Source organism: Melanotaenia boesemani, chromosome 9 (genome assembly GCF_017639745.1).
Source record: "Melanotaenia boesemani isolate fMelBoe1 chromosome 9, fMelBoe1.pri, whole genome shotgun sequence".
Lineage (NCBI taxonomy): Eukaryota > Metazoa > Chordata > Actinopteri > Atheriniformes > Melanotaeniidae > Melanotaenia > Melanotaenia boesemani.
Window position 1 is genome coordinate 36,602,794 of NC_055690.1, and position 54,969 is coordinate 36,657,762.

The 54,969-nt window shown below is 46.0% G+C and overlaps 4 protein-coding genes across 4 annotated transcripts; 1 reads left to right on the forward strand and 3 right to left on the reverse strand.

The window, feature by feature from the left end:
• Positions 1-11,258: 11,258 nt before the first annotated feature.
• Positions 11,259-12,496, reverse strand: LOC121645443 (olfactory receptor 52K1-like). The gene is made up of 2 exons (XM_041993899.1): positions 12,422-12,496; positions 11,259-12,272 (listed from the first exon to the last, which is right to left on the reverse strand). Exon 2 carries the CDS (start codon positions 12,235-12,237, stop codon positions 11,290-11,292), a length of 948 nt encoding a protein of 315 aa, XP_041849833.1. The 5' UTR covers positions 12,238-12,272; positions 12,422-12,496; the 3' UTR covers positions 11,259-11,289.
• Positions 12,497-15,379: 2,883 nt separating this feature from the next.
• LOC121645550 (olfactory receptor 52E4-like) lies at positions 15,380-16,309 on the reverse strand. The gene has a single exon (XM_041994040.1). The coding sequence runs from the start codon at positions 16,307-16,309 to the stop codon at positions 15,380-15,382; it is 930 nt and encodes a 309-aa protein (XP_041849974.1).
• A 7,838-nt stretch (positions 16,310-24,147) lies between these two features.
• On the reverse strand, positions 24,148-44,650 carry LOC121645551 (olfactory receptor 52E4-like). Its single transcript, XM_041994041.1, has 2 exons — positions 44,626-44,650; positions 24,148-25,126 (listed from the first exon to the last, which is right to left on the reverse strand). The coding sequence occupies exon 2, from the start codon at positions 25,075-25,077 to the stop codon at positions 24,148-24,150; it is 930 nt and encodes a 309-aa protein (XP_041849975.1). The 5' UTR covers positions 25,078-25,126; positions 44,626-44,650.
• Positions 44,108-52,371, forward strand: spcs2 (signal peptidase complex subunit 2). Its single transcript, XM_041995276.1, has 5 exons — positions 44,108-44,218; positions 48,791-48,874; positions 49,534-49,694; positions 50,071-50,205; positions 51,594-52,371. The coding sequence occupies exons 1-5, from the start codon at positions 44,177-44,179 to the stop codon at positions 51,778-51,780; spliced, it is 609 nt and encodes a 202-aa protein (XP_041851210.1). The 5' UTR covers positions 44,108-44,176; the 3' UTR covers positions 51,781-52,371.
• The last annotated feature ends 2,598 nt before the right edge of the window (positions 52,372-54,969 follow it).

The following is a 54,969-nucleotide window of genomic DNA, read 5'->3' on the forward strand; positions in this document are numbered from 1 at the left end:
CAGTTTCCCTTAAATCCTTTAAAAACTCTGCCGCCTTAAGGGTTAATAACGCTTCTACCTTCTGTTGTTTCCTGTCCAGATGCTTGTATCTGTTGTGGTGCTTCATTTCAAACTGTCTTCTTAAGTTTTATTCTTACATTACAGCCTCACTGTCTCCACACAGAAGACACAGCTTCATCCTTCACATCCGCAAACATATTCTCTGTTTTCAGAGTTCACTTTTCCTTTAGTCATTTCTTGGGGAGAGAGTTCGTTCCCACCGCGGTACTCGCTCGCAGGTCCATGACTAACACACCAACAAACGGCCTTATTTTATTACTTTGTTACATTGCTGATGTTATTATTTTACATTCTTTACAAACACAAAAAGGATTAAATTAAATTTATTTGGTTCTGCCATTCATTAAATTTTATTTGTCAATAATCTGTATACTGTGTTTGATTATGAAAATAATAACGACAGATAATTAAAGGTAAAGTCGTTAAATGATTGTGAAATTTTAAGCAAAAAGTATCAGTATCAGTATCGGTGATACGTGCCCTGGATTTAATTGGTATCAGACCGATACCAAAAGTTGCGGTATTGCCCAGCCCTAACTGGCAATGCATTGTGGGACTTGTAGTATTATGGTGATGTGTGCGCTCTATCAGCAGGCCAGCTGTAATAGTGATTAGATATGATCATGTGGGCCGAAGATTACTCCTTCAAGGGCCGGAGTTTGACACATGCTGTAAGAGGTCTAAACGGTTAGCCTGGCTGCTATAACTGAGCCAAGAATAAGCAACAATAAGCAAGAATAAGCGACAATAAGCAACAATAAGCAAGAATGAGCAACAATAAGCAACAATAAGCAACAATAAGCAAGAATAAGCAACAATAAGCAAGAATAAGCGACAATAAGCAACAATAAGCAAGAATGAGCAACAATAAGCAACAATAAGCAACAATAAGCAAGAATAAGTAAGAATAATAAACAATAAGCAAGAATAAGCAAGAATAAGCAAAAATAAGCAAGAATAAGCGAGAATAAGCAAGAATAAGCAACAATAAGCAAGAATAAGCAACAATAAGCAACCATAAGCAACAATAAGCAACAATAAGCAAGAATAAGCGACAATAAGCAACAATAAGCAACAATAAGCAACAATAAGCGACAATAAGCGACAATAAGCAACAATAAGCAAGAATAAGCAACAATAAGCAACAATAAGCAACAATAAGCAAGAATAAGCGACAATAAGCAAGAATAAGCGACAATAAGCAAGAACAAGCAAGAATAAGCAACAATAAGCAAGAATAAGCGACAATAAGCAAGAATAAGCAACAATAAGCAACCATAAGCAACAATAAGCAACAATAAGCGACAATAAGCAACAATAAGCAACAATAAGCAACAATAAGCGACAATAAGCAACAATAAGCGACAATAAGCAACAATAAGCAACAATAAGCAACAATAAGCAACAATAAGCGACAATAAGCAAGAATAAGCAAGAATAAGCAAGAACAAGCAAGAACAAGCAACAATAAGCAACAATAAGCAAGAGTAAGCAAGAATAAGCAAGAATAAGCAACAATAAGCAATAACAAGCCACAAAAAGCAACAATAAGCGACAATAAGCAACAATAAGCAAGAAAAAACAACAATAAGCAAGAATAAGCAACAATAAGCAAGAATAAGCGACAATAAGCAAGAACAAGCAAGAATAAGCAACAATAAGCAAGAATAAGCGACAATAAGCAAGAATAAGCAACAATAAGCAACCATAAGCAACAATAAGCAACAATAAGCGACAATAAGCAACAATAAGCAACAATAAGCAACAATAAGCGACAATAAGCAACAATAAGCGACAATAAGCAACAATAAGCAACAATAAGCAACAATAAGCAACAATAAGCGACAATAAGCAAGAATAAGCAAGAATAAGCAAGAACAAGCAAGAACAAGCAACAATAAGCAACAATAAGCAAGAGTAAGCAAGAATAAGCAAGAATAAGCAACAATAAGCAATAACAAGCCACAAAAAGCAACAATAAGCGACAATAAGCAACAATAAGCAAGAAAAAACAACAATAAGCAAGAATAAGCAACAATAAGCAAGAATAAGCGACAATAAGCAAGAAAAAACAACAATAAGCAACAATAAGCAACAATAAGCAACAATAAGCGACAATAAGCAAGAATAAGCGACAATAAGCAAGAACGAGCAAGAATAAGCAACAATAAGCAAGAATAAGCAACAATAAGTGACAATAAGCAACAATAAGCAAGAAAAAACAACAATAAGCAAGAATAAGCAACAATAAGTGACAATAAGCAACAATAAGCAAGAAAAAACAACAATAAGCAAGAATAAGCGACAATAAGCAAGAACAAGCAACAATAAGCAACAATAAGCAACAATAAGCGACAATAAGCAACAATAAGCAAGAAAAAACAACAATAAGCAAGAATAAGCAACAATAAGTGACAATAAGCAACAATAAGCAAGAAAAAACAACAATAAGCAAGAATAGGCAACAATAAGTGACAATAAGCAACAATAAGCAACAATAAGCAAGAAAAAACAACAATAAGCAAGAATAAGCAACAATAAGTGACAATAAGCAACAATAAGCGACAATAAGCAACAATAAGCGACAATAAGCAACAATAAGCAACAATAAGCAAGAAAAAACAACAATAAGCAAGAATAAGCAACAATAAGCAACAATAAGCAACAATAAGCAACAATAAGCAAGAAAAAACAACAATAAGCAAGAATAAGCAACAATAAGTGACAATAAGCAACAATAAGTGACAATAAGCAACAATAAGCGACAATAGGCAACAATAAGCAAGAATAAGCGACAATAAGCAAGAACAAGCAAGAATAAGCAACAATAAGCAAGAATAAGCAACAATAAGCAACAATAAGCAACAATAAGCAACAATAAGCAAGAATAAGCAACAATAAGCAAGAATAAGCAAGAATAAGCAACCATAAGCAACAATAAGCAACAATAAGCAAGAATAAGCGACAATAAGCAAGAATAAGCAAGAATAAGCAAGAACAAGCAAGAATAAGTGACAATAAGCAAGAATAAGCAAGAATAAGCAACAATAAGCAAGAATAAGCGACAATAAGCAAGAATAAGCAAGAATAAGCAAGAATAAGCAACAATAAGCAAGAATAAGCAACAATAAGCAACAATAAGCCACAAAAAGCAACAATAAGCGACAATAAGCAACAATAAGCAACAATAAGCAACAATAAGCAAGAATAAGCAACAATAAGCCACAAAAAGCAACAATAAGTGACGATAAGCAACAATAAGCAAGAATAAACAACAATAAGCAAGATCAGGCGACAATAAGCGAGAATAAGCGAGAATAAGCAAGAACAAGCAAGAATAAGCAACAATAAGCAACAATAAGCAACAATAAGCAACAATAAGCAAGAATAAGCAACAATAAGCAAGAATAAGCAACAATAAGCAACAATAAGCAACAATAAGCAAGAATAAGCAACAATAAGCAACAATAAGCAACAATAAGCAACAATAAGCAAGAATAAGCAACAATAAGCAACAATAAGCAACAATAAGCAACAATAAGCAACAATAAGCAAGAATAAGCGACAATAAGCAAGAATAAGCAAGAATAAGCAAGAACAAGCAAGAACAAGCAACAATAAGCAAGAATAAGCAACAATAAGCAACAATAAGCCACAAAAAGCAACAATAAGCGACAATAAGCAACAATAAGCAACAATAAGCAAGAATAAGCAAGAATAAGCAACAATAAGCCACAAAAAGCAACAATAAGTGACGATAAGCAACAATAAGAAAGAATAAACAACAATAAGCAAGATCAGGCGACAATAAGCGAGAATAAGCGAGAATAAGCGAGAATAAGCAAGAACAAGCAAGAATAAGCAGCAATAAGCAAGAACAAGCAAGAATAAGCAACAATAAGGAAGAATAAGCAACAATAAGCAACAATAAGCAAGAATAAGCAACAATAAGCAAGAATAAGCAAGAATAAGCAAGAATAAGCAAGAATAGAATAGAATAGAATAGAATAGAATGCCTTTTATTGTCATTATACACATATACAATGAGACTAAGCCATCTCCAATGTCAGTGCAAAGAGAGCAGTATAGAAGATAAATAAATAAATAAAAGATCTAAGGTATAAAATATTTACAGAAATAAACAGATGTGCACACCCGAGTTATTTGCAGATATAAGTATGAATTGTATATACCTGTATACTATACATGTGTATAGTGTTTGAATATGTCACATGACAGAATGTATTGCACATGTCGTTAGTGTCCAGAGTATTTCAGATTTGAATTCCTACAGGAGTTTAGGGCAGTTATTGCTTTTGGAAAGAAACTGTTTTTGAGTCTGTTTGTTTTAGTCCTGATGCACCTGTAGCGCCTCCCAGAAGGCAGCAGGGCAAACAGATCAGAGCCAGGGTGGGAGCTGTCATTTATGATGTTTCTGGCTCTGCTGAGGCAGCGGGAGGTGTAAATGTCCATCAGGGAGGGGAGAGGACAGTCAATGATCTTCTGTGCTGTCTTTACAACTCTCTGTAGCCTCTCCCTGTCTGCTACAGTGCAGCTGCCGTACCATACTGTGATGCAGTATGTCAGCAGGCTCTCGATGGATGAGCGGTAGAAGGTCAGCAGCAGGTTGGAGTTTAGTTTGTGCTTCCTGAGGACTCTCAGGAAGTGTAGCCGCTGCTGAGCCTTCTTAGTCATTGACGTGATATTCTCTGACCAGGAGATGTCGGCCGAGATGATGACGCCAAGAAACCTGATGGTGTGGACCCTCTCCACACACTCGCCGTTTATGTAGAGGGGGGCTGGGTCTGTGCTGAACCTCCTGAAGTCGATGATAATCTCCCTGGTTTTCTTGGTGTTGAGAGCGAGGTTGTTCTCAGAACACCAAGCAGCCAGCTTCAGGATCTCCTCCCTGTAGGCAGCCTCATCACCCCTGGAGATGAGTCCGACCACTGTAGTGTCGTCAGCAAACTTGACGATGAGGTTGTCATTGTGGGCCGGCCTGCAGTCGTGGGTGTAGAGGCAGTACAGGAGGGGGCTCAGCACACAGCCCTGTGGGGAGCCGATGCTCAGCATGGGGGTGGAGGAGAGGTGGGGACCTAGTCTCACAGTCTGGGGTCGGTCTGTTAGAAAGTCCTTTATCCAGGCACATGTGAGAGGGGGGAGGCCAACAGTGTCCAGTTTTGTGCATAATCTGTCCGGGATTATTGTGTTGAACGCAGAACTGTAATTCACAAAGAGCATCCGGACGTAGCTCTGCTGCTGCTCCAGGTGGTTCAGCGCAGAGTGAAGAGCTACAGCTATGGCGTCCTCAGTGGATCTGTTCGCGCGGTATGCAAACTGGTGGGAGTCGAAGTCTGGGGGGAGATGGTCCTTGATGTGCTGAAGAACAAGTCTCTCAAAGGACTTCATGATTACCGGAGTGAGGGCCACCGGTCGGTAATCGTTCAGGCTGGTGATGGGAGACTTCTTCGGCACCGGGACTATTATGGAAGATTTGAGGCAGTGTGGGATGACTGCCTGATCCAGGGAGAGGTTGAAGATCCTGGTAAAGGTGGGGGCGAGCTGGTGGGCGCACGCTCTGAGCACTTTGCCCGGTACTCTGTCTGGGCCAGTAGCCTTCTTGGTGTTCACTGCCAGGAGCACCCGTCTGACATCGTGCTCCTGGATGGTGAGTGGGGTGGTGCGGGAGCCAGATGGGGATGTGGGTGGGGGTGTGGGTGGGGGCATGGTTGGGGCAGGTGCATGCTGCTGTGATTCGAACCGGGCAAAGAAGCAGTTTAGCTCCTCTGCCAGTGTTGCACTCTGATCTGCTGTTGACACATCACATCACAATAAGCAACAATAAGCAAGAATAAGCAAGAATAAGCTAAAATAAGCAAGAATAAGCAAGAACAAGCAAGAATAAGCAACAATAAGCGACAATAAGCGACAATAAGCAAGAATAAGCAAGAATAAGCGACAATAAGCAAGAATAAGCAAGAATAAGTGACAATAAGCAAGAATAAGCAAGAATAAGCAAGAACAAGCAAGAATAGGCAAAAATAAGCAACAATAAGCAACAAAAAGCAAGAATAAGCAACAATAAGCAACAATAAGCAACAATGAGCAACAATAAGCAAGAATAAGCAACAAAAAGCAAGAATAAGCAAGAATAAGCAAGAATAAGCAACAATAAGCAACAATAAGCAAGAATAAGCAAGAATAAGCAACAATAAGGAAGAATAAGCAAGAATAAGCAAGAATAAGCAAGAATAAGCAACAATAAGGAAGAATAAGCAAGAATAAGCAAGAATAAGCAAGAATAAGCAACAAAAAGCAAGAATAAGCAAGAATAAGCAACAATAAGCAAGAATAAGCGACAATAAGCAAGAATAAGCGACAATAAGCAAGAATAAGCAAGAATAAGTGACAATAAGGGGCGGCGAAGGCTCAGCAAGGTAGAGCGGTCGTCTTGTAACCCAAGAGTTGCCGGTTCGATCCTCGGCCAAGTCGAGTTCATGTCGAGGTATAAGCAAGAATAAGCGAAAATAAGCAACAAATAGCAAGAATAAGCAACAATGAGCAACAATAAGCAAGAATAAGCAACAAAAAGCAAGAATAAGCAAGAATAAGCAACAATAAGCGACAGTAAGCAAGAATAAGTGACAATAAGCAACAATAAGCAAGAATAAACAACAATAAGCAAGAAAAAACAACAATAAGCAACAATAAGTGACAATAAGCAACAACAAGCAAGAATAAACAACAATAAGCAAGATCAGGCGACAATAAGCGAGAATAAGCGAGAATAAGCAAGAACAAGCAAGAATAAGCAGCAATAAGCAAGAACAAGCAAGAATAAGCAACAATAAGGAAGAATAAGCAACAATAAGCAACAATAAGCAAGAATACGCAACAATAAGCAAGAATAAGCAAGAATAAGCAAGAATAAGCAAGAATAGAATAGAATAGAATAGAATAGAATGCCTTTTATTGTCATTATACACATATACAATGAGACTAAGCCATCTCCAATGTCAGTGCAAAGAGAGCAGTATAGAAGATAAATAAATAAATAAAAGATCTAAGGTATAAAATATTTACAGAAATAAACAGATGTGCACACCCGAGTTATTTGCAGATATAAGTATGAATTGTATATACCTGTATACTATACATGTGTATAGTGTTTGAATATGTCACATGACAGAATGTATTGCACATGTCGTTAGTGTCCAGAGTATTTCAGATTTGAATTCCTACAGGAGTTTAGGGCAGTTATTGCTTTTGGAAAGAAACTGTTTTTGAGTCTGTTTGTTTTAGTCCTGATACACCTGTAGCGCCTCCCAGAAGGCAGCAGGGCAAACAGATCAGAGCCAGGGTGGGAGCTGTCATTTATGATGTTTCTGGCTCTGCTGAGGCAGCGGGAGGTGTAAATGTCCATCAGGGAGGGGAGAGGACAGTCAATGATCTTCTGTGCTGTCTTTACAACTCTCTGTAGCCTCTCCCTGTCTGCTACAGTGCAGCTGCCGTACCATACTGTGATGCAGTATGTCAGCAGGCTCTCGATGGATGAGCGGTAGAAGGTCAGCAGCAGGTTGGAGTTTAGTTTGTGCTTCCTGAGGACTCTCAGGAAGTGTAGCCGCTGCTGAGCCTTCTTAGTCATTGACGTGATATTCTCTGACCAGGAGATGTCGGCCGAGATGATGACGCCAAGAAACCTGATGGTGTGGACCCTCTCCACACACTCGCCGTTTATGTAGAGGGGGGCTGGGTCTGTGCTGAACCTCCTGAAGTCGATGATAATCTCCCTGGTTTTCTTGGTGTTGAGAGCGAGGTTGTTCTCAGAACACCAAGCAGCCAGCTTCAGGATCTCCTCCCTGTAGGCAGCCTCATCACCCCTGGAGATGAGTCCGACCACTGTAGTGTCGTCAGCAAACTTGACGATGAGGTTGTCATTGTGGGCCGGCCTGCAGTCGTGGGTGTAGAGGCAGTACAGGAGGGGGCTCAGCACACAGCCCTGTGGGGAGCCGATGCTCAGCATGGGGGTGGAGGAGAGGTGGGGACCTAGTCTCACAGTCTGGGGTCGGTCTGTTAGAAAGTCCTTTATCCAGGCACATGTGAGAGGGGGGAGGCCAACAGTGTCCAGTTTTGTGCATAATCTGTCCGGGATTATTGTGTTGAACGCAGAACTGTAATTCACAAAGAGCATCCGGACGTAGCTCTGCTGCTGCTCCAGGTGGTTCAGCGCAGAGTGAAGAGCTACAGCTATGGCGTCCTCAGTGGATCTGTTCGCGCGGTATGCAAACTGGTGGGAGTCGAAGTCTGGGGGGAGATGGTCCTTGATGTGCTGAAGAACAAGTCTCTCAAAGGACTTCATGATTACCGGAGTGAGGGCCACCGGTCGGTAATCGTTCAGGCTGGTGATGGGAGACTTCTTCGGCACCGGGACTATTATGGAAGATTTGAGGCAGTGTGGGATGACTGCCTGATCCAGGGAGAGGTTGAAGATCCTGGTAAAGGTGGGGGCGAGCTGGTGGGCGCACGCTCTGAGCACTTTGCCCGGTACTCTGTCTGGGCCAGTAGCCTTCTTGGTGTTCACTGCCAGGAGCACCCGTCTGACATCGTGCTCCTGGATGGTGAGTGGGGTGGTGCGGGAGCCAGATGGGGATGTGGGTGGGGGTGTGGGTGGGGGCATGGTTGGGGCAGGTGCATGCTGCTGTGATTCGAACCGGGCAAAGAAGCAGTTTAGCTCCTCTGCCAGTGTTGCACTCTGATCTGCTGTTGACACATCACATCACAATAAGCAACAATAAGCAAGAATAAGCAAGAATAAGCTAAAATAAGCAAGAATAAGCAAGAACAAGCAAGAATAAGCAACAATAAGCGACAATAAGCGACAATAAGCAAGAATAAGCAAGAATAAGCGACAATAAGCAAGAATAAGCAAGAATAAGTGACAATAAGCAAGAATAAGCAAGAATAAGCAAGAACAAGCAAGAATAGGCAAGAATAAGCAACAATAAGCAACAAAAAGCAAGAATAAGCAACAATAAGCAACAATAAGCAACAATGAGCAACAATAAGCAAGAATAAGCAACAAAAAGCAAGAATAAGCAAGAATAAGCAAGAATAAGCAACAATAAGCAACAATAAGCAAGAATAAGCAAGAATAAGCAACAATAAGGAAGAATAAGCAAGAATAAGCAAGAATAAGCAAGAATAAGCAACAATAAGGAAGAATAAGCAAGAATAAGCAAGAATAAGCAAGAATAAGCAACAAAAAGCAAGAATAAGCAAGAATAAGCAACAATAAGCAAGAATAAGCGACAATAAGCAAGAATAAGCGACAATAAGCAAGAATAAGCAAGAATAAGTGACAATAAAGGGCGGCGAAGGCTCAGCAAGGTAGAGCGGTCGTCTTGTAACCCAAGAGTTGCCGGTTCGATCCTCGGCCAAGTCGAGTTCATGTCGAGGTATAAGCAAGAATAAGCGAAAATAAGCAACAAATAGCAAGAATAAGCAACAATGAGCAACAATAAGCAAGAATAAGCAACAAAAAGCAAGAATAAGCAAGAATAAGCAACAATAAGCGACAGTAAGCAAGAATAAGTGACAATAAGCAACAATAAGCAAGAATAAACAACAATAAGCAAGAAAAAACAACAATAAGCAACAATAAGTGACAATAAGCAACAACAAGCAAGAATAAGCAACAATAAGCAAGAATAAGCGAGAATAAGCAAGAACAAGCAAGAATAAGCAAGAATAAGCGACAATAAGCAAGAATAAGCGAGAATAAGCGAGAACAAGCAAGAATAAGCGACAATAAGCAAGAATAAGCAAGAATAAGCAAGAATAAGCGACAATAAGCAAGAATAAGCGACAATAAGCAAGAATAAGCTAGAATAAGCGACAATAAGCAAGAATAAGCAAGAATAAGCGACAATAAGCAAGAATAAGCAAGAATAGGCAAGAATAAGCGACAATAAGCAAGAATACGCAAGAATAAGCAACCATAAGCAACAATAAGCAAGAATAAGCAAGAATAAGCGACAATAAGCAAGAATAAGCAAGAATAAGTGACAATAAGCAAGAATAAGCAAGAATAAGCAAGAACAAGCAAGAATAAGCAACAATAAGCAAGAATAAGCAAGAATAAGCAAGAATAAGTTACAATAAGCAAGAATAAGCAAGAATAAGCAAGAATAAGCAAGAATAAGCGACAATAAGCAGGAATAAGCAAGAACAAGCAAGAATAAGCAACAATAAGCAAGAATAAGCAAGAATAAGTTACAATAAGCAAGAATACGCAAGAATAAGCAAGAATAAGCGACAATAAGCAGGAATAAGCAAGAATAAGCGAGTTTATTTGTAGCACAATTAAACGACAGGATGACTCAACATGTTTTACAGAAACACTGAAACCTTAGCAGAAAATAAACAACACAATTTAAAATTTAAACTAAAGAAAAGGAACAGTAGATGAAAACAGTTAAGTTATTTAAAACATGATCCAGTTCAAAGATTCCAGGTTAACAGAACCAGATCCAGATCTGGACTGTAAATAAAACTAGTCCATGCAGCAGAGAACAGGTGGGTCTTTAACCTGGATTTAAATAAACTGAGTGTTTCAGCTGATTTGAGGCTTTCTGGGAGTTTGTTCCAGACATGTGGAGCATAGAAGCTGAATGCAGCTTCTCCATGTCTGGTTCTGACTCTGGAACTGATAAGAACCTGGATCCAGATGACCTGAGGGTTCTGGTAGGTTCATACTGGGTCAAGAGGTCTCTGATGTATGTTGGTCCTAAACCATTCAGAGCTTTATAGACCAGCAGCAGAACTTTAAAGTCTATTCTCTGACGGACCGGCAGCCAGTGTAAAGACCTCAGAGCTGGACTGATGTGGTCCACTTTCTTGGTCTTAGTGAGGACTGGAGCAGCAGAGTTCTGGATCAGCTGCAGGTGTTTTTAGACCCCTAAACCATGAAGTTTGGACATCTGGACACCTCTGGATTTTAGCTGGACCAAGGATCATCTCCAGCTCCTTTTCTGAAAGGACCAAAAGCTACATTAGCATCAGCGCTAGATGAGGATGAGTAGGGCCAGGAGATTACTCCGTTGTTGAAGCTCAGCCTGTTCATTCATCCTCAGCTTCAACAAAGATCTTTTTTTGTTTCACAGTTTGAATAAGATGACGTTTAATGCTGTAGGATCACATCCAGGACTGATTTCAGTTCGTATATTCAGGTCAGGTTTGGCCCCGGCGGCAGGAAGTCAGCGTCTTCAGGATGTGATGTCGTATTTCGGTGGTTCTGATGCCGTAGATGATCGGGTTCAAACAGCTTGGTAGGAACAGGTAGATGATGCTGACAACAGCCCGACTGGTTGCCGGGAGACTGTTTCTGATCCGGTACGATAAGAAAGCTGTGAGCACGAAGGTCAGACTGACGGACATCACGATGAGGTGGGTGACACAGGTGTGAAGAGCTTTGGCCCCTGATGTTCCTGAACGCAGCACGGAGCGGAATATGATGATGTACGAGATGGTGATGATGAGGAAGTCGAGCACGGTGATGAAGAAGATTGTGATCAGGCCAACCAGGCTGTTGATGGAGGTGCTTCCACAGGCCAGCTCCACCAGCGCCATGTGCTCACAGATGCAGTGACTGATCACGTTCCCCAAGCAGAAGGACCTCGATCCGGCCAGACTCACCACCGCGGAGATCATCACCACATTTCTGATCAGAAGAGGGATCACAAACTTACTGAATCTAAGAACAGACATGTGCTCGTGGTAGTGGAGCGGCGTGCAGATGGCGAAGTAGCGGTCCAGCGCCATCCAGAGCAGCAGAGTCGACTGACAAGTTCCCAGCAGGTGAAGGAGGTACATCTGGAGCAGGCAGGCGCTCAGAGAGATCCCCGTCCAGTCCAGCAGGAGGCGCAGCAGCATGTCGGGAGCAAAGACGAGCGGGAGGCTCAGGTCGATGCCCGCCATGCAGGCGATGAGGATGCACATCGGCGAGTGGAGGCTTTTATGTGAAATGATGAGGTAGAGCAGCAGAGAGTTAGAAAACAGCGACACCACAAACAGGATGAAGAACGGGATGAAGAGGACGGGCCTCAGCGCTCTGAGCTCATCGAAGGCTTTCAGGATGAAGTATCTGTGTGAGGAGATGTTGTCCGTGAGCGGCTCCATCTGCACCTCCGTCTGGTCCACAGCTGCAGGATCAGCTGACAAAACAAACAAAAACACGAGAACAGATTATTCCTCAGATCTTTGTCATGCTGGACCATCAGTTAGCTCCTGACACCTCTGAGCATGCTCCGTTTGGGACTGGATGATCAGCTGATGTAAATTTTTACAATAACTCTTAAATGACCAGTTCTGAGATCATTCTTTCCCCCACAGTCATGCTAACTGGTTTACTCCCAGGGGTTTGCCGTCCTCCTCATCAGGTCCACCTTCTAGAAGATGCTACAGAGTGGCCTTAAAGCTTTTGAGTGCATCCCATCTCCAACACACCGCTTTCTTACAGCACACAGCATTTGGCATTTAAACGGTTAAAATAAACAGAATAATTATATATTTGGTATTTTTACTAGGTGTGAAGCATGAAAAATGGAAAAAATATTAATCCGTAGTGTTTTAGAGGATTTTTTTACTCTAATGAGCTGAAGTTAATGTTCCCCGTTGACCATAAGAAAACTTTACTGGGAGTTTAAAAGTTTTTCAAGAGAGAGCTGGAGCTCCAACCGGGAAACAACCGGAGGCCAGAAACTGGAGGAAAAATTGACCTTAGAGGGGGGTTGGTGAGTGTGTGTGAATTGTAGCCTCAGTTTCCTGTTCTTAGCTGGCAGGAGGCACCCGGTGTGTCTTCTGCTGCATCCTGGTCCAGACAACTGCTGCTCTGGATGTTTTCTCTTCTTCAGACCATCTCTGGAAACCCTGGAGATGGTTGTGGGTGAAAATCCCAGTAAATACTTAGACCAACAACCACGTTCAAAGTCTCTTAAATCTCCGTTCTTCCTCATCCTGATGCTCAGGTTGAACTTCAGTAAGTCGTCTCCACCACGTCTACATGACTACATGCTGCCGTGTGATTGGCTGGTTGGATACAGGTAGCTGAACAGGTGGAGCTGATAAGTGGACAATGTGTAGATTCAATGATAAATCCAACACGTCTTTCCAAAGCAGAGCTGCTGCGTCTTGTCGTGTGCAGGCTTCATTTTATCTGCAAATGTTTTTATCTCACACAAAATAACTCTTCATCAACATCAACCTCTGACCAATCAGGACAGGGGATGAACACGCTGATGAGCAGACATTTTCATTTTAGTTAAAATAAGACTAACTTCCCTCAGAGCTGAGAGGCTCCTTTCAGAGCAGATGCAGCTTGCTCATGTCTAGCCGTCACACGCTCGGTTTGGAAAATAGAAGAACCTTTGCAGATGCACTGCACCTCCACCCCTTCAGGTCTTTGTCCGCCTTACCTCTGCACAAATAGAGTGAAAGAGCGGCCTCTGGGTGGCGCTGCAGGGTTCCTAAATGTAAAACAGCTTTTTCTACAATCAGCATTTCTTAGAAAGGAACGGAACAAGCTCCCTGCTGACCTGCACAAACTAGAGAATTTTCTCCAGAGAAACACATAAAAAAGGATTCTAAGAAATAAATCCTGTCAGCAGTGGAAACTTTCATGTGTTTTCATGGGTTGTAAATAACGCCGCATGGCCTCCTTTCTGTCGTTGCAAACTGAGTTTTTATGTATTTTGTCACCATTATTTTGCACCTTGGCTTCGTCTTCTGTCCGGTCTGGAACCAGCTTCTGGAGCCCGGATGCGTTTCCACCTTTTATAATGAGTTTTATTCATCTGTTTTAAACCCTTTTCATTGTGTTTTTATTTCTTTTCTAAGTGTCTCTTCTTCCTGCCTGCAGACGGAAACTAGCTGCTGAGTTTATCGTTTCATTCTGCATCCTTGCTGATAAATAAACCAGTAAAATACAGAAACTAACTGGAGATGTTTGATGATGATGATCTGGACTTCAGTAAAGAAGGAAGTCTGCAGAGGATGAAATATCTTCATCATCATGTTTAGATGGCACTCTAATAATAATAATAATAATAATTATTATTAACACAGCAGGTTTTAAAATAATACAAATACACACAAAATAAATCAAAAATTTAAATAAAACAAAGTCTTTAATCATTTCTTTTCTTCCAGGAAATAATCAGTAAACGTTTGTTGAGTTGAGTTTAAAAACTGTACGATTAGCATTTTATTTCAGCATTTCCTCTAACATGACGTTCTCTCTTTTCTCAGCTGGAATTCCTCCTTTTTCCTGCACATGAAGGTCGTTCCTGCGTCTGCTCGTCATGACTGATGGTCAAATATTGAATAACTGGGTTGGACGTGTGCCGACGTTTCTGAATGAGACAAGAGAAAACTGAAAAGAAAAGCTGTTTCCATCTGAAATCCTCCACCTTTGCTGCTTCCTACAACCTTCCTGTCGACTTCTGTGTCTGCAGGTTTTACACTTCGATAGAAAAGAAGGAAGCAGCAGCAGAGACGAAGAACCTGTAATTACTGCAGACAAACAACGAGCAGCCGAGCATCCACCTGATGAAGCAGAAACACCTCCAGCGTGTAGTGGGAGTCGAGTCTGAGCAGTTTTACCTGCTGTTGGCTGGTTGTTGCTCCGTCTGTTGGCAGGTGGAGTCGCCTTCTCCACCCACAGACTCCGCTCTTTATACCCTCTGGCTGAAGCTGCCATTGGCTGAACGTCTAGCGTCTTCTCACCCTGCTGATCTCTCCGGGGTTATCTTGTCTGCAGCCGTACGGCAGGTTTGGACCAGGTCTAGCCACCAGAACCACTTCCTGTCAGGTCCCAGCAGGATGGAGGGAGGGTGGCTGGTGCTTTCATCAGAGTAGCAGTTAGCTTGGACACCATCAGGAGGTCCATCCTGGACATGGTTTAGAGGAGACCTTAGAGAGGACTAAACAACAACTGCTGCCTCCTTCACCAGAAAAGCATCCTGCTTTAGAAAATCCTCCATCCTCCTTCCTGGCTTCAGGATCCATGTTGGTCCACAGAAGCTGTTCGATCATTCAGGATCCATCATTTTAGATCCTGTTTTACTGGCTCACTTTGTTGCACAGATGCAGATCTAAACCAAGCTCCTGCGTAATGATGTCAACTTTCTACTTCCTGTTAGTTCCTGGAACCATCTGCCGCCTCAGACCGGCTGCTGGACGGGTTCATTTCACATGGAGGCGGAAGTCGGTGTAAAAAGGCTCTACAGCAGTTTCAGTTAATAATTTCAGGATAGGGTGGGGTTTAGGTGAAGCAGGTCCAGCGGGTCAGCGTTTTTAGCATTTGCTGTCGGATCTCAGCGGTTCTGATGCCATAGATGATTGGGTTGAAACAGCTCGGGAACAGCAGGTACATGGTGCTGAAGAAAACCCGGCTGGCTGCAGGGAGACCGTTTCTGATCCGATACGACAGGAAAGCGATCAGAGCCAATGACAGACTGAAGGTGAGGACGATGATGTGTGTGATGCAGGTGCGAAGAGCTTTGGTGCCGGACCTGCTGGACCTCAGCACCGAGCTAAATATGACCACATAAGAAGCAGCGATGATGAAGAAATCTAACACAGGAATGAAGAACACAGCGATCAACCCGGCCAGGCTGTTGATGGCGGTGCTTCCACAGGCCAGCTCCACCAAGGCCATGTGCTCACAGAAACAGTGTTTTATCACGTTAGTGCAGAATGACCGTCTTCCTGCCAGAATCACAAACTGTGTGATGATCAGCACGTTTCTGACAACAAGTGGGACGATGAAGCGCAGGAATCGCTGCAGCGCCATGTGTTGATGGTAGTAGAGGGGCGTGCAGATAGCAAAGTAGCGGTCCAGAGCCATCCATACCAAGAACGTGGTCTGAAAAGCTCCAAAAAAGTGAATGAAGTGCATCTGAATCAGGCAGCCAATCAGAGAGATCCCCCTCCAATCAAACAGGAAGTTGAGCAGCATGTTGGGAACAAAAAACACTGGGAGGCAAAGTTCTACGCAGGCCATGCCAGCGATGAGGATGCTCATGGGCTGATGAAGGCTCCTCTGTGAAATGACCACATACACCAGCAGGGAGTTTGCTAACAGAGCCACAACAAACATGAGGAAGAACGGGAGGAAGAGGACGGGCCTCAGAGCTCCGAGTTCTTCAAAGCCGTCCAGGATAAAGTCTTTATGTGAAGAGATGTTCTCCATCCTCCCGTCTTCCTAAAACCTCCTCGTCCCCAGTTTGAGTTCAGCCAGCCTGAAACCAGAGACACAACAACACAAACACGTCACTTCCACTCATCTTATAGCAGGAGACGAGTTTCCGTTATCAGACCTGCAGACAATCAGTTATAAACCACGCCGGCACAAAGAGCTCAGGCTGATTACCACCAGCCTCTCTGGATGATGTGCAAGAAAAAAAACACGACTTTACTTTTCACACCCACATCAAACATCACTGTAAGACCTCATTCTTCCACCTGAAGAACTTCAGGTCCAACACTCACCCTGGCAGACGCAGAGAAGCTCGTCTCCGCCTTCGTCTCCTCCAGGCTAGATTACTGTAATACTCTCCTCATCGGGATGCCTGGCAAGAACATCCAGAGACTTCAATTCGTCCAGAACAGCTGCCAGGATCCTGATGAGGGTGCACAAGAAAGACCACCCCCATCCTGAAAACTCTTCACTGGCTCCACATCCCACTCAGATAGAAGACAAGGTCTCCCTCCTCACCTACCAGAGCATTCATGGACATGCCCCTCGTTACCTACAGGAACTCCTCACCCCTCACGCGCCCTCCGTTCTACAACCACAAACACCCTCCAAGTTCCCAGAACCAAGCTTCTTAGCATGGGTGATCGGGCCTTTTCAGCTGCTGCCCCAAGACTGTGGAACCCCTACCAGACCACCAGAGAAGTCCACAGTCTTTAGAAGCTTTTAAGCAAAACCTGAAAACCTTCCTTTTTAAAAATAAGCTTTCTGCTAAATAATGTTAAATTGATTTTTATTTTTAATTTCTGTTTTCTGTGAGAGCTTTGAGATTCCCTACAATATGAAGTGCTATACAAGTACAATTTATTATTATTATTATTATTATTATTATTATTATGACGGCACTGAGTTAACATACACCCACTAAGTCTGAAATGCTTCTGGAAAATCTTGTTTATGGTGAAAATGTTGGTAAAACATTGTTTAAAAAAAAATGGATTTTTTAATATTCACCAAAAATATAATGATTATTTTTACAGTTTTATGATGTAATAAAATAAAACTGGTTTGCACAGATATGAGAAATGACGTGTCCAACACAGCGATGCATGAAGGAAGAGCAGCTGATGTGGTGGCCGTTTGGAGCGGCAGAAAAACCAGAAACACAAAGAAAACACAGAAACACCGGCTGGTAATTCCTTCATTAACACAGAATCTAGCAGCCGTTAATGATGAAGAGGACGGTTTACCATCCGCTGCATGCTGTCGTTGTCTAGATTATCTCAGATGATCAGCATATGGTGCAATAAATGCTTGAACATTGGCCAGTTGTACATTTAAAAGTTGAGAGAAAGTCTAATGAAGTCCACCTGTGAAGGTTAGTGTGTATTTAGATGAATTCTGACATCATATACAAACTTTTTAATTACGAAAACTTCCCCATCATCATGTCAGGTCTGCGGTTTCATCGGGTCCCAGTCATCGGATCTGTCGGTAAAATCTGTGGAGATGAAAGATTTCTCTGTGGAAACTGTCAAAAACCACTTTGATTGATTTTGGGGAATTTTGAGACAATTAAGATGCAAATGTGGTATCAGAAATAGAAATGAAATAAAGTGAAAGTAAAATTAAAAGAAACATGAAGTGATGCAGAGTACAAATAAAGTAAGAACTTAAAAATACTCCAGACCTTCTGCTCTACCTCCGTCCCGTCCCACTGCTGCAGACAGAAGCAGGGAGGGAAACGTGGGAAAATCTTCTTTCTGTGTGGAAAGTGAGGACAGATGAAACGTACCGGACTTCGCCTGCAGGTTGTGATCGATGCTGCACCAGTGAGACGACATCTGCATCTGATCCCCATCCATCTGTCCCTGAAACCTCTCTGATGCAGCTCCTTTAAACGCCCTGCTGACGCTGTCGTGGGCTGAAAACCCCACAGAGAATCGAAGCTGTCGAACCACAGTGACGATACCAGGAACTTTTTCCAGCACTACGCTCCGCCTGCTCCGCCTGCGTCGCTACATGTTCATCAAACCTGATGTTTCTCACACAGTCCCAAACAGCTGTGAAGAGGCGGGATCAGGTCAACAACAGCTTTATGAACGAGAAAATGCCAAAATTAGAGTCTTCAGGGGATTAAAGCCGAACCAGACAACACACAGCGGTGTTAAAGGTTGAAACGTTTGGGATGAACCTCGGAGCTCTACAGGAGCGTTTGCTCTGGTCTAACCTCCTCAAGGCCCATTTCTGCTCCACGCAGAAGATGCTTCGTCCTACGCAGCCGCCCTCGTACTTCCACGTTTCCATGGGTAACACGTCAGTTCATTCACAAGTGGGCAGGACCGAGTTCAGAGTTCACCTCCACATTTTGAAAACACCAAAAGAAGAAGAAGAAACAGCTTCTTTCAACTTCTTCATCCTCTATCCCCCAATCCCAAACCGAAAACTTGAGCACTCGCCCTGAGCCCCTGATGACTAAATGACATCACCTGCGTGAGGAGTCGAGGGTGACAGGCCACAAGGGCTCGAAATGCTTTAAATAGGATTGGGACAGCACTTTGAGACCTGCACTGCAAGGAGAGAGACGCCATACACACATTTTATATATATATATATATATATATATATATATATATATATATATATATACACACACACACACACACACACAATATATATATAGTATATATAGTAGAGGTCAGGAAGCTCCTGTAAACGCCGCCGTGGGGAAATTAAACGGCGAAAAATATAACGACCCAGCGCCACAATACTGAAGAACATGTTTCACACGTCGGCTTCTCTCGGTAAACTCCGTGTTTCACATGACATCGCAGTGATTTATGGGTAATTCCTTAGCGAAAGTTGGCATCGATGCTGACTTATGGAAAGGGGGCAGAAAGGGCTCAAAAATGTCCGCCATCATCCCTTGATCACTCACACAATTCCAATTGGAATACCACTGAACCCTCGAGCCCCTCGCGGGAGCGCGCCCGTGAGTGCAGGAGTGCTCAAGTGTTCCATTTGGGATTCGACCTATGTCTTCTTCTTCTTTTATTTGGCGGTTTTACATCATCTTCTTCTCTGGTTTGTTCTTTTCGCTGGTTGCGTGTTAGCTCAGCACAGCCATTTCTGGTGGTATTGCTCCGTCTTCTGTGTCAAGCGATTGGTAGCTAAGCTCCCTGAAAACAGAATAAATTATGTACATAACCAACGAAGAAGACAGACGAAACTGTCCATCTTCTGCATCCAGCATAAATGGGCCTTTAGGAGACGAGGTCAACATTTTCTTCACAGCAGTAATGGCCCATCTAACCAAATCTGACAGTCTTAAATTCAGTCGGAGACTTAATGATCTTGTCTTGTGAGTGATAAACTTGGCAGGAGCAAAAACTGTAAAGTTAATAATCATGTTTAGAGAGTTTGAGTCAAGTTAACTCATCTCACAGAGACTCTCAGATCATATTGTGTCATCACGCTTCATTTTCGCTGTAAAACTTTCATTCAAGACCTCCCACTGCAAAATGAGCTATACCAAACCAAGCTCAGATCTGACATTCATTCATTTTCTATACCACTTCATCCAGTTCAGAGTCGCGGGGAAGCTGGAGTCTAACCCAGCAATTAGCAGGCGAGAAGCAGCTACACCTGGACAGGTCACAGTCCATCACAGCTGACAGGTACAATGGTGCATATAGTAACACCTCCCAGCTGGGTCCTTAGGCTAGACCCTTAATGCTACCACTTACCTCATATCATGAGCACTATCAGAGAGACAGACCAGCTCAGAATTCACTCGTTCAACAAGGTCTGTGTCAGGTGCTGAGGAACCAGGGGACTGTTACGACCCAACTTTCAGGGGTATGTGGAAGGGTGTAACAAAGAAAATAAACACGTTGAAGACAGGTGGTGAAATTAAACATTTTACTGGTGTAGAACAGAGGGTAAAGCCTGTAACAAAAAAAAAAAAAAAAAAAAAAAAAAACACAAAAAGAATGACTGTTGGGGTTAGCAGACCTGCTGAAAGACATATACCAAAAACCCACCGAATAAAACAAAAGAATGTACAGAACTCGGTGAATCTAAATCCAACCAAAAAGGCAGCAGATCCATAAACTAAAGTGACCGTAGTCACAAACAAAACAAACCCTAAACTAGCCCAACACCAAAACAAAAATAAACACTATGGCAGAAACAAACAGAAGTGTAGCAAGGCCTGAAACGAACTGAGTGTATAACGAAAGGTACGTCCAAACTAAACGGCTGTTCTACCGTCCCCCACCGGGAACACACACTAGCAGCCAGGATATGTCCTGCTGCACACACTCGAACAGTCCAACACACACAAGACTACCAAATAGCACAGTGGACACCCAGTAAACCATGTTACCACTTTCTGCCACACTCGGAGACGAGGCCACCTGCGCTGACCAGCCTCGCTCCTACAACACGACTACAGTGACTAAGCGAGGGGAAGCAGCCTGTGCCAATCCAGCTTCCCCCTCCCAACTGAGCACTGCAGAAGCCTTTTCTGTCCTGGCTTCCACAGAACTGCAGCCGGGTCTGCTGAACGTGCAGCCAATCAGAGGGGAGGAGACAGGGATGCGTTGGAGCCAGCCACTCCAAGCAGAGCTCCAAGCCAGGCAATTACCTGCAGAACGAGCCGCAGCTGCCTGCAATAAGCAGCGGCAGTAACAGGGACCATGGCAAGAAAAGAGCTACTGGACCACAAAACAAGCAGCAATTCAGTCCAGCTTTATTTGTATGGCACTACTTTACAACGACGTCACCTGAGGGCTTTACAAACAAATCAGTTCCAGCCAATTTATAATCAATAACAGCTTCGTTAAGGAAAACCAACAGATTGCATCAAATCTCGACTTCGATCCAGTCCCCCATCCTGAGCTGCAAGAGGCAACAGTGGAAAGGAAAAATTCCATCAGGACCAGAACCAGGACCAGGACCAGGACCAGGACACTCTGGGCTGTAGTTTGATGATCGACTTTGTAGTCGTATCGTCGGACTTGCGGCCGCATGTTCTGGACACTCGGGTGAAGAGAGGAGTGGAGCTGTCAGCTGATCACCACCTGGTGGTGAGTTGGCTCAGATGGGGGGGTGGGATGCCGGTCAGGCCTGGCAGGCCCAAACATGTTGTGAGGGTCTGCTGAAGAAGGAGCTGAGCCAAAAGGCAAAGCTCTCGATTTACCGGTCGATCTACGTTCCTACCCTCACCTATGGTCCCAAGCTGTGGGTAATGACCGAAAGAACAAGATCGCAAATACAAGCGGCTGAAATGAGTTTTCTCTGCAGGGTGGCCGGGCTCTCCCTTAGCGATAGGGTGAGAAGCTCGGTGATCTGGGAGGGGCTGAGAGTAGAGCCGCTGCTCCTCCACATCAAGAGGAGCTAGATGAGGTGGCTCGGGCATCTGGTCAGGATGCATCCTGGACGCCTCCCTGGTGAGGTGTTCCGGGCACGTCCCACCAGAAAGAGGCCCCGAGGAAGACCGTCTTGGGATCCCTCCGGATGAGCTGGTGAATGTGGCCGGGGAGAGGGAATTCTGGGTTTACCTGCTTAGGCAGCTGCCCCGACTACGGATAAGCGGAAGAAAATGGATGGATGGATGGATGGATGGATGAATGGATGAATGGATGAATGGATGAATGAATGGATGGATGGATGGATGGATGGATGGATGAATGGATGAATGAATGAATGGATGGATGGATGGATGGATGGATGGATGAATGGATGGATGGATGGATGAATGGATGGATGAATGGATAAATGGATGGATGAATGGATGAATGGATGGATGGATGGATGAATGGATGGATGAATGGATGGATGAATGGATGGATGGATGGATGGATGGATGAATGGATGGATGAATGGATGGATGAATGGATGGATGGATGGATGAATGGATGGATGGATGGATGGATGAATGGATAAATGGATGGATGAATGGATGAATGGATGGATGAATGGATGGATGGATGGAGGGATGAATGGATGGATGAATGGATGGATGGATGGATGAATGGATGGATGGATGGATGGATGAATGGATAAATGGATGGATGAATGGATGGATGGATGGATGGATTTTTCTTTGCTTTTCTTTGGTACTTTCTCTCATTACTGACATCAAAAAATACAAATACAGGTAAGTAGTGACCAATATAACTGATTAGTTTGCCACTTTTCATATTCTGTTCATATTATAAGTGAATATATTGTCTCATTATGTTAAACAGCTGTTGTGATTCTTGTGATTTTCGGAAGCGATGTGAATCTAGACATCATGTCTAAGAAATCTTCAGCTGGTTTCTGTTGCTTCCACTTCATCAAATCTGAAGACTCCACAGATGAAAATATCTTTTTGACCCGTTTTTGAGTAAATCTCCTCTCTACAGGTTTTAAAAATGTCCACATCTAGTCCTGGTGCTCTCTATGAGCCGCTCACCAACATATTCTTCCTGTTTTCCGTTATAACCCTCCATCACTTCCTCCGCTGGTGTTGTCATGCGTGGTATCAGCTTGCTTCTGTCAGCACGCCGAGCTGCCCCTCCTCCTGGTTTGAATGTACATTTCACATCCATCTACATCACAGTCGGCACCTTCTGCTGAGCCTCCTCCATTCTTGTTGCTCTAGTTCATCACACGTCTTTCTAGACTATCAGATTTTTTGATTGTTTAAAGACGCATTAATTTGAATCAGGTCTGTTGGAGCAGGGAAACATTGAAAACCTGAAGGACTGTGACCCTCATGGGGCCAAACTGAATAGCCCTGATCTATGCCAATAAAAATAGGAATGTGGAAACTGATAAAGTTTAAATTCAATCAGACAAAGAAAAAAATTCCCTTTCAAGCTTCTGTTTGTTCTGCAGTTAAAACACTTTCACACGTTCCTTCATACCTTGAGTATGAATTCTGATTCCAGCCGCCAACCTTGTTGTGAGCAGATTACACAAATAAATCAAAACATAAGCATTTGCATCTGTTTATGTACACATACACTGATATGTAAGGGTTAAGTTAAGGTGCAGTGAATCGTATTAAGTACCAGGTTAATCAGACTTTAAGTCTCATTTTAATCAGGTTCCTTACAAGCTGTGGTGGGAAGATAATTGTAGAGCAGATGTTTGTATTGATGTTGAGAAGAATGGAGTAATTTCTGGGACAAACAGTAGTTCTGTCTGAGATATTCAGCTGAAAGTGGTGGATGTGAAAACGGATATTAATGCTGAGACTACGGGTCGGCTGGTAGATTGAAGGGAACATAGCAGAGATCGAGGAAGTCACGTGAATGGATGATCAGTCTGGTGGATTTGATTTATTTTGGAAAGAGAAGTGGTCCTAGTATTGAGAACTGAGGCACTCCAGTACAGAGCCAATGGGATGATGTTTTTCCTCAGATGGCAGGATGCTAAAAAGATCTAAATAAAGTCTAAAATAAGAGTTTATTAAATCAGTTTAACAACACAACTGATTTGTTGTGGTATTTAGAGAGCATTATGTATAACAGGACTCAGGGTAAAATACACGCCGCGGTTTTCATGATAAACAGCTTCATTTAACCGTCACATCATCCAGACCTGAAGCCGTGCAGAATCCAGCAGCCGCTGGCTGTGAATCCAGGTTTGTATTTTCCTGTTTCTAGAGGAAGAAAAAGCATCAAACTCCATAAAAAATTTAGACTTTGTTTCATTTTTTTGTCTTTTATTGATATTCTAAAATGTTCATTTACTTCTGGTTTAATTTCACATGGAGGCGGAAGTCGGTGTAAAAAGGCTCTACAGCAGTTTCAGTTAATAATTTCAGGATAGGGTGGGGTTTAGGTGAAGCAGGTCCAGCGGGTCAGCGTTTTTAGCATTTGCTGTCGGATCTCAGCGGTTCTGATGCCATAGATGATGGGGTTGAAACAGCTCGGGAACAGCAGGTACATGGTGCTGAAGAAAACCCGGCTGGCTGCAGGGAGACCGTTTCTGATCCGATACGACAGGAAAGCGATCAGAGCCAATGACAGACTGAAGGTGAGGACGATGATGTGTGTGATGCAGGTGCGAAGAGCTTTGGTGCCGGACCTGCTGGACCTCAGCACCGAGCTAAATATGACCACATAAGAAGCAGCGATGATGAAGAAATCTAACACAGGAATGAAGAACACAGCGATCAACCCGGCCAGGCTGTTGATGGCGGTGCTTCCACAGGCCAGCTCCACCAAGGCCATGTGCTCACAGAAACAGTGTTTTATCACGTTAGTGCAGAATGACCGTCTTCCTGCCAGAATCACAAACTGTGTGATGATCAGCACGTTTCTGACAACAAGTGGGACGATGAAGCGCAGGAATCGCTGCAGCGCCATGTGTTGATGGTAGTAGAGGGGCGTGCAGATAGCAAAGTAGCGGTCCAGAGCCATCCATACCAAGAACGTGGTCTGAAAAGCTCCAAAAAAGTGAATGAAGTGCATCTGAATCAGGCAGCCAATCAGAGAGATCCCCCTCCAATCAAACAGGAAGTTGAGCAGCATGTTGGGAACAAAAAACACTGGGAGGCAAAGTTCTACGCAGGCCATGCCAGCGATGAGGATGCTCATGGGCTGATGAAGGCTCCTCTGTGAAATGACCACATACACCAGCAGGGAGTTTGCTAACAGGGCCACAACAAACATGAGGAAGAACGGGAGGAAGAGGACGGGCCTCAGAGCTCCGAGTTCTTCAAAGCCGTCCAGGATAAAGTCTTTATGTGAAGAGATGTTCTCCATCCTCCCGTCTTCCTAAAACCTCCTCGTCCCCAGTTTGAGTTCAGCCAGCCTGAAACCAGAGACACAACAACACAAACACGTCACTTCCACTCATGCAGATGTGAAGTGACGTCTGAGGAGCTGAAAATGTGACCACAGCAACCTGCTAACAGTCAACAGAGAAGCTAGTCATTAGCTTCTCTGTGGCTAACACACAACACATGATCCCAGTTAGTAGTGATGTAATGCTCAAGCTGTCTGCGTGACTGTGGCGGCCTTATGGAGCCAACATTTTGCAGAAATCATCTTAATATGTTACTTTAGCATGCTAACAGTCATGTGACCACACCAACCGAAGCCTACATCAGACGTGAGTCAGAGCTGCTTCATGGGGATTTTTAAGGAGTTCATCTGGTGAATGTCTCAATGTTTTAACCACAATCACTATCCCAGCTGTGTAATCATCCTTTTCTCTTAATTTGATCCATTTAAATCACTGATTTAGCTTCAAAAGCTTCTATTGTTCCAGCTGAGTCACTTTAAGTTTCACCATCATCATTAATCAAACAAGCTAACAGCCTCTTTTCATGCTGCTGCAGTAACAGAGAAATCTGTTTCACAAGGTTGAGAATACTTCATATATTAAACTCTGAGTCAAAGATGAAGCAGGGAGGGCGACCACCCGACCCGCCAGGCAATGCCACCCCCCCAGAGCGCGGGGCCCCGGGCCCCGGGAGCCCGACAGCAAACGTTTCCTGAGAGCAAAGAACAAGTCTGAGTGCAGGAGAAGGCTCACGGTTGAATGAAGGACATCTGCACGGCAACTTGAATCTGAGAGGACGGAGCAAAGGTTTAAGTTGAACATGTTTACATGCAGGCAGAAAGTTTCCAGGAGTGTAAAGATACTTTTGAGGCACAGCAGGACCCTAGAAACCCGAATGATTAAAGACATGGCTCCACAGACGTCTTGGTTAGAACATGACCTGGATACAGAACCTTCTGTGGATCTGAAACATAGAAGAAGCCGAGTTTCAGATCATCACCTCTAAACTGCGTCTGCACAGAGCTCAGGAAGAAAAATCTGCTTCTGCTGCAGCTCAGTCTGGATCATCTCAACTTCTATGGATGATGTGAAGAAGGAAAAGCTGAGAAACAGTCCGGAAAAATAAAGTTCATTCCCTTGATAAAGAGCAGCTTATATCATCACTTCCTCTTTCCACTGTGTGTTTCACTGGGATCATTTTACATCTCTGCAGTATTTAAAGTGAGAAAAAGATCCGTTTAACTCCTGTAGACAGAATATTGTTATAGGAGGTTTGAGTCAGTGGTTAAAGGCGCCGACGTAGTTCCTGCTGTTTGTTTCAGATCAGGACTAATTCTTTAGGTTTTTAATTTTACATGTTTTACTGCGACTGCCTTGAATTATTTAACATGATCATTCTGACCAACAAACACGAGGATGCATGACTAGAAGAAGAAGAGTACGAAGACGTCCAGCAGGAAGACATCCAGATATCTTCCACCATTTTTAGTCCGAACTCTGGAAAACCTGCTGAAACTTTTCATCCATATAAACCTTCAGAGAAAAGACACACAGAAAAATAGATGTAAACATTTAAAAATGTCCTTACAGTCCAGGAAGAATCATCAGGTCAGTTTGGATCAGCAGCTGGAAGACAGACGTCTAAATGGGACAAGGAGACATTTCACCATAAATCTGCAGGTAAAGAAGTCAAACAGGTGAGGCGTGCAGAGAGGAAGAAACCTGCGACAGTCAGATGATTCTCCTCCATCCACCTGTCCCTGATCATCCTCTGACGCAGCTCCTTTAAACTCCTCCACCTGGTGCTGAGGGCACGGGTCTCAAACTCGTGGTCCGCTGGCCAAATGACGCCCATGCAACGACAGCTGGTGGCCCCCACCTGACATCAAAGTGTAGAGTTAGTAAAACCTAACAATGCAGTCACATGACCACATGCATGCAAACCATGGCTGCGTGGCGACGTGAACTAATGCTTCACATGCAGCGGACGGGATGAAACATGGAAACTGTCAGAGCAGCTGAACGCGATCAAGAACCTGATGAGGAGCTACATCTGGACTCAGAGACCAAGCACGTCTAGAGGGCAAAGTGGTTTTTGGTGGATTCTGTTCACCACTGTAACCAGACACCTACTCCACCAAAACCAGCTTCTTTCCTGGTCCAGTAAATAAATGAGGTGTAAAAGCAGAAAAGCAGAGAACTGCCCTCCACCCACCCTGAGCTTTCTAGGCTGTTCACATAGACCATGTGTCTTTCAGGGAGGACAAATCTGTATGAAAAGCTCTTCTCCACCATGAACTTTAATAAGTCAAAGTACAGATGATGAGCATCTTCACGCCAGACTGAGTCTCACCTGCTTCCTACCTCAGCCAGATGTGGTTCAGCTATGTGAGAGAAGAGCTGCAGGTCTCTGGAAGCAAAGAGTTGCCAATATTCCGGTTCAGAAGAACTGTTCATGATCTGATGAACCAGTTCCGGTTCAGAAGAACCGTTCCTGTCCTGAAAACCGTTCATGTTATGAAGAACCCGTTCCCGTTCTAAAGCAGTGGTTTCCAGACGTTTTGAGCGATGAACCCCTAGGTAACATACGCACCTTTGCATTGAAGAGCTGTTAATAAAGATTGAGACGATTGGATCAGTTGTACATTTGGAAGGGGGATGAAGGGGGAAAAAGGGGGATGAAGGGGGATATAAACTACCAGAAAGAGACTGATTAGAAAAGCAGCCGAGAGGCCTGTGCTGACTCTGGAGGATCTGCAGAGATCCACGGCTCAGGTAAGACAATCTGTTCACAGGATGCTCCACAAGTCCTGTTTGCTGTGTAACACCGCAGCTAACATGTGGAATAAACTTTGATCAGATGAAGCCAAAGTACAAGACCTGAACTCGCCATCCTCACTGTGAAAACATGGTGGTGGCAGCTTCATGCTGTGGGGGAGGATTTTCTTCATCAGGGAGTGGGAAGCTGGTCAGGGTTGATGGGATGATGGATGGAGCTAATTACAGGGCAGTCCTGGTGGAGGTTCAGATAGGAACCAAAATCATCCAGCCACAGACACAATGGGATGGTTTAGATCTCAGATGTTCATGTGTTAGAACCAACCAGCCAAAGTCCAGACCTGAATTAAACTGAGAATCTGTGACCTAAAAACCGCTGTTCACAAACACTGATAGACAGATAAAGGTGCAGCAACACCACACTTTTCAAAATGTTTAACTTATGAACCATTTTTACAGTCGGCTTTACTTTGTGTTTTCAATGTTTGGTGACCTTCATGCTTGATTATCTTCTGTAGCTGGTGAAACTGGACCTCGGTGAGCAAAAGTCCAAACTGTGGAAACTTCATGGAGACGTGGTGAATGTTCCTGGTGGGATCTGCAGGGAGGTGTCAGGGTCTCAGACGAGGTCAGAGCTGTGATTACATCATGTTTACTGTCTTCTTACAGTAATGAGTCCCAGCAGAACCACGGCTTCTGTCTCCATCTGAAACACAACACGGGCTCCAAAGGATGCAGGACGCTCGGACAATAACAGGCCAATTAGCAAACTGGTCTCACAGGGGACGGAGGGAGGACGCTCAGCTGTCGCCATGGTTACTGCTGGTTGTTTTTGCTCCGGTATAATGTCCAGAGGGAGAATGATGTTGGAAACAGAAACACAAACTTTTTGAAAGATCAGAATATAGACGTGGAAAAATTCATTTGAAGTGATGAAAATTAAGTTTAATTAATCTTTGTGCATCATTCATTAGGTTTCTATGAATCTTTATGAAAATCAGCTTAGTGATGAATAAAGCATCAGTCATGGTTCAGTAACACCACCAGAACCTGGACCTTGTGGGAAAGACATACAGTAAGTTTCAGTGTAAGAGCAAGTTACAGCGGGTTCATAAACATGACCAAAATAAAAGTTTTAAAATCTGACACCGCTGTTGCTCTACAACAGTTGCTCTCACAATCGTACATACACATGTTGTTGCTTCTTTTAGGATGGTTTATAAATGTTGCTACAGCTCTGAGAATCGTAGATACTTGTCCCTACGTCTTTCTGGACGGTTTATAAATATTGCTACCGGACTTAATATCTTAGACACACGTCGCTGCATCTTTAAGGACGGTTTATAAATGTCGGTACCGCTCTGAGAATTGTAGATACAAGTTGCTGCGTCTTTCAGGACGGGTTACAGTTGTCACTACCGCTACGAGAATCATAGATACATCACTGCGTCTTTAAGGACGGTTTATAAATGTCGCTGCCACTCTGAGAATCGGCAATACGTCGCTACATCTTTCAGGACGGATTATAAATATTGCTACCATGCTGAGAATCGTAGTTACATTGCTGCGTCTTTCAGGACGGTTTATAAATGTCGCTACTGCTCAACGCAAGTCCGTGGAGAAATGCCAGCCAATGCTAAAGCCGTGGGAGCTGAAAAAACAGCTCCTGGAAATGTTAGACGTTTGGGAAAGGACACATAAACTGTCCAAGTTGGAAAAGGAGAAACAAATACCACAAGCCTAAAAGCATGAGGTTGCAGAAGACTCATCTGAGAGTGCCTTCATTGCTGAAGAGGCAAACTCCGCCTGCTGTTTGGCTTATTGATTATGGAGCATCAAAGAACATGATGTGATAAAGTACAGTCTATGAAACTTGGTGATGGCAGGGCGGTTGATGCCTAGGACATGGTAATGTCAGAACAAGAAAGACATTTAAAGTCCATCCATTTTCTGCCGTTTATCCAGAGTCAGGTCGCGGGGCAGCTGTCTAAGCAGGGAAACCCAGACTTCCCTCTCCCCGGCCACATTTACCAGCTCATCCGGAGGGATCCCGAGGCGTTCCCAGGCCAGCTGAGAGATGTAGTCCATCCAGCGTGTCCTGGGTCTTCCCCGGGGCCTCTTTCCGGTGGGACGTGCCCGGAACATCTCACCAGGGAGGCGTCCAGGGGGCATCCTAACCAGATGCCCGAGCCACCTCATCTGGCTCCTCTCAATGTGGAGGAGAAGCGGCTCTACTCTGAGCCCGTCCCGGATCACCGAGCTTCTCATCCTATCTCTAAGGGAGAGCCCGGCCACCCTGCGGAGAAAACTCATTTCGGCCGCTTGTATTTGCGATCTCGTTCTTTTGGTCACTACCCACAGCTCATGACCATAGGTGAGGGTAGGAACGTAGATCGACCAGTAAATGGAGAGCTTTGCCTTTTGGCTCAGCTCCTTCTTCACCACGACAGGCCGATGCAGAGTCCGCATCACTGCAGACGCCGCACCGATCCACCTGTCAATCTCCCGCTCCATCCTTCCCTCACTCGTGAACAAGACCCCGAGATACGTGAACTCCTCCACTTGGGGCAGGACCCTATTAAAGACCTGGAGAGAGCACTCTACCCTTTTCCGGCTGAGGACCATGGTCTCGGATTTGGAGGTGCTGATTCTCCTCCCAGCCGCTTCACACTCTGCTGCGAATCGCTCCAGTGAGTCATCCGCAAAGAGCAGAGACCCAATCCTGAGGCCACCGAACCTGATCCCCTCAACACCTCGGCTGCACCTAGAAATTCTGTACATAAAAGTTATGAACAGAATCAGTGACAAAGGGCAGCCTTGGCGGAGTCCAACCCGCACTGGAAACAATTGATTTACTGCCAGCAATGCGGACCAAGCTCTGACACCGGTCGGTACCGGGACCGGACAGCTTGTGCAAGGGGTCTAGTACTCCATACTCCCGGAATATCCTCCACACGAGTCCCCAGGGGACATGGTCGAATGCCTTCTCTAAATCCACAAACAATTGTAGACTAGTTGGGTAGATTTGCACGCCCCCTCCAAGACCCTGCAAAGCATGTAGAGCTGGTCCACAGTTCCATGACCAGGACGAAAACCACACTGCTCCTCCTCAATCCAAGGTTCGACTATCCAATGGACCCTCCTCTCAAGCACCCCTGAATAGACCTTACAGGGGAGTCTGAGGAGTGTGATCCCCCTGTAGTTGGAGCACACTACATGTCATCAGACCCCATTTACTGGGACACGTGCCCCAGTATAAATGCTACGATTAATTTTCGAAAATAAATATTTATCACACATTAGTTCAGATAATTCAGACAGGAGGAGATTTATATTTCAACTCAAATGCATAGCAAGAGCGTTACCTCAAACAGAGGATCCAGCTCAGGTAAACATTCTGACCCTGCACTTCACTGTGCACGAGCAGCAGGTGAACCACACACACGTCACGCAGCTCTCCGTGTGTTGGGTGAGCGTACGGTGCAGTTTGAGGTCTCGTAACGCCACAAAAACAGTCAGTTTTACATTATTTTTTATCAATGGAACCACATGACCTCATACTAACTGAAACATGTTATCGAGTGACTTCTGTAGACGGATATCAGGAAATTCTTCAACCCAGTAGAGCTTTATGCCAAGCAACGCCCCTGCCCTCCAGGTCTCCCTTCTTAAAGAGGAGGACCACCACTCCAGTCTACCATTCCACAGGCACTGTCCCAGATGTCCACACGATGTAGAGGCCTGTCCCCACTGCATCCAGAGCCTTAAGGAACTCCGGATAGATCTTGTCCACCCCCATGGCCCTACCACCAAGGAGCTTTTTGACCACCTCAGCGTCCTAAGCATCAAGGATAGAATAGCCCACTTCTGGGTCATCAGAGGTCATGTCGGTGGGATTCAGGAGGTCTTTGAAGTATTCCTTCCACCAGCCCACAACATCCCAAGTCGAGGTCAGCAGCCCCCCATCTCCACTGTACTTAGTGTTGATGATGCACTGCTTCCCCTTCCTGAGCCACCTGATGGTGGAGTAGGATCTGCTCAAAGCTGTCTCGAAGTCATTCTCCATGATCTCTCCAAACTCGTCCAACTCCCAAGTTTTGCCTCAGCGATAGCCGAAGCAGCGTTCTGCTTGGCCTGCTCGTACCTAACAACTGTCTCCAGAGTCCCACAAGCCAAAAAAGCCCGATAGGTCTTCATCTTCAGCTTCATCCCTCACAAGTTTGACGATCACAGGCTCCAACCGCCTTAAGGTCACAGCTCTGGTCAGCCGCCTCAACAATAGCAGCACAGAACACAGACCAGAGATCCTCCCCTTAATCTGAGCCAACTCACCACCAGGTGGTGATCACGTGACAGCTTTTTTTCATTTTGACATGCAGCCGAGTCCTGTTGTAACGGGTGGAATGAAAATCGCAGTGTGTATGAGAGCCATGTAATGTCCATGTTAGCATGCTCTGACCCCCTCCTCCTTTCAGGGTGGAGCCTGCTGGAGAACCATGGTTGAGACCAGGAGGTCTGAGGAAGTGTAAGTGTGTTTTTCATTGGATTCATCACTTTCAACCATCTTCACACTGTCCCATCACTCATTCATCAGTCAGCATCAAAGTGCCAATAGATCAATAACTGCAGCTGGATTGTGTTTGTTCTCTCCATCAGATTCCTGTCCACTCACCATCCACATGGACACAGTGGACAGAAGACTCAAACTGTCTGACAACAACAGGAAGGTGTGGAGGAGAATCAGTCATATTCTGATCATCCAGACAGATTTAACTGTCTTCAGCTGCTGTGTGGGAATGTTCTGACTGGTCGCTGCTACTTGGAGGTAAAGTGCAGAAGAGACGTCTCTATATCGGTCAGTTACAGAGGAATCAGAGGTGGCGACAGCAGGTTTGGAAGGAATAATCATTCCTGGAGTCTGAGATGCTCTGATGATGGGTACTTTGTCTGGCACAATAACAGAAAAACACCCATCTCCTCCTCCTCTGTTTCTAACAGAGTAGCAGTGTATGTGGACTGTCCTGCTGGCTCTTTGTCCTTCTACAGAGTCTCCTCCAGCTCGCTGATCCACCTCCACACCTTCATCACCACATTCACTCATCCTCTCTGTGCTGGATTTGGGCTCTGGTCCTGGTCTAAGTCCTGTGGTTCATCAGTGTCTCTGTGTTGAGTCTAAACAGTCTGACCGTACCAGAGAAACTGACTGATGAACGGATCTGTACATGTCTGTCTGAAACTCTTCGAAATGATTCCTCGGAAACTTGAAAGCTGTGAAAGCTTCTTCCAGGATCCACATGTTTCCAGTCAAAGCTTCACACTGAATATCAGGATGTTCACTTCGTGATGCTGGAAATAAAAATTCTGTCTTTCACTCTGCGTTTGTCTTTAATTAGACTTTCTCACACTTTCATTTTGTTGAACTTTGTTGAATTATTAAATTATTGATTATTCATATCAGAAATTAGACATTTTTGTCTCATAATTTGCCTCAATCTTCATTTTTTTCAATCAAAAGTTTTTATTTAATCTAAATTTGGACTTAAATCCTGAACATTGAAATTCTGAAATGATTCTGTACGCTTTGATTTGGTCCAATATTTTATTTTTTATGTGATTTACCTTCTGAAATTCTGTCTTTATTGTAATATTTTACTGTTTATGATTTTATTTTTTCATCTATTATAATGGTAAATGGTCTGTATTTATATAGTGCTTTTACCCAAAACGCTTTACAAGGAAAAAGAAGCAAGAAAAAGAAGTGTGATTGATCGTTGTACTATAATTAAAAGAACTTTTCCAACTCCAGAAGAACAGGAGAAACCTCTGTTCCAGACCCTCACCATCTAACCCCCCAGAGCTAAGCTGCCCACAGAGTGAGACCAAGTCTTCCAGCCAGCAGCTCCATGGCTGGAAAAACCTGCTGCTGCAGGAGTCAAGTTTCACACCAATGACCTGGAGAGTATTCCTATAGAAGGAAGGAAAGAAGCTCATTTTTTACATTGTTTTTCCAATATTTCATGTTTTCATTGCAGTGAACGGCGCTCGTCTTGATGTGGTTCATATAGGCGGCCGCCCGGGGTGACCCCTGCTACCCTCTCTGCGGAACCGGCTCCCGGTTCGGCTGCAGGATGTCACGGTTCTGCTGCTTGTCCTTCCCTTCCTGAGCTTTATGTGGGGCTGTACTGGTTTCAGGAAGCCTTGGGCGGAGTCCGGTCTGCTCCTGCCTCCCCAGCTGTGTTCTATCAACCCTCATCAAGCCTCCCTTCATGAGGACTTCAGGAGCAACCAGACCTCGCCAGATTATCTCACTGTTTCTGTGGTAAATCAGGCCACCACCAGTATTACTTGTGCTTCCAGTCGAGTACTCTGACCCTGCCTTGCCTTTTTCCTCCCTCCTAGCACTGCCTTGCTGCTCCAGAACTTCCACCTCCAGTCTACCTCCACCGGTCGCCCGCTTGTTACCTCCACCTACCTGCCTGCTCACCCCACCCTCCTCCAGCTCAGGTACTGCAGCAGCTACAATCTGCTCCACTCAGGATTTCCACCTGGATTCAGTAAGCCACCCACTAAGGTTGGATAATTGGATATTTTTTGATCCGGACTGCCACTTATCATTCTCCTCTCCTCCCAGAGATCCAGAAACCCCGGACCCTCCCCAGTTCTGACCACTCTGACTCCAGAAAACAATAAAGTTTGTTTTGTTTCTACAATGATCACGTCTGCTATTTGGGTCCTGCTTCACCTTATTCAGACAGCTGGACTCAGGCGTGACACAGGAAGCAGGACCTTCAGCCACCGGGTCCCTCTCTGCGGTCGGAACCGGCTCCCGGTTCGACTTCAGGAAGCAGGACCTTCAGCCACCGGGCCCCTCTCTGCTGTCGGAACCGGCTCCCGGTTCGACTTCAGGAAGCAGGACCTTCAACCACCTGGGCCCCTCTCTGCGGAACCGGCTCCCGGTTTGGCTTCAGGAAGCAGGACCTTCAGCCACCGGGCCCCTCTCTGCAGAACTGGCTCCCGGTTCGACTTCAGGAATCAGGACCTTCAGCCACCGGGCCCCTCTTTGCGGTCGGAACCGGCTCCCGGTTCGGCTTCAGGAAGCAGGACCTTCAGCCACCGGGCCCCTCTCTGCGGTCGGAACCGGCTCCCGGTTCGGCTTCAGGAAGCAGGACCTTCAGCCACCGGGCCCCTCTCTGCGGTCGGAACCGGCTCCCGGTTCGGCTTCAGGAAGCGGGACCTTCAGCCACCGGGCCCCTCTCTGCGGTCGGAACCGGCTCCCGGTTTGGCTTCAGGAAGCGGGACCTTCAGCCACCGGGCCCCTCTCTGCGGAACTGGCTCCCGGTTTGGCTTCAGGAAGCGGGACCTTCAGCCACCGGGCCCCTCTCTGCAGAACTGGCTCCCGGTTTGGCTTCAGGAAGCAGGACCTTCAGCCACCGGGCCCCTCTCTGCGGAACTGGCTCCCGGTTTGGCTTCAGGAAGCAGACACCATCTCTACCTTTTTTAAGATTAATCTTCAAATTTGATTTTTTGCTAAAAACTATAGTTTGCGGTGACTCTGGGATTCTCAACGTTCCTAGTCCTGTCTGTCCTGTGATGGACCAGTACCCATCTTTGGTATGCCAAGTCTCTTGCCTTATGGTGTCTGGAAAAGTCTCCAGTCCACTATGGCCCTGCATTGCAATGGGCAGGTATACTGTAGAAAATGGATGGATCCAGTTTTTACCATTTACCTGTGTGCCGCCACATAAATGTGATTAATATCGCGTGAAGGAGGGACGTCATGACAGACTAAGGATGCCAAGTGCCCCACTGATGAGCAGAATGGATGTTTGGATCCATTTTGTGGGATCCATCAGTATTATCACTGACTGAACTGTTTTTACAGCTAAGGTCAGATCTAGTTGGTCTGCTCCTCCTGAAGATAGAACTTTGCTGATTGTTGACCAAACATGAAGATTGTTTCTGAGAAGAGGGGATGTTCATGGATCTGAAAATGCATTAGCTGGTCTTTGTGTGTGTTAAAGTGATGTTTCTTCCCAGGACCTTTCGTGGCTCACCTGGCTAACCATCACCAGAGACCCAGTCTACTTGGCGGGATTTAACCCCCCAGGGACCCGTTCTCCAGGAATTGGGTCATGTAGAAATTCTGAGTATGTTAACTCTGAGTTGAGGGAAACTCTGGGTTTTCTGTCCAAAAAAGAGCAGCAAGTCCAACCGTGAGGCTGTTATCATGGTAACTGACTTATGACATGAAGTTTCCGACTAGACTCAGAGTTAGTTAGACCTCCTTTCTGGAGCAGGCTTCTGAAGTCCAAACTGGAAACTTCATGGAGACGTGGTGAATGTTCCTGGTGGGATCTGCAGGGAGGTGTCAGGGTCTCAGACGAGGTCAGAGCTGTGATTACATCATGTTTACTGTCTTCTTACAGTAATGAGTCCCAGCAGAACCACGGCTTCTGTCTCCATCTGAAACACAACACGGGCCCCCGAGGATGCAGGATGCTCGGACAATAACAGGCCAATTAGCAAACTGGTCTAACAGGGGACGGAGGGAGGACGCTCAGCCGTCGCCATGGTTACTGCTGGGTGTTTATGCTCCAGTGTAAAGTCCAGAGGGAGAATGATGCGTTGGAAACAGAAACACAAACTTTTTGAAAGATCAGAATATAGATGTGGAAAAAATAATTTGAAATGATGAAAATTAGGTTTGACTGATCCTGGTTTTCAGATCTGGTTGATAAAATGTCCACGTCTGTAAAGTTTTCTGGTCTGTCCCCGTTGGTCTGACTTCAGAGGTTAAACTCTAGTTTTCTAACATTTTACTAAACTTCAGTTAAATCAATGATCCACATCAGTCCATTTCATTAAAGAATGGAAACCAAGAAATCAAACTGAATCTTTGATTCAATCCTCCATCAGGACCAGGATCAGGAAAAACTCCCAGAACCAGAACCAGGAAGGAAAACCTCCATCGGTATCAGGACCAGGAAGGACGGCCATCTTCCTGGACTGGTTGTGGGTGAAGAGGACAGGAAAGAGGTCAACCAGCAGCAGAACTCTAATCCAGGGATTCCTGCTGAGAAAGAAGAGAAACACAAATAAATGGCAACGTCAGATGTTCATACATGAAGAGAAAAGAGAGCATGGAGGAGCCCGGTGCATCGTGGGACGTCCGGCAGCATGGAGGAGCCCGGTGCATCGTGGGACGTCCGGCAGCATGGAGGAGCCCGGTTCATCGTGGGACGTCCGGCAGCATGGAGGAGCCCGGTGCATCGTGGGACGTCCGGCAGCATGGAGGAGCCCGGTGCATCGTGGGACGTCCCGCAGCATGGAGGAGCCCGGTTCATCGTGGGACGTCCCGCAGCATGGAGGAGCCCGGTGCATCGTGGGACGTCCGGCAGCATGGAGGAGCCCGGTGCATCGTGGGACGTCCGGCAGCATGGAGGAGCCCGGTGCATCGTGGGACGTCCCGCAGCATGGAGGAGCCCGGTGCATCGTGGGACGTCCGGCAGCATGGAGGAGCCCGGTGCATCGTGGGACGTCCCGCAGCATGGAGGAGCCCGGTGCATCGTGGGACGTCCCGCAGCATGGAGGAGCCCGGTGCATCGTGGGACGTCCGGCAGCATGGAGGAGCCCGGTGCATCGTGGGACGTCCGGCAGCATGGAGGAGCCCGGTGCATCGTGGGACGTCCGGCAGCATGGAGGAGCCCGGTGCATCGTGGGACGTCCGGCAGCATGGAGGAGCCCGGTGCATCGTGGGACGTCCCGCAGCATGGAGGAGCCCGGTGCATCGTGGGACGTCCCGCAGCATGGAGGAGCCCGGTTCATCGTGGGACGTCCGGCAGCATGGAGGAGCCCGGTGCATCGTGGGACGTCCCGCAGCATGGAGGAGCCCGGTGCATCGTGGGACGTCCCGCAGCATGGAGGAGCCCGGTGCATCGTGGGACGTCCGGCAGCATGGAGGAGCCCGGTGCATCGTGGGACGTCCGGCAGCATGGAGGAGCCCGGTGCATCGTGGGACGTCCCGCAGCATGGAGGAGCCCGGTGCATCGTGGGACGTCTGGCAGCATGGAGGAGCCCGGTGCATCGTGGGACGTCCCGCAGCATGGAGGAGCCCGGTGCATCGTGGGACGTCCCGCAGCAGGCTCAGTCTCTAGCAGCAGGACTGAAGGATGGATCAAGGTCACCAAGCCAGCAGAGTTTACTCACCAGGGGGTGTACACATGAATCTTCGAATCCAAATGATGCTTCAATCTGCCAATCAGGTGATGAGGTCGTTGTTAGACAAGGAAACTTTTCTTTGGGAAAAATAACTCAGCTTGTCTCGTCTCGAAGGACGGTGAGTGTAACGTTGTCCAAACTGGCCTAGAGAAGAAGTTTTCTAAACTCAGGTTAGCAGGAGGGGCCTGAGTTTGTAGTTAAATAAATCTGAGTGTGTTTTGTAAATTAGAGATGATGCTTCACATGATGCATTCAGGTTCACCTCACTGAGATGATGAACTTAAATGCAGCAGGAAGTCAGTGTGGATGAAGATAGTGATGATGATGATCAGACCATCCCTAACAGCTGAACTGGATTCTATGTCTAGAACATGTTATAGACCAGGAAACTCTGGTGGAAGGTGGATTGTTGCTGCTCAGCATGGAGAGCAGATGGACCTGTTTCCTCCCAGCAGCAGGTCTGGAGATCATCAAGGACATGACATGAAGCTTTATCATTGCCAAATAATACAAAACAAGAAGACCTAAAGACGAGAAAACGTGAGAATTTTTAGCTTCAAGGTTGGAAAGTGGATTTATTAGACTTTATTTTTGATGTTTTACATCTTTCATTTGAATTATTGATCAAAAAAAGAAAAGTACTTTCAGAAAGTTGTGGATAATTTAAATATTACTAAACTGCTAAAGTAAAAGTTTCATAAATTGAATTCTCTGTAATTTGTTGTAATTAGAGGTGAATGGCATTGTGGGAAACCTGCTTCCTCCTGAACTCCTAATTACACTGATTCAGCATACATGTTAACTTATGCAGCGTCCCGTCTACTAGAGTTCATATAACTTCTTTAACATGAGCGTGACTAACAACTAGATTCAAATAAATCCACCAGGTTTGTTCTATTAAACCCATGTTGGTTTTATAGTGTGCGAGACTGTAGAATAAAACGTTTTATTGCATCACGTCTGGTTGAAAAATGTCGTTTTACAGACCTGACAAATTCATTTAGTCATTTAATTTAGTATTAACCAATAGATTATTTTTATTAACATTTTTCTGGCTCGAATAATAAACAGGGTTTCATGTGTCAGGTTATGTAAGAAAAAGTAAAAAAATGATAAATATAATGTAATATAATATTAATAATGACTTAGAGAATTAATCCCAAGTCATTCAGAGCATCTACAGCCACTTATTGTCCTTCAAGTCATTTAAAACTTCTTTAAAATAATTTATTGGGAGCAGCTGATTTTCCATCTGACAGCAGACTGATGGACGTCTTCCTCAGCCGGAGAGTTTGGGACAGTAGGATGAAATCCTGGGATTGTCCCCTGTGTGTGTGTGTTCCTGGATTACCCTTGTGTGTGCGTCTGGCTCCCTCTGTCTGTCTTGTGCGTCATGTCTGTCCCCAGCCAGGAGAGTTACAGCAGCAGCAATCACCCCACCTGGACTGATCTTCACACCAGGACCTCATTCACCAATCAACCGCTGCAGATCTTTCTTCATTCCTCACCGGATCGTCCAGTTACTTACCTGATTCCTGGTCCTTGGGATTCCGGCAGCCCTGCCTGCTACGCCCACCTCCTGGATCGTTTCCTTCCCGCTCTGACTGCCCTCCATCTCCAGCTCAAGCCAGCTCCACAAAACGCTCTGTCTGCCGTGACCACCGTGATTCCTGGATCCTGCTTGTGGAATAATACTGCTCTTCGGACTCTGTTCAAGAAACTCTATTAAATTCCCTTTTCTTCAAACTAACCATTCTCTGCTGTTCTTGGATGTTCAGTGTTTGCAACTTGGGGTTCAGACAGCATTTCTGCCTGACACACCGTAACAGAAATGGCTCTGCTCGGTCTTATGTCACAGAAGACTGGGCAGAATAAAAACTTGTCTGTTCTTTGGTCGGCGGAGTTCTCGGGCTGACTCCGTGTGAGTCAGGCGACTGCTCACCAACACTTGCAAGTATTCTCTCATTATTTGCTGTTAAATAAACTTTGTTATACTTTCACTCAATCCAGACTCTTGCTAATTATTTTTCTCTGACAACACACAAGGTATTTATGTTAAATCAATATTTAGGCCCCAAAAACTCAGCCTACAAAATGACATGAGATATATATATATATATATATATATATATATATATATATATATATATATATATATATATATATTTGAATATTAACTATATAAAATCATTTGAACCATTGTATGTTCAGTTTAAACATGTAATAATTGGTGCTCTTTTACAACTGAATGTGCTGCAGTCATGCAACAAAACTCCTCCTCATCATCATCATCAGACGTTGCTCTGCCTGTGACACAAGGTGATGTGTTTGTATTTTACGTATAAAAAAACTGTGACTTACAGCTTCTGTTTCTCAGTGAGCTGTGGGTCATCTGGATGACTAAGTTTCAGAAGAACGAAGACAAAACGTTTAAGTCCTGCAGGGTTTGATGGAGCACAATGTCAGCAGATGAGCCCTGGAGCACTGGGAAAAATATGTGTACCCCACCTTGCACAAGCTGGAAATGGCCTTTTGAGTATCTCTTTTCAAAAGCAGGAGAAATACTCTCTAAAGAAAGGAATCACCTGATTCCTAAAAGTGTTGAAAATTTTAGTATGGTTAAATAAAAAACAATAAATGCATTTTCCTAAGTCACAAAAGCACATTCACAACTCAATGGATCATTGACTCTGTTCACCCCCAGGTAACCACCGTACCAACAACACCATGCAGACAAAGACAAATACAGACTTTTCTGAAGTGGAGGCCATTACGTCATGGAGAGTAAATCTGGTTTCATTCACTAAATTACTGACAAAGCTTGAAATGTGAAATTCTGTGTCCACTAGATGGCGCCACAGAGCAAATGAAAGATCGAGAAGCTGTGAATGAGCCCCTGGATGAAGAGCTTCAGTGCGGCTGTTAATAAAGTTTTGTTCTATGGGTTTGTTTAATAAAGAATCTAAACCGATCCAGCGCCATGTTGGAATGTGTTCACTAGCTCTGCACTGATCATTACCTGGAATCTATTGACTTGACTTGTGGCAAGAGTAACCAATCAGGCGTCAGGATCCGCCCACTCACTTTGATGGGTTAGGTTGACAGATAAAATGAATTCATGATGCACTGCAACACATTAATACACGTTCATGTATTTCATTCTCATTTTAATTAATGACAGATTTAAATAGTTATTTAATTATATATTCTTTAATTGTGTGGGTTCTGCCCCTCCAGAGCCCGTCCTCTCCACCAGAGCCCATCCTCTCCACCACAGCCCGTCCTCTCCACCAGAGCCCATCCTCTCCACCACAGCCCGTCCTCTCCACCACAGCCCGTCCTCTCCACCACAGCCCGTCCTCTCCACCAGAGCCCATCCTCTCCAGCACAGACCATCCTCTCCAGCACAGACCATCCTCTCCTTCAGAGTCCGTCCTCTCCACCACAGCCCGTCCTCTCCACCAGAGCCCGTCCTCTCCACCACAGCCCGTCCTCTCCACCAGAGCCCGTCCTCTCCACCACAGCCCGTCCTCTCCACCAGAGCCCGTCCTCTCCACCACAGCCCGTCCTCTCCACCAGAGCCCGTCCTCTCCACCACAGCCCGTCCTCTCCACCAGAGCCCGTCCTCTCCACCACAGACCATCCTCTCCTCCAGAGCCCGTCCTCTCCACCACAGCCCGTCCTCTCCACCAGAGCCCGTCCTCTCCACCACAGACCATCCTCTCCTCCAGAGTCCGTCCTCTCCACCACAGCCCGTCCTCTCCACCAGAGCCCGTCCTCTCCACCACAGACCATCCTCTCCTCCAGAGCCCGTCCTCTCCACCACAGCCCGTCCTCTCCACCAGAGCCCGTCCTCTCCACCACAGACCATCCTCTCCTCCAGAGTCCGTCCTCTCCACCACAGCCCGTCCTCTCCACCACAGCCCGTCCTCTCCACCAGAGCCCGTCCTCTCCTCCAGAGCCCGTCCTCTCCACCACAGCCCGTCCTCTCCTCCAGAGCCCGTCCTCTCCACCACAGCCCGTCCTCTCCTCCAGAGCCCGTCCTCTCCACCAGAGAGCATGTCCTCTCCACCAGAGCCCGTCTTCTCCACCAGAGCCCGTTCTCTCCACCACAGCCCGTCCTCTCCACCACAGCCCGTCCTCTCCTCCAGAGAGCCCGTCCTCTCCACCAGAGCCCATCCTCTCCTCCAGAGTCCGTCCTCTCCACCACAGCCCGTCCTCTCCCCCAGAGAGCCCGTCCTCTCCTCCAGAGCCCGTCCTCTCCACCAGAGAGCATGTCCTCTCCACCAGAGCCCGTCTTCTCCACCAGAGCCCGTCCTCTCCACCACAGCCCGTCCTCTCCTCCAGAGAGCCCGTCCTCTCCTCCAGAGCCCGTCCTCTCCACCAGAGAGCATGTCCTCTCCACCAGAGCCCGTCTTCTCCACCACAGCCCGTCCTCTCCACCACAGCCCGTCCTCTCCTCCAGAGAGCCCGTCCTCTCCACCACAGCCCGTCCTCTCCTCCAGAGAGCCCGTCCTCTCCTCCAGAGCCCGTCCTCTCCACCAGAGAGCATGTCCTCTCCACCAGAGCCCGTCTTCTCCACCACAGCCCATCCTCTCCACCACAGTCCGTCCTCTCCTCCAGAGAGCCCGTCCTCTCCACCAGAGCCCGTCCTCTCCTCCAGAGTCCGTCCTCTCCACCAGAGCCCGTCCTCTCCACCAGAGCCCGTCCTCTCCACCACAGACCGTCCTCTCCTCCAAAGTCCGTCCTCTCCACCAGAGCCCGTCCTCTCCACCAGAGCCCGTCCTCTCCACCACAGACCGTCCTCTCCTCCAGAGTCCGTCCTCTCCACCAGAGCCCGTCCTCTCCACCAGAGCCCGTCCTCTCCACCACAGACCGTCCTCTCCTCCAGAGTCCGTCCTCTCCACCAGAGCCCGTCCTCTCCACCAGAGCCTGTCCTCTCCACCACAGCCCGTCCTCTCCACCACAGACCGTCCTCTCCTCCAGAGCCGTCCTCTCCACCAGAGCCCGTCCTCTCCACCAGAGCCCGTCCTCTCCACCACAGTCCGTCCTCTCCACCACAGACCGTCCTCTCCTCCAGAGCCGTCCTCTCCACCACAGCCCGTCCTCTCCACCACAGACCGTCCTCTCCTCCAGAGCCGTCCTCTCCACCACAGCCCGTCCTCTCCACCACAGACCGTCCTCTCCTCCAGAGCCGTCCTCTCCACCAGAGCCCGTCCTCTCCACCAGAGCCCGTCCTCTCCACCACAGTCCGTCCTCTCCACCACAGACCGTCCTCTCCTCCAGAGCCGTCCTCTCCTCCACAGCCCGTCCTCTCCACCACAGACCGTCCTCTCCTCCAGAGCCGTCCTCTCCTCCACAGCCCGTCCTCTCCACCACAGACCGTCCTCTCCTCCACAGCCCGTCCTCTCCACCACAGACCGTCCTCTCCTCCAGAGCCCATCCTCTCCACCATCAGCCTGTCTGCAGCTCTAAATGTGGAAATCTGAAGTCATGGTATTTTTCTAAGCTAGAATCCAGCTGAAGGAGAAGCTGAGTCTGGATGAAGTCATGGTCAGACGGGTGCTGGACGCGATGTGATGTGTTCAGATAAACCTAGAACTCTTAGGTCCGCTAGTCCAGACCGGAGCACAGATCAGAGTCCTGACTAAACACAGAGAATCAGCATGCATCTTCCAGTGAGATGAAACTTTTAAATCCAGGTTTAAAACATTCTGTTCTCATGAAATCTGCAGCTGATCCAGACTGGTGCTGGTTTTAATCATTTTAACTGAGTTATTTTATACGATGTGATGTTCCTGACCTTACACACAGCAGGCGAACTAGCTGCTGAACTGGTTCAGGACTAGGAACTGGTCCTGAACTTTGTGATGTTCTGTTTACTTCTTGTTTACTTTTTAATTTAATTTAATTTAATTTAATTTAATTTAATTTAATTTAATTTAATTTAATTTAATTTAATTTAATTTAATTGTGAACGCGCACGCTACGTCCGCGGTCATGCGTTCAAGCTTCTAGTGTCAGTGGCAGCCAATCCGGTAGTTCCAGGTCACAGCGGCCATATTTCTAGCATAACAGAAGATGGCTTCAGCGCGAAATGGGAAGAGCGGATTGTTGGAGAAAGTAAGTATTAAAGTTTTCCGGTTGTAGTCGGTTTTAAACGGAATGTTGGCTTTTAATGTCTCCCTGAATTCAGTCTGCGGGCTCCCAGGTCGCAGCTGTCTGTGTGGACGCTGCTTTTACCTCCATCGCTGCTGCTTCCGTTAGCGGCTAAGCTAATGCTAACATGCTACATTAAGCCAACTTCGAAATAAAATAGAAATTAAAATGAGTTATTGTGTCACGCAGATGCAGGTGTGTTACTGAAGTAGAGGTGCAGATGTGGGTTTTCATTATCAGTGTGTGGATGGAGTCCAAACTGCATCTTTTCCCACCGCCTTCCTGTCCTCCAGCTGTTACAGACGGCTCAACCAAACTCCATTCAGAAAAAGACATTTTCTTTTAATTATACGCTAAAATTGTAAACTCACAAATCGGATGATGTTGCTGTTTAAGTCATTATTGTTGAAGATGATCGGCCTTAGTTTTACAGCTGCAGCCTCCCACGTGGACTGCTGACGTGTTTCTGCCGGTTGTTTTTAGCAGCAGCATCCTGAACTGGTTCAAGTTTTAACATCGTTCAGGAGGCTGCGACGTCCTGAAAAGATATTCATAATGAGGTAGGGTTTTTTAAAAGATGGCACAAGAGAATCTGCGAAGGCCTAGACCAGTTCCTTGGAGGTTTATGTAGTTCAGCTGAGAGAGGAAACTATGAGCAGCTGCTGAAAACTAGTCAGGAAGTCAGAGGTTTGTGACACACTGAACGCCCCGCAGACCTATGGGCAGTGAACACACCACAGTGAAATGTTTGAGACTTGTCAAAGTTGAAGTTCTGTTAATAAAATAATAGATTTAGGTTTTATTGATCCGGTTTCACCTCTGCTACATGAGTTGAGGCTGCGTTGTTGTGGTTCTCCAGTTTAACACGTCTCTGAAACCACCCACATCCCTCATGAAGCTGGTTTCCTGTCTGGCGCAGAACTAGGAAGATGTTGAGTAGGGCCGATTAAATCGACCGATATTAGCCCTTTTCAAATATCGTCCGTTTTGCCGAAATACGCAAATTTATGATTACTTTCTCATAAAACAGTAAATGCTGCAGAATGGGGTCCTTGCGGCGTTTGTCTACTAGATGGAGCTCTGACTCCATTCAGTCCCACCATCATCCCCTTTTCAACAGAGGCAGCAAGTAGCTAGCCAGGTTACATTACAGCAGTGGGCTGAGTGGAGCTTGCCGACAAGTAAGTTTATAATATTGTTGTGAAATTAATGACTCAGCATGTCTCCAGTTTCAGTTTAACTCTGTATATCATGTGTAATGACGAGTGACGCATGCTTCGTTGTGTCAGTCAGCTTTTTATTTACGCTACTTTGCTGAAATTGTGCTAAATTAGCTTAAGGTGCTCCCCGTTGTAATGTTTTGGCTAACTGGTGTAAGCGGAACTCTTATTTTGAAGTGTGATGCACCGGAACAGGATGTGCATGTAAAATGTTAGAACACTGCAACGTTGGTTTGTAGCCAAGAACCAGTAGATGTCGGCAGTTCACACATACCGTGTGGTTACATTATTCCTAGAAACCGGCCAGTCAAAACACCCGTCTGTTAGCAATAACATCGCTGTTATCCCGACCTAGCATAGCATTAGCTAAGTAGCCAGTAACTGTAGAAATAACGTCAGTGTATAAAATATCTGAGCGTACTGAACGAGCGTCCATCACTCCGTCAGCTGCAGGTTGAGGCTTATTTTAGGAGGAGAGATGTGGATGTAGAAGGGAGGAAATATTGGAGTAAAGAAAATGTCATTAAACACCAAAGGGCATCAGAAGGCTGCATAAATAATGTTTAGCTAACTTCACTCATGTTGGTTATATAAGCCATTCACCATATATATTTATTCCTACTTGTACTTTAACCTACTTCTAATTTACATCATGAAGAAGTACAAAACAAGATATGTAAGGGATAATGCCCGATGCGGACTTCGCGTCGGACGGTTGCCTCCGTGTAGTCCATTAATTTATGTTAATGTGCCTCATCCAGCTTATACCATGGTCGATTACGAAAGAAAAAAATTAAATAAATTATTAATGCCTTAATGTTTTGTTTTGGTTTTTTTTTACCGTTAAAATCGTAAGTTTTCCACAGGAAGCGGCTGAGTGGACTATTTCATTGTGACGCGTTGCCAAGGTAACCGGCTCTGACACAGAACCTGCAGCTCGGTCGGTCAGCTGTTGTATTAGACCTGATCAGTGGAGGGAAGGGAGATGGTTGGTTAACGTTGTGTTACGAGACACACACATTTCAGAGGGCGGGTGCAGCTCTTACAGCTGGTGTGTGTCCAGAGGATGATGCAACATTTTGTTTCAGTCAAAGTCCCCAGATCGTTTCCTACATCGTTTTTATTATAGAAATATTATCCACCATTCACTCTGATCATTACATGTGTGTCAACAAGTAAGTTTATCCTAAATGTTTTTGTAATGTTTTCCATTCACTCTGTATCAAGTATGTAAGTAATCAAGACAGAAAGACAGACGACGACTTATTTAAAATTAAATGTAACATGATGTTGATGTGACATCTCATAAAGATACTGGCATGTCCATAGTGGCGTCTGAAGGCCGGAGATTTAACGTTTGTGGACTCTGACCGCTGCTGGTTTAACGTTTGTGGACCCTGACCGCTGCTGGTTTAACGTCTGTGGACTCTGACCGCTGCTGGTTTAACGTCTGTGGACTCTGACCGCTGCTGGTTTAACGTTTGTGGACTCTGACCGCTGCTGGTTTAACGTTTGTGGACTCTGACCGCTGCTGGTTTAACGTTTGTGGACCCTGACCGCTGCTGGTTTAACGTTTGTGGACTCTGACCGCTGCTGGTTTAACGTATGTGGACCCTGACCGCTGCTGGTTTAACGTCTGTGGACTCTGACCGCTGCTGGTTTAACGTCTGTGGACCCTGACCGCTGCTGGTTTAACGTCTGTGGACTCTGACCGCTGCTGGTTTAACGTCTGTGGACCCTGACCGCTGCTGGTTTAACGTCTGTGGACTCTGACCGCTGCTGGTTTAACGTCTGTGGACTCTGACCGCTGCTGGTTTAACGACAAAATGTTGCTCCATTCTCGTCTCTCCTGGACTGACGAAACCCAATAAGCCTGCACCTGCTTTCACAGCGATGCGTCTCAGACATGATCTGCCGTGTCTGCAGCCCGGTGTCTGAGTTTCTGTTGCCATGGTTACCAACTACCGTTTAGTCAGCGCAGTAATTTACAGCAATACGTCTGTTTGACCAGAACTTCTTTTATGTGTCCTTTATCACTTTTAATGGACACCCTCCAGCCAATCAGAATCGAGTATTCACCCAGACCGTGGTATAACATAAATAATTCATCCTTCATTTATACAAATCCTTTATAGACTTTTTAAGGTTGTATATTTAAATTTGCCAGTTATTTAAAGCTTTGTTGCATGTTTTTGGAACTAAAAGGACTAAATGTTGTGATGCAGTGAAATGTTCTTCCTGTTATTCAGATTTTTGTTTTATGTAAACGTTAATGAGCCAAAAATGAAGTTAATTTACTCATTTTTTATTTTTATAAATAAATAAATAAATCGGCCTGCTGCTGAGCTCAGGATTTACCTCCATGTTGGTTTTGGCTGGAGATGATGGAACGCCAGAGGAAACCTAGTCGCTTCTTACTGGTTGAGATCCCGATCGGTGACGCATTGATCCGATCGGTGACGCATTGATCCCGATCGGTGACGCATTGATCCGATCGGTGACGCATTGATCCCGATCGGTGACGCATTGATCCCGATCGGTGACGCATTGATCCGATCGGTGACGTATTGATCCCGATCGGTGATGCATTGATCCCGATCGGTGACGCATTGATCCGATCGGTGACGTATTGATCCGATCGGTGACGCATTGATCCCGATCGGTGACGCATTGATCCGATCGGTGACGTATTGATCCCGATCGGTGACGCATTGATCCGATCGGTGACGCATTGATCCGATCGGTGACGCATTGATCCCGATCGGTGACGCATTGATCCCGATCGGTGACGCATTGATCCGATCGGTGACGTTTTGATCCCGATCGGTGACGCATTGATCCCGATCGGTGACGCATTGATCCCGATCGGTGACGCATTGATCCGATCGGTGACGTATTGATCCCGATCGGTGATGCATTGATCCCGATCGGTGACGCATTGATCCGATCGGTGACGTATTGATCCGATCGGTGACGCATTGATCCCGATCGGTGACGCATTGATCCGATCGGTGACGTATTGATCCCGATCGGTGACGCATTGATCCGATCGGTGACGCATTGATCCCGATCGGTGACGCATTGATCCCGATCGGTGACGCATTGATCCCGATCGGTGACGCATTGATCCGATCGGTGACGCATTGATCCCGATCGGTGACGCATTGATCCCGATCGGTGACGCATTGATCCGATCGGTGACGTTTTGATCCCGATCGGTGACGCATTGATCCCGATCGGTGACGCATTGATCCGATCGGTGACGTATTGATCCCGATCGGTGACGCATTGATCCTGACTGGTGTTTGTGTTTCAGTGGAGAATCGACGAGAAGCCGGTGAAGATCGATAAATGGGACGGCGCCGCAGTGAAGAACTCTCTGGATGATGCTGCAAAAAAGGTTTGATTTGCCCAAACTGATCAAGTTGAATATTGATTATTGATAAATAGCTGATTAATTTTAACATCGTAATTTAAAGTTCTATGTGAGTGAAGAATTTTACTTTAAACTTTATTAATCATGTTTTATATGACAACCAGATTTATCTGATTTTAGGACTTGGTGCTAAAAAAAACTAAAAAAAAATAAATCAATATTTATTAATAGTTTGATCATCTTAAATTTAAAAAAATCTCTGGGAAAATATTCCCTAATCTTTACTATCAGTTACTGCATTTAATACCGCGAGTTATCGTACAGTGAAGTAATGGTGACGTCGCTCTGGCCAGGTTGTCCCAAGTCTCCGTCCCGTCTCTGGTTAAGCTCGTGCTGTTTACGCTTCGTTCATGTTACTTTCAGTCAAGTCCAGCAGGAAGTAGAAGGTGAAGGAATTTAACTGAGATCCAAATGAAGCTTTTGTGATCGGCTCTTCAAGCGAAACAGACCGGTGGTCTGTTCGGATTGTCTGGACTTTAGCCGGATGATGGAGCAACGAGCCGAGTTTGGTCTGAACTTCAGACGTAGGTCATCAGACCAGCGGTTTCTGCTTGACTGAGTTTTCTTCATGTTTAACGTCTTGTGGTGACCTGCCTCTAACCGTGCTGCTGCGCCCCCTTCAGGTGCTGCTGGAGAAGTACGGTTACATGGAGAACTTCGGACTGGTCGATGGTCGCCTGGTCATCTGCACAGTTTCCTGTCTGTTCGCCATGTTGGCGCTGGTCTGGGACTACCTGCACCCTTTTCCTGAGTCCAGACCGGTCCTTGCCTGCTGCGTCATCTCATATCCTTCAGGACCCTGGTTCACCTGGTCTGGCCTCCCGCCTGGTCTGGCCTAATGCCTGGTCTGGCCTCGCGCCTGGTCTGGCCTAACATCTGGTCTGGCCTCGCGCCTGGTCTGGCCTCGCACCTGGTCTGGCCTAACTTCTGGTCTGGGCTGAGACATATTAAACTCAGCGTAGTTAATAAAAATCTGACGTTTTTGGTCATATTTGTAATAAAAACTATGATGTAACTAAATGATAAACCAGGTCAGGTTGAACTAGGAAGTTTAAAGTTTAATAAACCAGAAACGTCTTCAGGAATGTGGTGAATCTGCTTCATTTTCCAGTTTAACCAGTTTGACCAATAACCTGTGTTCCATAACTCCTCTTCATCACGTACTTCATCATGATGGGCATCCTGACTCTCTACACGTCCTACAAGGAGAAGAACATCTTCCTGGTGGCCAAGCAGAGAGATCCGGCTGGGATGGATCCAGACCACACCTGGCAGCTCGCCTCCTCCCTCAAACGGTCAGTCCCACCACACACACCTGTCACGTGACCGTGGCATGTGGTCACTAGAGCTGCAACTAATAACTATTCTGATGGTCGATTAGTCACCGACTATTAAAACGACTAGTCGACCAATCGGATTATGTATCTCATGATTATTAGAAATGGATCTTATTTCGCTTTCAGCTTTGAAATCTTGCATAAGGTTAAGTCCGACGTTCCTCCTCTTTACATGTTCAAGCATTGCAGACGTACTTCGTGGTACACAAGGTCCGCTTTACAAACCTCATGTATTTAATTTATTTTGTAAGTTTAACGTGAAGTTATCCCAGACTTTTAACGTTCTCCGCCACCGTTTTCCTCCCTGGTCCGCCACCATATTTTCCCCCTGGCGGACTTTATGTGCAACTCTCAGCAGAGATAAAAAAAGAAGACGATGTCTCACTCTGTAGTTTTTTTTTTTTGTTTTTTTTGTGTGTTTTTTTGCCGACAATAGTCGACGGCTAAATTCGTTGTCGACTATTTTTATTGTCGTGGTCACGTGACCCAGACCTTCTGTGTTGACCACACGCTCAATGAAATATTTCCTGGTCTGATGTGTTGGAATGTTTGTCTCCTCCAGTATCCATGGAAACCGAACAGCTGGATTGATGGGTTGTAGTTGGACAGCAGGTTCCTCCATCTGTGGACGCTTGCCGCTCTTTGACATGACTTGGGTTGATGGTTTAACTCCCAGATATTACATTAAAGAAGTTTCCAATCATGAAGGGGTCTCTGAACCTGCTGATCACCATGGTAACAGATGCTGCACTCCTGTTCATTTCCAGATAAAATCTTTTCCACTGAGTCCGCTCCTGATGATCTTCCAGACAGAAACTTTAGAAATGATCAGAAACCAGCTGGACTAGCAGCCTGGACAACGGAGGAGCTGGAAGACTCCGATGAAGACCAGGAAGCTCCTGATGATGGGTGGAGGATTCAGGATTCAGCAGCAGCTCTACTCTGAGCCCCTCCCGGAGCTTCTCACCTTATCTCTAAGGGAGAGACCGGCCACCCTGCGGAGAAAACTCATTTTGGCCGCTTGTATTCGCCATCTTGTTCGGTCACTACCCACAGCTCATAGGTGAGAGTAGGAACGTAGATCGACCGGTAAATCGACTCGTGTTGGTCTCTGTAGACCTGAATTTAAACCGTACCAGGATCGTTCAGCTCTGAGGTAAAATCTGGGAGTTAAACCATCAACCCAACTCGTGTTAAAGAGCGGCCACAGATGGACGAAGGTCCAACCAGAACACATGGATCCATCTGAGTGGTTTCCATGGATACCGGAGAAAATGATCAGATCAGGAAAGATTTCATTCCAAGAACTGAATAAATGTTCTGACTGTGGTTCTGATCTTGTCCAGGTTTGATGATCAGTACACCCTCCGGGTCTCCTTCACCGACGGAAAGACCCAGAAGTTCCGGGAAGCGGACTTCACCAAGTCAGTGTCGGCGTTCTTCGATGAGAACGGCACTCTGGTGATGGACCAGTACGAGAAGTCCGTTTCCAAGCTGCACGACACGCTGGCCGCCGACAAGAAGACCAAGTAATGGCCCGGAAACCGCCAGAGCCTTCCTCCTCAGCCCGCTGGTTTCAGTTCATTCTCACAGACCCGGTTCTGCTCTGGAGGAAACAAGCAGGTCCACATGGTCAGGTTCTGATTGGTCCATTTCCTCTGAGCACACAAGGCGTTGTTGTTTGGACCAGCTGATGGTTCTGGCCCGCAGGTGAAGGCGCCGTCTACTGATGAACAGTTCTGATCCAACAGTCCAGCTCCTTCAGAGCTCAGTAGTCTCCAGTCTGGACCTGGACCTGGTTTGTGATGATTTCAGCTGGGTGTGGGCCTGCTCGCGGCACCAGTTCCACCGGTTCTGTGATGATGAACTGGACCCAGTGAGAGGAAGGACAAGGACTGATCCCTGATCATGGATGGGCGGGGCCAGGAGGAGAATACCTGAGCAGGTGTGGTCAGCTGATAGTTTTACCTGCAGGATGTTCATCATCTTCATCAGGTCTCTTCCTCCTCAGACATGGTGATGCCTCACAGCAGGAAGTTTACGGAACGGAATGTTTTATTTTTTTATTTGTGAATTCTGTCGTCATGGAAACAAATTTATTAAACAGATTCTGTTTCCAAAGTCTGCTCGGAGTCCTGGGTCTGTTTGAGTCTGCCCCCCATGTACCACCACGGGCCCCTGTTACCACCGGGGCCTCCTCCTGGTACCACTACCGCCCCCTGGTGGCACCTCAGCCTCTCTGCGTGATGTCTCAGCTTTGATAACAACTACCAAACATTCGATCATTTTAAATGCCACTATGAATATTTAAATTACTGCCTCGGTCAAAAAAACACCCACAAACTGAACTATTTTCCATATAATAAATTTTGGGGTTTGTGTGTGTCCAGGATTAGCAACAATATTGGTTTGATGCCGTTTTCTGTTTACTAACCTACGATGTCTCACTGACTTCCATTAAAACTGCACATTTTAATGTCACTTCCTACAGTTTTAAACGGTTCGTTCTTTAATGTCAGCATTTCATCTGTAGCAGAGTTCTGTTTGACATTTTTACTGGTGGAGTCCCACCGTAGGCAGGAAAATCTGGTGTTTTTCCTCTGGGGGGCGCTAAGAGTGGTTTCTTAGTGTGTTAAATTATTTCTGATGATTAAAATGTTGATTTAGATGTTGGTTAGGAAATTATTTTCCACATACACATTCTAGGTGTCTCCTGGTGGTACCACGACTCCATGATAGAACTGACCAGCTGCTCTGCTCAGTTCCACCACAGCGTATTCCACCACAGCGTATTCCACCACAACGTATTCCACCACAGCGTGGTCCACCACAACGTATTCCACCACAGCGTGGTCCACCAGAGCGTGGTCCACCACAGCGTATTCCACCACAGCGTATTCCACCACAACGTAGTCCACCACAGCGTATTCCACCACAACGTATTCCACCACAGCGTATTCCACCACAGCGTATTCCACCACAACGTATTCCACCACAACGTATTCCACCACAGCGTATTCCACCACAGCGTATTCCACCACAACGTATTCCACCACAACGTATTCCACCACAACGTATTCCACCACAACGTAGTCCACCACAGCGTATTCCACCACAACGTATTCCACCACAGCGTATTCCACCACAACGTAGTCCACCACAGCGTATTCCACCACAACGTATTCCACCACAGCGTATTCCACCACAGCGTATTCCACCACAACGTATTCCACCACAACGTAGTCCACCACAGCGTATTCCACCACAGCGTATTCCACCACAGCGTAGTCCACCACAGCGTATTCCACCACAACGTATTCCACCACAACGTAGTCCACCACAGCGTATTCCACCACAACGTATTCCACCACAGCGTAGTCCACCACAACGTAGTCCACCACAGCGTATTCCACCACAACGTAGTCCACCACAGCGTATTCCACCACAACGTATTCCACCACAGCGTATTCCACCACAGCGTATTCCACCACAACGTATTCCACCACAACGTATTCCACCACAGCGTATTCCACCACAGCGTATTCCACCACAACGTATTCCACCACAGCGTAGTCCACCACAACGTATTCCACCACAGCGTATTCCACCACAGCGTAGTCCACCACAGCGTATTCCACCACAACGTATTCCACCACAACGTATTCCACCACAACGTAGTCCACCACAGCGTATTCCACCACAACGTATTCCACCACAGCGTATTCCACCACAACGTAGTCCACCACAGCGTATTCCACCACAACGTATTCCACCACAGCGTATTCCACCACAACGTAGTCCACCACAGCGTATTCCACCACAACGTATTCCACCACAGCGTATTCCACCACAGCGTATTCCACCACAACGTATTCCACCACAACGTAGTCCACCACAGCGTATTCCACCACAACGTATTCCACCACAGCGTAGTCCACCACAGCGTATTCCACCACAACGTATTCCACCACAACGTAGTCCACCACAGCGTATTCCACCACAACGTAGTCCACCACAACGTAGTCCACCACAACGTAGTCCACCACAGCGTATTCCACCACAGCGTAGTCCACCACAGCGTATTCCACCACAGCGTGGTCCACCACAGCGTATTCCACCACAACGTAGTCCACCACAGCGTATTCCACCACAGCGTGGTCCACCACAGCGTATTCCACCACAGCGTGGTCCACCACAGCGTATTCCACCACAGCGTATTCCACCACAACGTAGTCCACCACAACGTATTCCACCACAGCGTATTCCACCACAACGTAGTCCACCACAGCGTATTCCACCACAACGTAGTCCACCACAGCGTATTCCACCACAACGTATTCCACCACAACGTAGTCCACCACAGCGTATTCCACCAAAACGTAGTCCACCACAGCGTATTCCACCACAGCGTATTCCACCACAGCGTATTCCACCACAGCGTATTCCACCACAGCGTAGTCCACCACAGCGTATTCCACCACAACGTAGTCCACCACAACGTAGTCCACCACAACGTAGTCCACCACAACGTAGTCCACCACAACGTATTCCACCACAACGTAGTCCACCACAGCGTATTCCACCACAACGTAGTCCACCACAGCGTATTACAGCGTATTCCACCACAACGTGGTCCACCACAGCGTATTCCACCACAGCGTGGTCCACCACAACGTGGTCCACCACATCGTATTCCACCACAGCGTATTCCACCACAGCGTG

What these genes read in the sequence shown, in the direction of transcription:
- LOC121645443 (XM_041993899.1), bottom strand. Translation starts at nt 12,237, where the DNA reads ATGGAGCCGCTCACGGACAACATCTCCTCACACAGATACTTCATCCTG.
- LOC121645550 (XM_041994040.1), bottom strand. Translation starts at nt 16,309, where the DNA reads ATGGAGAACATCTCTTCACATAAAGACTTTATCCTGGACGGCTTTGAA.
- LOC121645551 (XM_041994041.1), bottom strand. Translation starts at nt 25,077, where the DNA reads ATGGAGAACATCTCTTCACATAAAGACTTTATCCTGGACGGCTTTGAA.
- spcs2 (XM_041995276.1), top strand. Translation starts at nt 44,177, where the DNA reads ATGGCTTCAGCGCGAAATGGGAAGAGCGGATTGTTGGAGAAA. An exon ending in TGGATGATGCTGCAAAAAAG is followed by an intron (nt 48,875 to 49,533) that starts GTTTGATTTGCC and finishes CGCCCCCTTCAG; the next exon opens with GTGCTGCTGGAGAAGTACGG. An exon ending in CTTGCCTGCTGCGTCATCTC is followed by an intron (nt 49,695 to 50,070) that starts ATATCCTTCAGG and finishes CCTCTTCATCAC; the next exon opens with GTACTTCATCATGATGGGCA.